The sequence below is a fragment of the Ascidia mentula genome, chromosome 1 (genome assembly GCF_947561715.1).
Source record: "Ascidia mentula chromosome 1, kaAscMent1.1, whole genome shotgun sequence".
NCBI lineage: Eukaryota > Metazoa > Chordata > Ascidiacea > Phlebobranchia > Ascidiidae > Ascidia > Ascidia mentula.
Genome location: NC_138566.1, coordinates 25423387 through 25495475, shown reverse-complemented (window position 1 = coordinate 25495475; position 72089 = coordinate 25423387). Strand labels below are relative to the sequence as shown.

The 72089-nt window shown below is 37.6% G+C and overlaps 2 protein-coding genes and 1 long non-coding RNA gene across 3 annotated transcripts; all 3 read right to left on the bottom strand.

Moving 5' to 3' along the window:
- Positions 1 to 6408: 6408 nt before the first annotated feature.
- Positions 6409 to 6915, bottom strand: LOC145890497 (uncharacterized). The gene has a single exon (XM_082981594.1). It carries the CDS (start codon positions 6913 to 6915, stop codon positions 6409 to 6411), a length of 507 nt encoding a protein of 168 aa, XP_082837720.1.
- Positions 6916 to 37777: 30862 nt separating this feature from the next.
- LOC145916596 (uncharacterized) lies at positions 37778 to 38760 on the bottom strand. The gene is made up of 3 exons (XR_014404789.1): positions 38508 to 38760; positions 38031 to 38154; positions 37778 to 37810 (listed from the first exon to the last, which is right to left on the bottom strand). It is a non-coding gene; the product is annotated as an uncharacterized LOC145916596 (long non-coding RNA).
- A 1744-nt stretch (positions 38761 to 40504) lies between these two features.
- On the bottom strand, positions 40505 to 44522 carry LOC145910859 (uncharacterized). The gene is made up of 6 exons (XM_082998074.1): positions 44307 to 44522; positions 43834 to 44088; positions 42531 to 42680; positions 42053 to 42176; positions 41785 to 41834; positions 40505 to 41638 (listed from the first exon to the last, which is right to left on the bottom strand). Exons 1-6 carry the CDS (start codon positions 44512 to 44514, stop codon positions 41196 to 41198), a joined length of 1230 nt encoding a protein of 409 aa, XP_082854200.1. The 5' UTR covers positions 44515 to 44522; the 3' UTR covers positions 40505 to 41195.
- Between the last annotated feature and the right edge of the window lie 27567 nt (positions 44523 to 72089).

Below are 72089 nucleotides of genomic sequence, written 5' to 3'. Positions count from 1 at the left end.
TACGTAGAGTTGAGGGTAAAATATTCTTACCTTTGCGCTTTTCGCTTTTGTGATGTCACATGGTAAATAACAATGCAAATAATAGCGATTATGACGACACCAAACATCGAACCTATCACTACTGGCAGAATGCTTTTTCCTTGTGGATTTGTGACTAAAATAACATTAAAATGACGTTTTTTCTTTCTTTAGATTTCTTAATATAAATATTATGACCAACATTAGGTTCACTTCTGCGTTATTATGACCAACCTACAAAATTGTTTGTGAGATATCTTTTTAATTTTCCAATGCTTCATCTGATTCGCCAGAATGTTTACTGGGTTATTTATTTTTACACCACTTTTATGTAATCAGTTTTGGATCAAATATTTAAATGTATACTTTTTCTTCTTACAGTCAGAAGAATGACTTGTGGTACTGGTTGAGGTATTTCTGGCACTAGTTGTGGTGCGCCGAAAAGCAGTTGTTTTGGACGGTGTATCTACTAGAGAATATTTATTATCAAGCTCTGGCCATTTCTGAAATATCGACTTATCTCCTGCCCTGGTTACCTAAATGTGGCAAAATCTAGCCCTTGATTTCGCACAGTTAGGTTTTTACGACGAAATAGAATCAAGCTTGGGCATATTGCGAACCAATCGACGAAAATATTTGTGAAATATGTTTTTAATTTGCCAATACTCGGTAATTGAGGTGTGCCGAGAAGAAGTTGTTGTTATTGTGACTGATAGAAAATACATATTGTTGTGGGCGGGTAGAAATATATTCCTGTTAACATATTGGCACTGGATGCTTACAAATAGAATTAAGCTGTGGCGAATTGTTTGTGATAAACTAGTTGTACCAAATCAAGGCTGTATGTTGCCACAATCAAGGAGCCAGGGCTTGAGTTGATATTTCAGAATTGGGTATTTCGAGCGCCATCAATTGTTTTGAAAGTCGTGCCAAGTAACTTTAAAATTATGCTTGATGCTCTTCTGCATCAGAAAACTTTTGTATGAATTTGGTTTAGCCTCCTTACCTAATAATCTTTCACAAATGTATCGTGACTGATATATGCATGGAACATCAAGCCATTGCAAATTTCGGTCGAACACATAGCGGTAACCCATTGTCACACAATCTTCAAGGTGATTGTGGTGGTTTGGTTCATTCCATCCTCCTCCTTTCCTCCATTGTCCGTTCACAACGCATGTTCCATCTGTCCACTCAAAGTTATTTGTCCCATTAATTCGTCTCGCTCCAATGAAATAGGAATAAGGTGGTTCTGAAACAGTGGTTTTCAACCTTTATGTACAAAGACACATTGAAACGTCACAACCTTTTTTATGACTGTGGTTGGGCCGAATCCTGATAAATGTTACGCAAGTAAATCGTCAGGAAAAACTTTATGTTCGTTACTATGATTACGCCACAAGTAGTTTGTGCAACATTGGCTGTGCAACGTAATAACACTACAGTCAACCTTTGTATTAGACAAAGCTCACGTGTGAGAGTTCCAATCCTGTCAACCAAAATATCAAAAACTCCTTTTGTTTTGACGTGGGTTACATTAGCATTGCATCCTTGACATGCAGTTTCTGCTTCAGAATAGCTGTTGACTTTATTCGACCCATAATAAAATATTCACTTGTCTCATGCTGGTACCAAGTTTGAGACAAGACAACAGATTAGTATTAACGACAGCATGAAATATCTATTCATTCTGCTTCAATATTCTGCAAAAAACGCAATTGTTTTTACATTCCACGCTTGGTAAAAATCATTGATGAGGTTCCAAAATGAAACATCGAAACTCTCAATAAATCCAATAGGTCTTGACGTGGCAAGGGAAACTACTCGATCCTTCACGCAGTAAACCATAATCTACGAAAATTATACAACATAGAGCTGCGAGCTAAGAACTGAAAGTAACTTCAATACAGTTAGAAGTAGGGATGCACCGAAAGTTCGGTTTGCCGAATTTATTCGGCCGAAACTAAGGTTTTCGCAATTATTCGGTTTCGGCCGAATATTTCTGCAAAATTCGGCCGAAACCGAAACATTTTTACTGCATATAACGCTGATATGCAAAGTGTAGAAAAGGTTAAAATCATTGTTTAAACTGTACGAGTGTGTTCGTTTCATTTGTTTACTTTCACAGATATGACAAAAATCAACTTTGAGCAGTTGGTACAGAAGACCATGTTATTCTTCAAGCGCCAAAAAGGCTGTGTGACAGGATAAGATCTAATCCAGCACATGTTTTGTTTAAATTTATTGCGTTTAAAAAGATGGATACCAAAAATTAGTTTCGGTTTATTCGGCCGAATTAATTCGGCAACTTTTGCCGAATATTCGGTTTCGGCCGAATATAAAAAAAGCTGTTTCGGTGCATCACTAGTTAGAAGGATATAGACGAGGAGAGTCCCTGGTTCTACGCGTAGAGCGCATAATGGTGGCACCATCGTCTTTCACGTAAGTTTATAACCTTTTACGCACACAGAATAGCCATTTCACTTGTACGAGCTATACCCAGTGGCTTTTAACCCTAGGCCATATTTGCAAATAGTTGTAAACATTTTCATAAACTTAAAAATTGTTTAAGGTTTATTATTACGTCACAGTACACCTATTGCTTACTGGGCTATCTAACCTTCGTTGAATAATGACTGCATAAAAATGAATCGAAACCGAAAACTTTTTTCGGAGGTAAGGACGTGAGGGAACAGTCCTTGCTTTGACCCCGCATAGCTAGTAAGGTGAAGGTTCTTATCCGTGCTCAGAGAAACGCATGACTACCTTATTGTGAACCTCAGTTTTAGGTTCTTCCGTTGAAAATACAAATCCTATTAGCAAATAATAATAATTTTATTTTTTCCCGTCGTGATAGCAGTGTAATGCGCTGTAAACATGTGCAGTGAACTGACGAGAACCGAACAGCTTTGAACCGTAGGCGGTTATCGAGAAGCTGCCGGGAGAAGGTGGAGGTATTTACATATTAAAACAAAATACAACACATAAGCATACGCATGAAAAAGAAGAAAGCGCAAGGCAAAAACTTGCGTACACTAGAAAACATGAAAACTGAAGGCGAAAACATTTGCGACCCAATCGTGGTGAAAGAAATATTAAGGCATGTGCCATGTAGCAAGTGCCCTAGGGTCGTGTGAAGTTTCAGGTTTGTAGTGCTAGGGATAGCTGAGATATTAGGTGTGGTGCTAAAAGTACACCAGACCCGGTGATTTTGCCGCAAGCCCAAACAGACCGCGAGGAATGTTTACAAAAAAGCACGTGGCGTTACTTGGCGAGAAGATATTCTTTCACAGCATGTTTGAACCCGGTGATGCTAAAATTTTTGATGGTTTTTGGCAATTTATTCCATACAGCAACACAGTAATATTTTAATGACTGTTGTGCACGTTTGGTCCTAACGCGAGGAAGAAAGAAACTGTGTGAAGTAAAACTTCGTGTATGGTGTTTGTGTACTGTAGATATGCTTGAAAAGTATTCATGAAATGTGTTGGGTAAGCGTTTGTTTGTGAACAGGTACATAAATTTTGCCAAATCAAATTCATGCATTTCAGCAATTTTTAATATCCTAGTTTGTTTGTAGAGATTTGCAGTGTTGCAGCGATAAGGACTGTTTGTAACTAGTTTCAGAGCTCTGTTTTGTAGGACTTGAAGATGATGGAGGTTCATCTTGTTGCAAAACCCCATGAAAGTAATCCATATGACAAGTGAGGGTGAATTAGGGCATGATATACAGTTCTAAGTGTTTGCTGAGAGAGTTTGTGCTTTAATTTAGCTAGGACACCAATGCCTTTGGCTACTTTGCTGCAGACCAAATCAATATGTTTTTTCCAGGTGAGATCGTGATCTATCGTGATTCCAAGATATTTGGTGAATTGTACTTGTTCCAATTGATGACCATTGAGTGTTAGATGGAAGGTAGGTGTGGATTTGTGATGGTTTCCAAACAACATATACTTTGTTTTGAGAAAATTTAGAGAAAGTTTATTTGTATCAAGCCAATTTTTCACTTCCCTTATTTCCTTGTTTACAGATTCTTGCAGGGTATGTAGGGTTTTGGCTGACAACCAGAGGCAAGTGTCATCCGCAAATAATCTGGTGTTGAATGAAGTGGAGTTCGGCAGGTCATTTATGTATATTAAGAAAAGCAGGGGACCAAGGATTGAACCCTGTGGGACGCCACATGAGATGTCTTGCAACGTTGATCTTTCTTGATGCACCATCGTATATTGTTTTCTTTGTTGTAGGTAGCTTTGAAGAAAATGGCAAGTTGTCCCTCGAAAACCATAAAACTGTAATTTTTGAAGGAGTATGGTGTGGTTTACTGTGTCGAATGCTTTGGCTAGGTCTAGGAAAATTGTGCATGTTACATAATTTTTATCATTGGCTTCAATAATATTCTCATGTATTTCAGCTACAGTCATGCTGGTGGAGTGGGATGACCTAAATCCGTTTTGAAATTTTGACAATAGCTGATATTTCTCCAAGTAGTTTACCATTCGTTTGTATATCAGTTTTTCAAAAATTTTTGCAAGTATTGGAAGAATGGAGATTGGTCGATAGTTACTTTTTGTTTGCATACCACCCCCTTTGTGTAGGGGCAGCACTTTTGCCACTTTTAAACAGTCGGGAAAAGTACATCTGGCTATGCAGGTATTGTAAAGATTACATAAAATTGGTGTCAGTGTCGGAGCTGCTAGTTTTATGAGCTTTATTGGGAGGTCATATGGACCAGTAGCCTTATTTGTGTGTAGCATTGAAATTGTGTTGAAAACTTCGTTCTCCTCTATGTCCATAAAGACAAAGGAATTTGATGTAGAGCTCTTTAAGTAGTTAAGTGGTGACAGAAGTGTAGGTTGGATTGATGATGCCATGTCATTTCCAATACTTGCAAAATAATTGTTAAATGTATTTGCCATGTCAATGTGGTTTGTTATCAAAATGTTGTTGTCAATAATTTGAGATGTGAATTGTGATTTTTTCTTGTTATGTGAGGTCAAATTGTTAATTATTTTCCATGTTGCCTTGCTGTTGCCTTTGTTTAGATCAAAAAGTGTTTTATAGTGATAATGTTTTGCAGTCCTGATGATGTTTTTAAGTTTATTTGCATATGTTTTGTATTTGGTTGTTATTAATTTGTTTTGTATGCATTTTTTGTACAATTTGTTTTTCTTTTTTACAGATTTTAATATACCCTTTGTTAGCCATAGTTTATTGATATGGTGTTCTGTAATGACTGTTGTGTGAGGAGCATGCTGGTCAAATGTGTTTTGGAGGTGAGTGATTAAAATTTTACATTTTATATGAACATTTGTTTCATGTGATACGGCATTGCTGATTTTAATGATATCTTCCATGAACTGTTCTAAGTTGAATTGCCTGTAGTTTCTAATTGTTTTGCAAGATTTCAGAGTGGTTGTGACTGTTTGATTTATCATAGCAAATACAGGCATGTGATCAGATATATCAAAAGTTATTATTCCTGCGGTGATGTCATGTGTTAAATCATTTGTATAGATGTGGTCGAGTGTTGACATGGTGGATGAGGGTGATGTGTGTGTTGGCTTGTCAATGATTTGTTGTCCATTTAAACTTTCAATCATTAGTTTATATGCCTTAGTTTTTAAGTTGTTGTCTGTGATGTTTATATTGAAGTCACCAAGTATGTAGTAGTTTGTTTTGCTCTTATTTAGCTTAAAAAAGTTATTTTCCATCTGTGAGGAAAATAAATCAATGGCATGGTCGGGATGTCGATACACAACACCAACTATGATGGAAACGCTGTCATCAACATGCCGCTGTATCCATAAATTTTCACATTTGGGGATATCAATGTGGTAGGTTTCTATTTTGCAATACTGCAAATAATCTCTAATATATAATCCCACTCCACCAGCATGGGTCACTAAATTTTCTTGCAGAAATATGTAACCAGGAAGACTAACATTGTCAGAAGTTTGTGCACTAAGCCTGGTTTCTGATATTGCAATTACATGTGGAAGTAATTGACATGAAGCAAGCAATTCTTCCAGAAATGGTAAATTGCGTGATAGACTTCTTACATTTAAATGCATGAGTAATAAATCTTTTTTTCCCATGCAACTAATGAGTGAATCAAACTTGCTGGTGTCATAATATTGGGACCCTCTAATGTTAGTCATGTCAAAGTAACTTGGGGGTTTACTTTGCTAAGCAGTTTTTCGAAGCGCTGTGTGGGATATGAAATGTTGTGACAACATGCAGTATAGTAAAAACATGCAATGTGTGTAAGTTTCTGCCCCCAAAAGTAATGTAATATTGCTTTTACACAAATGAAAAGTGACACATTTTGCACAAAATTTGCAGTGGTGCACATTTGTCAAAGATCTATTCAAGTGCTTGAAGTTCATGTACCTAGTTCTCCAATGGGATATTGTGCTTTTGAAGTTCCTCTTCAGTCTTGATTGCCAATGAGGGGGATGATTCATTTTTCTTCAGCATAGTTGTTCCATTCTTTGTCCATATGAATTTGAAACCATGTTTTCTTTTATAATTTAAACAAGCATTGAAAATTTTTCTGTTTTGCCGAGTTAAACTTTCATTTATAAAGATTGGATTCTGTGATTCACATTGTTTGTTTTTTGAAAGCTCTCTTCGGTTGTTGTATATTTTGTCTCTTATTTTTCTGCTGGTAAATTTTGCTGTTATTGTTGGGGGTTTTCCATGCATTGATGTCTTTGTCCCCAATCGATGCGAAATGCTGATATCGCTTTTGACAATTGCTACACCAACTTTTTTGGCAACTGCAGAAACAATATCATCTGTATTTTCTGCCTCAGTTGTTGGTATTCCTTTAATTTCCAAGCATTCCCTTCTTCCATATTGTTCAAGTGAGTTTATTTGTTCAGCGTTTGTAATCATTTATTTTTGTGCAACGTCTTCTTTTAGTGATTTGTTTTCATTTGTAAGTACCTTGAGCTCTCTCTCTTTGTTGTTTAGTTTTTCTTCCAGCTCATCATATTTATTGGAAAGATAGACCTGACTTTCCTTTATGCTTTGCAGATCTGTTAGAACTGTGTTCAATTTTTCATTCATCACTTTCTTGTTGCTTAACACTTCCAATAATAAATTATCCACTTTCGCAGATATGGTGGCAACAGATTGAGGTGCCATTTATTTATTTTTTAAAGCTTATGGTAACCTAAGTTTTCCGTTGGATACCTTATTCAAATAGAAATGGACGCAAAGACGCCAAACAACAAATTTTGGATTGAAATTTCGGATTTAGATCTGACGTGTAAACGCGTTGAGGATTATTACTAGCGGTTGGATGCTTTGCTAACGTCATAACATCCGACCATGATATTGTTCGAAATGTAAAACTATGTTTGAACTGAAGATCTTAAAGCAACCAATCAACCAATGACACATCATCGACAAAACCAGATAAAACAAAACCAGGATCTTCGTTCATATAAAGAACGTAATTTTTTATTATGGGAAACATAACTAAGAACACTTTTTCAGTCAAAATGACACAGGAATAAACGACATTCTTGCAATATACTGTAGGCTACGATACTACTGTACAATGCATCAAGGAAAACGCGTTACTATTTGCACATCTTCTGGGTTCACAATAGCATGGCATCTGTGTTGTAACAGGACAACCATAAGTCACCGAGAACACGTTCTTATAAAGTTCAAGGGATTGCAGTGAACCCCGCACGTAAATTTAAGTGAACACGTACGTTTTCCAACATAGTTGCTTTTTTAACCCGACATGAAGTGGATGATATCGATTTTCTGTTGGAATGTTATCGTGTCATGTTGTTATGTTGTTACATCGCACGACAAACCGTTTAGTAAATACCAGCCTGTTGACATTTTGACGTCGAAAATTCTCGTAAATATATTTCTTGGTTCTCCGCTCATCTGCTGCGTTCACCACACACTGAAATGCGCTTCAGTTTATGAGGTAAGAGACGATCAATTACTGCGAGAGATGCCAACCTCTGTTGATAAGTGACGACTGGGGATTTTTTCTCTTAATAAGGAACAGAAATGCGTGGTTCAACATGTGATAACTAATTGAATACCTCTGTGAAACTGTTAAAACACCGGACAGTTGATGTTGAAACATAACACTAAATATTGGCAAGATTTTTACCATTTTTATTTACACACGAAAATGTTTTAGGAAAATCTTTTTTGTGGGACAAAAGTTGCAGAAGCAGAAGGGTGTTTACAGAGAAAATATTTCATTCAATAAATATTGGTAGAAACATTCTACAAGATATTTACAAAGTAAGGGTTACATTCTCATTTCAAATACCAACCAAGGCCACACAAAGGTCACTTAAGTTGCCTAAATTTTGGCAAAAAAAGAAAAGTCATTGGAAGCTTCTATTTTAAAACACCAGCTACTTCTGTAATGTTATGTATTGACTCAAATTGTAGCTTTATCTATGACAGGTTTAAACGAATCTGCAACCGAGTACAATGGAAACCTAATCGAATGCACATCAATCAAAAGGAACAATATCCAATTAAAGATTAACATAATCAGTGTCGTTTTGGTAGTGCACGGTTCTTGGAGAGTTCACGTAATGTGGTTGTTGAAACTGCTCGTTGATTGGTTGGTGTGTCCTTTCATGTTGGGTTGTCGTTCCTATGAATTGAAAAAAGGCAATAGATCAAAGCTAATATGGATAATTCATTCCTTGTTGTTCAAAGTGACAAAGCGATTCATCTAACTGATTCTAACGTGAAGTAGACGGCTGTAAATGACTCATTAGCTTTCACTGCGAAACTGAAACACGCTCTTTGCCTTTGTTTCGCGCGGTTGGTGAACCGCACTTCCTCCGCGTAAACGTATTCCACCAGAAATCCGTTGTAATCAACATTTATGACAGTCATATATTTTTATAAAGCATTAAACACATCGATGATCATTGGCAAACTGGTTTCCTGGTTTCAAACTATGAGTTGCAGTCAATGAGCACAAGTAACTTTAACATTTATCCTCAAAATCACTTTATTAAAAAAAAACTTAAATAAAACATGCCTGTCTGTCCTTCGGATTCCGTGGATAAAAAGGGTCTGCAAATATAACATGTTGTGAAAATAAGTTAATCGCAAGTTTGTCAAAGTTGTTTTAATGTAGCACCGTGTATAAATTTGCCACCATTACGTAACTGACATCCATACAAAACGACACAGATAACCTTCCAATTAATTACCTTCTATTGGATGTTACGTAGAGGATAGTAATGCACAAGGTCATAGTTACGGAAACACCAGCAATCACCCAACCAATGATGGCCAGCGTTTTCCAGTAAATTTGTTCACTAATAGCTGAAAAATATCACAAGTATGTCGTATATGTTTATTAACCTTTTGTTTACATATGTCCCACATTTTATTCAAATTTCAACAAAATGTGTGTAGTTTACATTGGAAAAGCCATATCTCTGTGTTTGCAATCGCTACATACAATTAAATATTTGTTGTTTGCTGTTTAAGGTTACCTTGGGTTTTCTGTGCGGTATTTCTGGTTTCTACAACTGTTGAGTGCCTCAATACGACATCTGACATTGTTGATGGAACATTCATTGTTACTGCAGCTAACGAAGTTGTTGCAGTAGCTTTTGTTGTTGCTGCAGCTTTCGTTGTTATTGCAGTTTTTGTTGTTGCTGCACAAGTACTTTGCTATGTAACTTGAAGACAAAATTAAATTTGACTTTACCGCAGTCAGAAAGGTCATTATGCAACATCGAGGTTGTTTAAAAAAACAATATTTATTTGGATAAAAACTATCTATTCACAAGTTGTAAGTTTCTATGTCATTTCATAGGCTATGGTTTTTAACCCAAAGTATCTAACCTGACGACCTTTCACAAATGTATCGAGACGGATCGGTGCATGAATAATCCAACCACCTCAAATCTCCTGGCTCCCATCTCCAACCCATTGTCACACAATCTTCATGTCCACCGGCGTTGTTTGGTTCATTGAATGTCTTATTCCCAACCTTCCCCACCCTCCACTGTGGATTATCAACTCTAGATCCATCTGTCCACTCAAAGTTATTTGTTCTCCGATTTCGTTTCGCTCCAATGAAGTAGCCGTAGGGTCGTTCTTCAAAGAAATGACAATGTAGACAAGATAAGTTTAACCGTAGACATATGATTTAAAGCAGTTGTGAATCTCACAACTTATATGGGCTATATCAGTATACTGATCCACGAATTTTATATCATAGCATTACACACCAGAGTTATTCAATACAATAAAGGAAGTAGTGATGACTTTACATTACAATTGTGATTTTACGCCAGATAAAAAGACTAACGTCTGAGAGTTCCAATCCTGGCCACCAAAAAATCAAAAATATCTTTTGTTTTGACGTTGGCTACATGAGCGTTCCATCCTTGACATGCAGTTTCTGCTTCAGGATAATTGTTAACTTTATTCGCTCTTGACCCAATTAAATATTCACTCTTCCCATGCTTGTGCCAGGTTTGAGATAATCCAACAGGTAGTAGTGTTAACGACAACATTAAATATCTACTCATTCTGCTTCAATATTCTGCAAAATGGTAATTGTTTTACATTCCACGTTTGGTAAAAATCATTGATGAGATTCCTAACTGAAACCTCGAAATTACATGAAAATATCTCATGTTTGTGACCAATGTAACCCACGACGGTTTCAAACGATGTTAGCTGCACAGTTTTGTTCAAGCCCAAGGTAACCAGTTGTACCGCTTAAAGAAGTCCTCTACTTCGTATACATTTAAACCTGATTTGCGGAAGACAAAAGGTTGCTTGATGTATGGATTACACGTTTTCTGATCAACTGATTGAAAGCCGTAATTGTTGGATTCCTTTCCATCGCAACTTTGCTACAAACGACTGCAACCACACGCGCGGAAATTCAAACCGTTATAGACTAACCGCAAGTCGTCTTGCTACAAGTTTTCTTTTTATTGTAGCAGGAATAAGGTTATACATTAATTTGATTTGGCTTTACACAATGTTTGTCATCGTTTAAATCTAATTCCATGAAGTTTGTTTATTCTGTATATCCACTGACAAAAACTGCGCATGCGCACACTACGTAGTTGTTCCTGTGTCGAGAATCCACCAGCACACACACAGCACACATCAGTATATACAGCAGACTCTCAATAAATCCATCAAGTCTGGACGTGGCAAGAGAAACTACTCGATCCTTCATGCAGTAAACAATAATTGACGGAAATTATACAACACAGAGCTGCGAGCTAAGAACTGAAAGTAACTTCAATACAGTTAGAAGAAAATGGGCGAGGAGAGTTCCTGGTTCTTCGCGTAGAGGGCATAATGATGGCACCACCGACTTACACGTAAGTGTATAACCTTTTACGCACACAGTATAGCCATGTCTCTTATACGAGTTATACCCAGTGGATTTTAAAGCTATGCCATATTTGCAAATAGTTGTAAACATTTTCAGAATTTCTTAAAAGTTATTTCCGTGCGAATGCATCATAATTAGTAGTAATATGCAAAACCAAAAACGGAAAAGCATTATAGCTCATATAACTGCTCTGAAATACATTAGAAACGTTTTGATTAATTTCTCAATCATTGTGAAAGCGAATTTTGTTTGTCACAAAGCCGTGAGTTATGTTGGTAACAACTGTTTGGTATGAATCGGATAAGGTCCATGCATTACTACGAGATACATTATTTCTCGACATTATGGCAATCAATCACATGGCTCTATTAACATTCAAAAGCAAAATGGTGACCAAACAAATACGAAAATCACGCACAGCAGCGTTAACGGGTCAGGTTTTATTGGGTTTCCTGACCGCTGTGTAAAGTTGATCGGCAGAAGTGGAAGCAGTGGTATTCCCACTCATATGTTTGATGTTGTTCAACCGGTCGTAAGTATTTCGGTCGTTGGCGTCCACCTCAGGCAAAGGTCCGTTTCCCGATGCCTTCAAACCGGAAGGTTGATGCAATTGTAGTTGATCGTAAGTATCCTGATAGTCCCTGTCTCGTTGCACTGTACTGTAGACATCGCCATTGATTGCCCTTTCACTATTTCCAAAAGCTTGCGATTGTTCCGGGTTGATTGCAACGTCGTAAGCATTGTATTGGGGATGGCTTGTGACGTCATAGGTGTTGCCTGCTTGACTGGAGTTATTTTCGGCTCTCACTGAGGTTTCGGCATAAGCGGGCTCTGGTTCATAGTTGTCTGCTGCCGCAACAGGAAAAGCTGTAAACAAACCTCTGTGAACGTTTAGGTCATTTACGTTTATAATAAGTTAAATGGAATTCAGTTTATTTCAGGTAGAAAATCGGCCAATTAAATGTAAAATGAATTGTTCTGTTAGGTATTCGGTCCCTTGCTCTTTTCTTACCTTCTGCTGCATTGTAACCGACTGCCTGTAAGTTTCCAGATCGTTCAGACCTAAAAACATGTGTTTCAATAATAATTTACCATTTTATACATGATTAACTGCTGTAATGAATTGTAGCACCCACAATTTTCCAATGTGTATGTTTGTAAACGATAAATATGTATCGGATTGGCACAAAGATTTCTTATCCTAACCTTTAACGAAATGAAAAACACCTGCTGGAGCCGAAATTACGAAATGGTTTTGTTGAAGTGGAAAATACACTCACCTTTTCGCTTTTCGCCTTCGTGAAATTAAACAGAAAAGAATAATGCAAAGAATAGCGAGTGCGAGGACACCAAAAATTGAACCTATCACGACGGACAGATTGATCTTTTCCGAAGAATTTGTGGCTATAAAATAAAATAAAAGTTCAATGTTTGATTTTCGTCCAATTTCAGGGTTCGCAAGTTGTAATTTTGCTTTCTCTGAGGTGAAAAATTGGTTTGATTCTTTTTTGCATTCAAAGCAAGCTAAACAGAAAAAGTTGAGTGAAGTGTTTTAGTAATTTGCTAATCCGAGCCCACGCGGCTTTAAGCATTGCTAGATTGTACACAGAGACAATAATGTATATAACACCTTTATATAAGCATTGATGACAGTATGTTTTTGTAATATAAACTTTTTCAACTTTATTCATGCTTTCATAGATTATGGCGGAATTTTAGTTTGACAACATACTCCAATGTAGTTTCATACTCACAATTAGGAACAGATTTACCAACTGTTGTGTTTTTCAGCGTGTTTTCGCGGGTGGTACTTTTGATGGTTGGGGCTGTTGTGGAGCTTGTTGCGGTGGTACTTCTGGTACTGGTTGTGGTACTTCTGGTACTGGTTGCAGTGCTTCCAACAGGAGTATTGGTCGTTGTTGTGTCTAATAGAAAGCAAGTGTTGTTGGGCGGTAAAAATTTATTCCAGTTTTGATACATCAGAATTGGATGCTCATGAATAGCAGCAATCTGGGACATGAGTTAATATTTCAAGCCACCGCCATTAATTTTTCAAAAGTTATGTAAATATTTGTATATTTTAGGGCGTGTAGAAATACTTTTTTGCTTTAATATATTAGCATTGGTCCCTTCGCGAACAGCAAATCTGTTATCAAAATATCCGATTTTTTGTGGTATAATCATTGCTTAGTAATTTAAGGTTCTTCTGGCAAAAAGAAAAACTTGTTTGGACGACATTTCGGTCGTTATTCAACAGTCCTTTATCAGGACAAGTGAAGCAAAACGCCAACACGGCGATAAATAGTAACGCGATGAAAAATGCAAAAAAGCACAAAAAAGCGAAAAAAGCGAAAAAACGGTGAGGGGAGCACAAAGAATTGAAAATGCGCGCCAACAAGGAATGAGATACCAGGGTCTAATGCACAGTGCTCTGAGGTGTGTAGACTATCAGGTTCATTCAGGGGGCGTGTCACGCATACCGCTTATCCAATTACGGTAAACGGGGAATAAAAGGTTTTCCCTCTTATCTTTCAGCGCAGATTCATGTGCATTTATATACACAGACTCAATGAACTGGGCACTGTGCTTTAGACCACGGTATAGTTCCTTGTTTGCGCGTATTTTCAATTCTTTGTGCTCCCATCCCCGTTTTTTCACATTTTTCGCTTTTTCGCCTTTTTGCGTTTTTTCACGCATGACTATTTATCGCCGAGTTGGCGTTTTGCTTTACTTGTCCTGATGAAGGTCTGTTGAATAACGACCGAAACGTCGTCCAAACAAGTTTTTTTTCTTTTGCCAGAACAGCTATAAATTACTAAGTAATATGCCTGGCAGCATCAGCAACAAACTGTATAATCACTACTTGTAAATAGTTACACAAATTTTCTAGGTATATTTGTGGATATTTGTAATAAAACAAAGGATTAAAATATCCGTAATGTAATTGCCACTCGCGGTTAGATCACCATTAACTCTGTTTTGGGATTAATTAATTTCTCACATGTATTTGTGAACCATCTAAGTTTAAAACACATTGTTTCAAAACGTTACGAAATGCTATATAAGAAGATCTAACCTGACGGCCTTTCACAAATATATCGAGCCGGATCTTTACATGGATAATCCAACCACCTCAAGTCTCCGGGTTCCCATATCCAACCCATTGTCACACAATCTTCATGTCCACCGTCGTTGTTTGGTTCACTGAAGGTTGTATTCCCAACCTTCCCCACCCTCCACTGTGGGTTATCAACTCTAGATTCATCTGTCCACTCAAATTTATTTGTACTCCCAATTCGTCTCGCTCCAATGAAGTAGCCGTGTGGTTGTTCTTCAAAGAAATCGCAATACTTGATTACAACATAAGTTTAACCGTAGACATATGATTTAAAGCAGTAGTGAATCTCACAACCTGTATGGACTATATCAGTATACTGATCCACGAATTTGATATCATAGCATTACACACCAGAGTTATTTAATACATCAAAGGTAGTGGGTGAAGACTTTGCATTACAGTTGTGATTTTGCTCCAGACAAAAGACTTACGTGTGAGAGTTCCAATCCTGGTCACCAAAAAATCAAAAGTATCATTTGTTTTAACGTAGGCTACGTGAGCGTTCCTTCTTCGACATGCAGTTACTGCTCCACGATAGTTGTTGACTTTATTCGCTTTTGTCCCAATCAAATACTCCCTCGTCCCATGCTTGTGCCAAGTTTGAGATAAGACAACAGGTAGTAGTATTAACGACAACATGAAATATCTATTCATTCTGCTTCAATAGTCTGCAAAAATGCAATTGTTTTCATTCCACGTTTGGTAAAAATCATTGATGAGATTCCGAACTGAAACCTCGAAATTAAACGAAAATATCTCATGTTTGTGATATTTCAACAACCAATGTAACCCACGACGGTTTCAAACGATGTTAGCTGCACAGTTTTGTTCAAGCCCAAGGTAACCAGTTGTACCGCTTAGAGAAGTCCTCTTCTTAGTATAAATTTAAATCAAGCTGATTTGCGGAAAACAAAACGTTGCTTATTGTATGGATTAGACGTTTTCTGATCAATCGATTTAAAGCCGCAATTGTTGGATTCCTTTCCATCGCAACTTTGCTACAAACGCCTACAATCACACGCGCGGAAATTCAAACCATTATAGACTAACCGCAAGTCGTCTTGCTGCAAGTTTTCTCTTTGAAGTAGCAGGAATAAGGTTGTACATTAATTTGATTTTGCTTTACACCACCTTTGCCACCGTTTAAATCCACTTCCACGAAATTTGCTGATTCTGTATGCCAACTGACATAAACAGCGCATGCGCACACTACGTAGTTGTTCCTGTGTCAAGAATGTCCGCACACACAGCACACATCAGTACAGCAAACTCTCAATAAATCCAATAGGTCTTGACGTGGCAAGGGAAACTACTCGATCCTTCATGCAGTAAACAATAATCTACGGAAATTATGCAACATAGAGCTGCGAGCTAAGAACTGAAAGTAACTTCAATACAGTTAGAAGGAAATGGGCGAGGAGAGTTCCTGGTTCTACGCGTACAGCGCATAATGTTGGCACCACCGACTTACACGTAGGTATAAGCTTTCACACACAGAGTATAGCCATGTCACTTGTACGAGTTATACCCAGTGGCTTTTAACCCTATGCCATATATACAATTAGTTAAATACGTTTTCATAAACCTTGCAAATTAGTTTCGCGTAAATGCATCATAACTATAATAAGAAAAGCATTATAGCCCATATAACTGCTTCGAAATTCATTAGCAAACGTTTTGATTGAATCCTCAATCATTTTGAGAACGAAATTCGACTCACAAAGCCGTGAGTTATGTTCGTAACAACTGTTTGGAATCCATCGAAAAACGTCCATGCATCATTACGAGATACGTTATTTCTGGACGTTATGGCAATCAATCACATGGCTCTATTAACATTCAAAAGCAAATTGGTGATCAAACTAATACGAAAATAACGCGCAGCAGCGTTATCGTGTCTGGTTTTTATTGGGTTTCCTGACCGCCATGTTAAGTTGATCGGCAGTCAGTGGTATTCCCACTCATATGTTCAACGTTGTTCAACCGGTCGTAAGCATTTCGGTCGTTGGTGTCTATTTCAGCCAAAGGTTCGTTTCTCGATGCCTCCAAACCAGCAGGTTGATGCAAATGTAGTTGATTGCAAGTATCCTGGTCGTCTCCATGGCGTTGCACCGTGCTGCAGACATCGCAATTATTTACGCGATCACTATACTTCCAAAAGCTGGCGGTTGTTCCGGGTCCCTTGCAACGTCATAAGCATTGTATTGAAGATGCCTTGTGACGACATAGATGTTGCCAATGGAGTAGTCAGCTGCCGCATCGCCTGCTGTAAGTATAAAGATACTGCCCTCTTCGGAATTGAAAGCAACTTCAGTTACCGTTTATACCCATGTACCCGCAGTTTACAATAATTTGTTGTAATTGTTGTGTCGTAAAATACAATACGTTTGTGCCAGAAGAGCAGTACATTTTTAAATGTATTGTAGATAAGTGGAAGTACACAAAACTACAACTTTTTCAATCGATTAATTCACTGTTCGGCACCTTTCATGCCTACTACACACCTCCTGCTTCACTGCCATTAATGTTTGCAAGTTTCTTGAACGTTCTGACCTTTTGAGACATATGTTTTGATAAAATTATGAGGTGACAAAATTATGCAATGAAATATAATGCGACAGAGGTTGTGCACACTGAGTGGCAACTTTAAAAGAAAATTTGATGAGAAAAAGACTGCAAAATAAGCATAAGCAAATGTTTTGTGAATGAAATATGTGTATACTGTTTGAATATTGTTTTTATTAATCAAACTTTAAAGGCAAAAATGCATCAAAAATTGTTTGACGATAAGCTGAGTTTACGTAGAGTGGAGGGTAAAATATTCTTACCTCTGAGCTTTTCGCTTTTGTGATGTCACATGGTAAATAACAATGCAAATAATAGCGATTATGACGACACCAAACATCGAACCTATCACAACTGGCAGAATGCTTTTTCCTTGTGGATTTGTGACTAAAATAACATTAAAATGACGTTTTTTATTTCTTTAGATTTCTTAATATAAATATTATGACCGACATTAGATTCACTTCTGCCAACCTACAAAATTGTTTGTGAAATATCTTTTTAATTTGCCAATAATTTATCTGATTTGCCAGAATGCTAACTGAGGTATTTATTTTTATACCATTTTTATGTATACTTTTTCTTCTTACAATTAGAAGAATGACTTGTGGTACTGGTTGTGGTATTTCTGGCACTAGTTGTGGTGCGCCGAAAAGAAGTTGTTTTGGACGATGTAACTACAAGAGAATATTCGTTATAAAGCTATGGCCATTTCTGAAATATCGACTTATCTCCTGACCTGGTTACCTAAATGTGGCAGAATCTAGCCATTGATTTCGCACATTTAGGTTTTTACGACGAAATAGCATCAAGCTAGGGAATATTGCGAACCAATCGACGAAAATATTTGTGAAATATGATTTTAATTTTTCATTACTCGTTATTTGTTGTTGTATTTCTGGTACTAGTTTAGGAGTGCCGAGAAAAGGTTGTTGTTGTTATTGTTGTTATTGTGAATGATAGAAAATACATATTGTTGTGGGCGGAAAGAAATATATTCCTGTTAACATATCAGGCACTGAATGCTTACAAATAGGATCAAACTGTGGCGAATTGTTTGTGATAAACTAGTTGCACCAAATCAAGGATATATGTTGTCAAAATTAGGGAGCCAGGGCTTGAGTTTATATTTCAGAATTGGGTATTTCGAGCGCCATCGATTTTTGTAAAAGTCAAACCGAATATCTTTTAAATTATTCTTGAGGCTCTTCTGAAAAAAACGTATGTATGAATTTGGTTTAGCCATCTTACCTATAGGTATTATTATAATAATTATAATAATTATTTTTTCACAAATGTATCGTGACTCATATACGCATGGAAGATCAAGCCATTGCAACTTTGGGTCGAAATCACAGCGATAACCCATCGTAACACATTCTTCTTGGACGTTGTTTGGTTCATTCCAGAACACATTCTTTGTCCATCCCATTCTCCACTGCCCGTTCACAACTCTTGTTCCATCTGTCCACTCAAAGTTATCTGTCCCAGTAAATCGTCTCGCTCCAATAAAAAGGGAATAAGGTTGTTCTGAAAGAGTGGTTTTCAACCTTTATGTACAAAGACACATTAAAAAGTTACATCCATTTTTACGTCTGTTGTTTGGTCGAACCCTGATAAATATTAAGCAAGTAAATCATCAGGAAAAACTTTAATGCTTACGTGTGAGAGTTCCAATCCTGCCAACCAAAAAATCAAAAACACCTTTTGTTTTGACGTAGGCCACATGAGCCTTCCATCCTTGACATGCAGTTTCTGCTTCAGAATAGCTGCTAACGTTTTTCGACCCAATTAAATATTCACTTGTCCCATACTTGTTCCAGGTTTGGGACCAGGCAACAGGTACCAGTGTTAATAACAACAGCAAATATGTATTCATGCCCGCGGAACCCAAATCAGGTATGGAAACAACATGTATTCCAGGAATAAAAGTTTGGAGAAATTACATCATACATTTATACACATGATGTACGAGTTTTCGGTATCCTACTAAGCATTTAGTAAGGAAGCAATCGCAGAGATTTCTAGTCTCATATTGGTCTGGTGCGATTTCTGAAACCTTAAGTGGGAACATTTACTTGCTTGCAATGCTCAACAATACCTTTTCACTGAAAGATTTGCACAGACTTACACAAATTGCTACCTGAATGTTCTATACTATCTTTCATGTAAATGTAAACCTATTCTGATGTTACTAATGTAAGCCTAGACCTCTTGTAGTGTTAGATAGGTTTGTCGTAGCAACATAAACAGACAGTTTCCGCGTGGTTTGGATGAATATGTTATTTTGGTAAATGACGTGTCAGCAACAAACTAAACTCCACATTTGTAACTTTGTAACATGTTGTTTGACGAATTTCAAGTTAAGTTGTCAACACGAGAATATTTGTGTATATATTCAGAAGAAATTTGTTGACCCCGAACCCAACGAAAGTGTTTCATGCGACCTCATGACATGTATCTCAGCTGGCAGAGCGTTTGCCATGACAACCAGGGTCGTGAGCTCAAACTTCACCGGAAGTTTGATTTTTCAGATCTCGCGCGGACTTATCCGAAAAAGTGGCCGGTCCAGTTTGGCTTCAAGGGCATGGTTGCAAAGACAGTAAACCTAGTGATCAACCAAATCACAACAAAAATTTTAATTAATCCAATTTAATTCAGCTGGGTGCGAGAATCATTTTCTGAAATGTTCGCGAAATCAAAATATTGAATCTGCATCCAACGGTAAAGAAGAGTAGGTAACAATGTAAGGAATTTGACGTGTTTGGGCATAAGACACATTAGTTCGAGATGGTTGGTAGGCAAGGTTACAATACTTTGGTTGCGATGCGTAACTTCCGGTTCGTAGTTGTCAACGGCTTCAATGATATTCCACCCAGTTAATGTATTTGACAAATTTGGTTATAATCCATATGATTGTTTGTAAATTGTAAATGTAGGCTTGAATTTGTGTGGAAACATATGCCCGCTATGCGAGGTTTTGCTTAGAATTATGTACTTACCACCTGCATTGTTGCTAGTTGCCTGTAACTCTCTTGGAGGCACAGACCTAAATACATTCTAGTGTTATATACTAATATCAGAACAATATAACGAAACAATCCACATGTAAACAGGGTTACAACATACTCCTGTTGTGAAGTCCTTTCCACGATGAAACATTACTACACCCAGCACGTCATAAGTTTACTGCAGTTGGTGTGTGCTTGATGTATATTTCTGTCCAATACATCTGTGTATTTTTAACCCTCATTGTTTTTTATGAAAACAACAAATTTAACAAATTTTAATGAAACAAAGTTAATTTTAGGACTTGCTTAATTGCTGTAGGGTGATCTAGCCCTCGGTTAGGCATTGTTTATTTGTCTGCGACACCAAACTGCTTACTTGGTGTTTATAGTGAAGCAGCAATTAGGCCTCTGATTTACATCAGCAGATTTTATTTTGAAAAATCGATTTCGCTTATGTAGGTTGCCATAAGCATCGTCAGTTTCTTATTCATATTTTTCAATTATCGAAAACCGAAACAAATACACTCCTTTTATTTAAGCCCAAGTGAATTTCCACAGTAGCATCCCGCTCACTAAAGTACGGTAGGAAGATGAAAAAATGAAACACATGAAATGTCGGTTAACATGCCGTGACATATGGTGGTTGGTTGCCAGCTGGAGTCAATGACCTGAGGCCCTGCCCATGCAGAAGCATTGGGATTTTCCCCTTATTAATTAACCCCCCGTAGTTTACGAACAACTGAATCAATCCCAACGTGGAAACTTTTTTATGTAAGCCAACGCCCCGGTATATCTTATTAATTACTGATTTGTGTTGTGTTCCACCATCATTTGCTTGTCATAACGATCGTTGTTTCTTATTCAACTGAATAACGAATAAAAGGAAAACATGGAAAGTTATTCGCATACACATGACATCAGCATCATCAAATCAGTGGCAGACAAACTAAGGAAGATTTGGATGACGGACAAAAAAAATTAACCATTCATGTGGCATTAACAAGCAGAAACTGCTCAATATGCACACCTCTGGGTTTCCCAAAACTAGTATCACTGCAACCCACAGCTGGTATTCAAGATGAATCATTAAACCAAGTATTATGTTTCAGTTAATCCTCCCACAAGGCTTATCATTAGGGATGTTTAAAGCAAGGTTGGATGAGCTGTGCGCTTGTGGTTTCGTCGCAAGCGGGATCGAAGATATGGAACCGGATAGTTTTGATCTTAGCGGAAAGACCCCACAAGTCTTGCAAAACTGACTGTGGTTGTTGTTATGTTTTCTATTCAGTGGCACATTTTTATGTAGTCATTCATCTACATTTTGGAATTTAGCGTTGCCTACGAGTTCGCGTCATAAATGATTTATGTAATTCGCCACAATCAACCACTAATGTATTTTTCGCAATCTAATTGTAACTAGAAATGTTGGAATCATTAAATAAAAGTCAACACAAAGGAAAAGTTATGACATCACACCCGAAATGACGTCATGTTATGTAACTGAGCAAAGAAACGCACCATCCTCGTCTTATCGAAGTACAGAGTAATGTCGTTGGTGCTATACCCTTTGGTCTTCCAATAATCGGGAACAAATAAGCCTTTGGTTTGTGACGTCACAGTGATATATTTTTGTGTGATGTAAAACCTTGTCCTGACCATTGAGACAACGTAATCTGTGGATTCTCCGATATTGAATAGTTTGAAACTATTCAATATCTGCAATATAAGGCACCTTCTGCCTTGTGTGATTTTTTTGGATACATGTTTGTTTTAGATGTACCTCTAGTTTTACGCAAAGTTGCTATGATCGTGTCATACGCACTTTAACGTTTCTGAAAGTCCAGAAACATACAGTAAGACAACTATACCCGTGGGTTGCCCTCCATCACATCTCTTCGACAAGCCACGATTAACCCGGAGAAAGGTGGGGGGCAACCGTTAGCGAGAAGCGCCTCATCATCGTAACCCACCGCTTGATGTCGCTCACCATCTTCAGTTATCAGCGATTCGGCCCGAGAACACAATGAGCTTACTACCGCCCACTTGTGTGCGAATGGGTGCGCCGAGCGAAACGATAAATATGTATTGGAACGGGTCGGCTTGCGGTACACGCTTGAAGAGAGGGTCCCTCGCTCTTCTCATCAAATACGAACATCTAAAAAAGACAACGTATCCTCTTACTCGCGCTCCATAGTGGACCCAATGCTCGGATTAATAGAGCTGAGATGCGAGAGCAGTGATTGCAGATCATCCCGTCGCACGTCCACGAATGTGTCGTCCACATAACGTCTCCAAAAACTACTAGGTGGGTTAACAAACGTTGCCAACGCCCTGTTATCAATCGACTACATTACTTTGTTCGCAACCACAACGGAAAGCAGTACCGAAAATCTGTTTATAAAATTTGCATCTAAAGGTATAGGTTGCAGCCTGGCACAACATAAGACAATGCACAATGTCTGGCAGCGGTCACAAACAACGTTGTTCCATTCGTAACCTCTCCGCTGCCTCGGCCACAGCTAACTTTAGCGGTACGTTCGTAAACAAGGAAGTTGTTTGGTTCCGCTCAGTTTTTTTTTCATCCCATACCACTCTCCACTGTCCGTAGGAATATGGTCTACTAAAATTAAACACGCGTTACTAATTCAGTTCCAGATTCAATTCCATTTTAACAAAAAACTTTCACAAATGTTTCTATCCAACTATTATTAACGTAAGTTGATCCCAATCAAATCATATCGGTGCCAGATTCATTTTTTATTTTAGTTTCAGAATTACCGGTTTAAAGTTCCCCATTTTCTAACGCAGTAACACAATAGTAAATATTTAACTGCGAACAAGACAAGACTTATGTTTAAGAGTTCCAATTCTGTTGAAGATAATTTACAATAATGGTGACAGCATTAGGCAACATAAGTTTGCATTTACCTTTTTCAACAACCCAACAATTCAATAATCTAACTGTGAACCAAACAAGACTTACCTTTGAGATTTCCAATTATGATCACCAAAAAATCAAAAATATCTTTTATTTTGACGTTTACTACATGAGCGTTCCATCATTGACATGCAGTTGTTGTTTCAGAATAGCTGTTGACTTTATTCGCTCTTGACCCAATCAAATATTCACTTATCCCATACTTGTGCCACGTTTGGGACAAGACAACAGGCAGTAGTGCTGATATTGCCACCAAATGTAGGTTCAAACTTTGAAGCTAACTTGTAAATTTCAACCAAAAGTGTTAGCCTAAGGTGCAACGCTTAACTTGCTTGCCGTCATTATGTTTCAATTACATTTCAAAGTGTTGCAAATACCCAATGACATCTTCAAAATGATCAAATCATTGTTTCCTAACACTTGATGTTTTATAACGCTGATTTATAAACTGCTTTCAACTGGTCTTAGATTGGCTTGTAGTGGAAACATAAAGGTTTTTGTATCAGACGTATGAATCAGATATTTTCCCATATGGCGAATCAGCAGAAATAATACCTAGTCATTTATCAATCACAACACATTAGATCAGGAAGTGGGAACATCGGGTGGCTTCATTCGTAAAATACAAAGAGCGATCTTTACAGAATTTGGTAAACCCACACTTTAGATCATTTATTGACACTTTCAGTTTACATTGCAAAATTATTACGAGGATTAATATGCGAGGATAACAAAAAAACATGAAAATGTTAAATATTTCAAAATTTTGTAAGGGTACAAGAAAAAAGGTAATGAGATTAAGACGTGCTTAAAAAAACAATTCGCAGCATGAGTGATGCAACGCCTTTTACAATTATTCGTGCGTGGGCCTCCCACAGATAATCGTTCGGCTCCAGAATGTATATTTTACGATGCCCTGTGATTCCCCTGTAGCTCCAGGTACATTGGTAGTCAAACAAGCACACTTTGAATCCAACTCCAAGTTAAGTCGTTAATCAAAAACATTGACCTATAATAGTATGTACAAAACTGCGTATTGACGAATTTAGTATTACATGAGGTAGTGATTCATTTAAGGACGCCGATTTTAGTTGGGTTTTCTGATCGCAGTGTAAAGTTGATCCGCAGAGGTGGAGGCAGTGGTATTCCCACTCATATGTTCGATGTTGTTCAACAGGTCGTAAGTATTTCGGTCGTTGGCGTCTACTTCAAGCAAAGGTCCGTTTCCCGATTCCTCCAAACCAGCAGGTTGATGCAAGTGTAGTTGATTGTAAGTAGCCTGGTCGTTTCCGTCCCATTGCACCGTGCTGTAGACATCGCCATTGTTTACGCAATCACTACATTCAGAAGCTTGCGATTGTTCCGGGTCCTTTGCAACGTCATAAGCATTGTATTGAGGATGCCTTGTTACGTCATGGATGTTGCCAATCGAGTTGTCAGCTGTCACACCGCCTGCTGTGAGTGTAAAGATACTGTCATCTTCGGGTTTGAAAGCAACTTCAGTTACCGTTGATACCCATTTATGGTGACAAGTCGTATAAGCGCTTATAGTTTAACTAAGTTTTTGTAGATGATTGGAAATACACAAACTACAGTTTTTTAATTCGATTAATTCACTGTTCGACACTTTTTAAGCTTACTACCCACCTCCTGTTTCACTGCCACCACTGCTTGCAAGTTTCTTGAACTTCCTAACCTTTTAAGACATATGTTTTGACAAAAATATAAGGTGACGAAATTATGCAATGGGAAATAATGCGACAGAAGTTGCGCACACTCAGTGGCAACTTTTTGGAATTTTTGTTGAGAAAAAAAATGCAGATTAAGCACAAACAAACGTGAATGTTTTGTGAATGAAATTTGTCTGGTAAAAAGAGGGTAAAATATTCTTTCCGCTGCGCTTTTCGCTTTTGTGATGTCACATGGAAAATAACAATGCAAATAATAGCGATTATGACGACACAAAACATCGAACTAATCACAACTGGCAGACTGCTTTTTCCTTGTGGATTTGTGACTAAAATAAAATTAAAATGGCGTATTTTGTTTCGTTAGATTTCTTAATATAAATATTATGATTCGTTGGTTTGCATTCACTTTTGGTTTGCATTCACATTTTCCAATGCTTCATCTAAATCGCCAGAATGCTAACTGAGTTATTTATTTTTACACCACTTTTATGTAATCAGTTTAGGATTACATATTTTAATGTATACTTTTTCTTCTTACAATTTGAAGAATGGCTTCTGGTACTGGTTGTTGTATTTCTGGCACTGGTTGTGCTGCGCCGGAAAGCGGTTGTTTTGGACGATGTATCTACTAGGGAATATTTATTATCAAGCTATGGCCATTCCTGAAATATCGACTTAATTCCTGACCTGGTTACCTAACTGTGGCAGAATCTAGTCCTTGATTTCGCAAAGCTAGGTTTTTACGACGAAATAGAATCAAGCTAGGGCATATTGCGAACCAATCGACGATAATATTTGTGAAAGTTTTTGATTTGCCAATACTCGTTAATTGTTGTAGTATTTCTGGTACTAGTTGTGGTGTGCCGAGAAGAAGTTGTTGTTGTTATTGTTACTGATAGAAAATACACATTGTTGTGGGCGGGAAGAAATATATTCCTGTTAACATATCAGGCACTGAATGCTTACAAATAGGATCAAGCTGTGTCGAAATATTTGTGATAAACTAGTTGCACCAAATCAAGGATATATGTTGTCAAAATTAGGGAGCCAGGGCTTGAGTTGATATTTCAGAATTGGGCATTTCGAGCGCCATCAATTGTTTTCAAAGTCATACCAAATATATTTATAATGATTCTTGAGGCTCTTGTGCATAAAAAAACCTATGTATGAGTTTGGTTTGTCCATCTTACCTAATAATCTTTCACAAATGTATCGCGACTGATATTCGCATGGAACATCAACCCATTGCAACATTGGGTCGAACACATAGCGATATCCCATTGTCACACAATCTTCCATTCCTTTGATGTTGTTTGGTTGATTCCATCGCAATCTCCACTGTCCGTTCACAACTCTTGCGTCATCTGTCCAATTAAAGTTATCTGTCCCAGTAATTCGCCTCGCTCCAATGAAATAGGAATAAGGTGGTACTGAAACAGTGGTTTTCAACCTTTTATACAAAGACGCATTAAAAAAGCCACATCCTTTTTTACGTCTGTTGTTTGGTCAAACCCTGATAAATATTACGCAAGTAAATCGCCAGCAAAAGCTTTATGTTCCTTATTATGATTGCGCCGCAAGTAGTTTGTGCAGCATTGGTTTTGCAACGCAATAACACTACAGCCAACCTTTACATTAAACAAAGCTCACGTGTGAGAGTTCCAATCCTGGTTTGGATGAATAATTTATTTTGGTACGTGACGTGTCAGCAAAATACTAAGTTCCACATTCATCACTTACAACATGACATAGGATAAATTTCATTTTCTTCTTTAAAGATGACAACACCAGAAAATTGATATGTGAAATGTGCTACTGAATGACATAAGCATGTCAGCAAATATATATAAAGAACAGATTAGAAATTTGCTTGACAAACTGTAGAAAAAAATGATTCATGTGGTCTGCGAAGATAATAAATTTTAGCATGGAAATATCAAAGTAAATACAGCATAATATCACATGGCAACTTTTTGCAACATTTGCTGTGATAATAATTTAATAACAATTACTGTACTGAGATTAGTTTCTTGATGTAAACTTGATCTTGCTGGATATCAGCAGCTGTTCAACACAAAGAAAGTTAAAATGTGTTTACTTGTAGACACACTCTTGCCCTCTGGTCAAAAATTTAATTATTTTGAACTGGTATCTGGAAACGATGAAATCCTTGTGTTATAAGTGATGGGTAATATTGGTGTTTCTGTTAGTTTGTGTTTTGACTTACGCACTGCTTGGCCATCCAGATCACGTGCAATTCGGCCAGCCCAAAAAAGCATGAGAATCAACTGAATCTTAAAATATCTCGTATGTTTTAATGAATTGTCCGCTTATATTGAGCGCCTGACTCGATAACCTTTATGGTTTTATCGGTGCCCATGCGATTTTGTTTCTTTGTATATTGTTCATATGCGTAGTTGCTTTTTTTTCGCGAAATAAACATGATTTGATTTGATTTACATTAAACAGCGTGATAAAACTTTTTACAATAAAATAACACAAAAAAAGTGTAATGCTGGAGGAAAACAAGTTTTCAAATTATCACGTATTCTAAAACAACAAAATAAACTTACTCCCTTTGTTTTCTTCGTTGTGACATCACAAAGAAGACTACAATGCAGACAATAAGAATTGTTGCGATGCCACCAACAGTGGAACCAATCGCTATGATCATGCTGTGGTTTTCTGCTGATGCCCGTAGAAATTAAAAAAACGCATTTAAAAAAGCCACACCCTTTTTTACGCAAGTAAAATCGACAGAAAAACTTTACGTTTGTTATTATGATTTCGCCACAAGAAGTTTGGGCAACATTGGTTTTGCAACGCAATAACACTAAAGTCAACCCTTACATTAGACAAAGCTCACGTGTGAGAGTTCCAATCCTGCCAAACAAAAAATCAAAAACTCCTTTTGTTTTGACGTTGACAACATGAGCGTTCCATCTTTGACATGCAGTTTTTGCTTCAGAATAATTGTTGACATTTATCACTCTTGTTCCAATGAGATATGTACTTGTCCCATACTTGTACCAGGCTTGGGACAAGACCACACGTAGTAGTATCGGCAATAAAACCAAATTCATGCCCTTGAAGCCTAATTCAGGTGAAGCAATCGCAAAGATTGCTAGTGTTATGAATCCTCTTCTGAGCCTCTTCTGATGTTACTAGTGTTATTCTAAACCTCTCGTAATGTTAGATTGGTTTGGCGTGCCAACATAAACAGCTTCCGCGTAGTTTGGATGAATAAGTTACTTTGGTACATGACGTGACAGCAATATACTAAGTTCCACATTCTTCACTTACAACATGACACGGGATGAATTTCATTTTCTTCTTTAAAGTTGACAACACCAGAAAATTCTAACTCCACATTTAACTTTGTAACATATCTTTTGACGAATTTTAAGTTAAGTTCTCAACACCACAATATTTATGTATATATTCAGAAGAAATCTGTTGACCCCAAACCCAACCCCGACTTCACGAAAGTGCTTCATGCGACCCAATGACATGTATCTCAGCTGGCAGAGCGTTTGCCTTGGCAATCAGGGTCGTGAGCTCAAACTTCACCGGAAGCTCGATTTTTCAGATCTCCCGCAGACTTATCCGAAAAATTGGCCGGTCCAGTTTGGCTGCAAGGGCATGGTTGCAAAGACAGTAAACCTAGTGATCAACCAAACCACAATAAAAATTTTAATTTATCCGATTTAAGTCATGTTGGAGCTAGAGTCATTTTCTGTAATGTTCGCGAAATGAAATTATTGAATCTGCGTTCCACACTAAAGAAGGGTAGGTAACAACATAAGGAAGGAAAAACCAACCACAGTTTAAGACAAGCATTATATTCCATATAACTACTCTGAAATTCATTAGCAAACGTTTTGATTGAATCCTCAGTCATTGTGAATGCGAATTTTGTTTGTCTTAAAAAATTCACAAAGCCGTGAGTTATGTTCGCAACAACTGTTTGGTATCAAGCGAAAAAGATCCATGCATCACTACGAGATACGTTATTACCGGACGCTATGACAATCAAGCACATGTCTCTATTCACATTCAAAAGCAAAATGGGGACCAAACAAATACAAAAACCACGCACAGCAGCATTAACGGATCAGGTTTTTATTGGGTTTCCTGACCGCTGTGTAAAGTTGATCGGCAGAGGTTGATGCGTTAGTGTCTACTTCAGGCATAGGTCCGTTTCTCGATGCCTCCAAACAAGCAGGTTGATGCAAGTGTAGTTGATTGTAAGTATCCTGGTCGTCTCCGTGGCGTTGCACCGTGCTGTAGGCATCGCCATTGTTTACGCAATCACTACTTCCAAAAGCTGGCGGTTGTTCCGGGTCCCTTGCAACGTCATAAACATTGTATTGAGGATGCCTTTGGACGTCATAGATGTTGCCAATGGAGTTGTCAGCTGCCACAGTGCCTGCTGTGAATATAACGATAAGACCGTCTTCGGATTTAAAAGGATCAGTAACCGTAGGCCAATTAGTGGATAAGTTGCGTAAGCTGTCATCGTTAATTTAACTTTTTGCAGATGAGTGGAAATCCATGACATAAAACACCACAGTTTTTCAATTCGATTAATTCACGTTCAACACTTTTGTGCCTACAACCCACCTCCTGCTTCACTGCCGCCCAATGTTGGCAAGTTTCTTGAACGTTCTGACCTTTGAGACATATGTTTTTATAAAATTATAAGGTGACAAAATTATGCAATGAAATATAATGCGACAGTGGTTGCGCACACTGAGTGGCAACTTTGAAAGAAAATTTGATGAGAAAAAAAACTGCAAAATAAGCATAAACAAACGTGGATGTCTTGTGAATGAAATATGTGTAGTATTGTTTGAATATTGTTTTTATTAATCCAACTTTAAAGTTAAAAATGCATCAAAAATTGTTTGACGATAAGCTGAGTGTACGTTGAGTGGAGGGTAAAATATTCTTACCTCTGCGCTTTTCGCTTTTGTGATGTCACATGGAAAATAACAATGCAAATAATAGCGATTATGACGACACCAAACATCGAAACTATCACAACTGGCAGACTGCTTTTTCCTGGTGGATTTGTGACTAAAATAACATTAAAATGACGTTTTTTGTTTCTTTAGATTTCTTGATATAAATATTATGACCGACATTAGATTCACTTCTGCCAACCTACAAAATTGTTTGTGAAATATCTTTTTAATTTGCCAATAATTTATCTGATTTGCCAGAATGCTAACTGAGGTATTTATTTTTATACCATTTTAATGTATACTTTTTCTTCTTACAATTAGAAGAATGACTTGTGGTACTGGTTGTGGTATTTCTGGCACTAGTTGTAGTGCGCCGAAAAGAAGTTGTTTTGGACGATGTAACTACAAGAGAATATTCGTTATAAAGCTCTGGCCATTTCTGAAATATCGACTTATCTCCTAACCTGGTTTCCTAAATGTGGCAGAATCTAGCCATTGATTTCGCGCAGTTAGGTTTTTACGACGAAATAGAATCAAGCTAGGGAATATTGCGAACCAATCGACGAAAATATTTGTGAAATATGATTTTAATTTTTCATTACTCGTTATTTGTTGTTGTATTTCTGGTACTAGTTTAGGTGTGCCGAGAAAAGGTTGTTGTTGTTATTGTGACTGGTAGAAAATACATATTGTTGTGGGCGGAAAGAAATATATTCCTGTTAACATATCAGGCACTGAATGCTTACAAATAGGATCAAACTGTGGCGAATTGTTGGCGATAAACTAGTTGCACCAAATCCAGGCTATATGTTGTCAAAATTGGGGAGCCATGGCTTGAGTTGATATTTCAGAATTGGGCATTTCGAGCGCCATCGATTTTTGTAAAAGTCAAACCGAATATCTTTAAAATTATTCTTGAGGCCCTTCTGCATGAAAAACCTTATGTATGAATTTGGTTTGTCCATCTTACCTAATAATCTTTCACAAATGTATCGTGACTCATAATTATCGCATGGAACATCAACCCATTGCAACTTTGGGTCGAAATCACAGCGATAACCCATCGTAACACATTCTTCTTGGACGTTGTTTGGTTCATTCCAGAACACATTCTTTGTCCATTCCACTCTCCACTGCCCGTTCACAACACTTGTTCCATCTGTCCACTCAAAGTTATCTGTCCCAGTAAATCGTCTCGCTCCAATAAAAAGGGAATAAGGTTGTTCTGAAACAGTGGTTTTCAACCTTTATGTACAAAGACGCATTAAAACGTCACATCCTTTTTTTACGTCTGTTGTTTGGCCGAACCCTGATAAATGTTACGCAAGTAAATCGTCTGGAAAAACTTTATGTTCCTTATAATGATTACGCCGCAAGAAGTTGGTGCAACATTGGCTGTGCAACGTAATAACAGTACAGTCAACCTTTGTATCAAACAAAGCTCACGTGTGAGAGTTCCAATCCTGCCAACCAAAATATCAAAAATATCGTTTGTTTTGACGTTGGCTACATGAGCGTTCCATCCTTGACATGCAGTTTCCGCTTCAGAATAGCTGCGAACGTCATTCGACCCAATAAAATACTCCCTCGTCCTATATTTGTGCCAAGTTTGAGATAAGACAACAGGTATTAGTATTAACGACAGCATGAAATATCTATTCATTCTGCTTCAATATTCTGCAAAAAACGCAATTGTTTTTACATTCCACGCTTGGTAAAAATCATTGATGAGATTCCAAAATGAAACATCGAAACTCTCAATAAATCCAATAGGTCTTGACGTGGCAAGGGAAACTACTCGCTCATTCACGCAGTAAACCATAATCTACGGAAATTATACAACACAGAGCTGCGAGCTAAGAACTGAAAGTAACTTTAATACGGTTAGAAGGATATAGACGAGGAGAGTTCCTGGTTCTACGCGTAAAGCGCATAATGGTGGCACAACCGACTTAAACGTAGTTGTATAACCTTTTTCGCACACAGAATAGCCATGTCACTTGTACGAGCTATACCCAGTGGATTTTAAAGCTATATGCCATATTTGGAAATAGTTGTAAGCGTTTTCATAAACTTAAAAATTGTTTAAGGTTTATTATTACGTCACAGTACACCTATTGTTTACTGGGATCTAACCTTCGTTGAATGATGACTGCATAGAAATGAATCGAAACCGAAAACTTTTGTTGGAGGTAAAGACGTGAGGGAACAGTCCTTGCTTTGACCCCGCATAACTAGTAAGGTGAAGGTTCTTATCCGTGTTCAGAGAAACGCATGACCACCTTATTGTGAACCTCAGTATCAGGTCCTTCAGGAGAAAATACAAATCCTATTAGCAAAGACGCCAAAAAACAAATTTTGGCTTGAAATTTCGGATTTAGATCTGACGTTCAAACACGTTGAGGGTTATTACTAGCGGTTGGATGCTCTGCTAACGTCATAACATCTTACCTCGATATTGTTGGAAATGTAAAACTATGTTTGAACTGAAGATCTTGAAGCAACCAAATAAACAATGACACATCATCGACAAAACCAGATACAACCAAACCAAAACCTACATCATTACGAAGAAATCCAACAGCCTCATTACATGAACGCAGGCAGAACCCCTCATTACCAAAACGACACAGTTTACATCAATGATTAATGAAACACCCGGTCTTTTTAGCTGGAATGTCAACAATTGTTTGAAAACCGTCACAACATATATCGTTGCCCTTAACGTCATATTAAAAGTAACCCTTAGGACCAACGTATGTCATTGCAAGGTCAAAAGTCCTTCAGTGTCGTGTTCGGAAAAAACCTCTTCTCGTTTTTCCCTTTTCCTTCTCTTCGTCGTGACGTTATTAAAATAATTATTTCGCTTTACCTGTTGTATTATGGGAAACATAACTACGAACACTTTTCATTCAAAATAACACAGGAATAAACGACATTCTTGCAATATATTGTAGGCTATGATACTACCGTACAATGCATCAAGGAAAACGCGTTACTATTTGCACATCTTCTGGGTTCACAATATCATGGCATCTGTGTTGTAACAGGACAACCATAAGTCACCGAGAACACGTGCTTATAAAGTTCAAGGGATTGCAGTGAACCTCGCACGTAAATTTAAGTGAACACGTACGTTTTCCAACATAGTTGCTTTTTAAACCCAACATGAAGTGGACGGCATCGATTTTCTATTGGAATGCGTTATCGTGTTATGTTGTTATGTTGTTACACCGCACGACAAAACGTTTAGTTAATATCAGCCTGTTGTTTTTTTGACGCGGAAAATTCTTGTAACTATATTTTTTACTTCTCCGCTCATCTGCTGCGTTCACCGCTCACTGAAATGCGCTTCGTTTTGTGACGTGAGATGCGATCAATTACTGCGAGAGATGCCAATCTTTGTTGTTTAGTAACGACTGGAGATTTTTGTACTCTTTATAAGGGAAAACGCAAATACGTGGTTCAACATGTGATAACTAATAGAATACCTCTGTGAAACTGTTAAAACACCGGACAGTTGATGTTGAAACATAACAATAAATGTTGGCAAGATTTTTACCATTTTTATTTACACACGAAAATGTTTTAGGAAAATCTTTTTTGTGGGACAAAAGTTGCAGAAGCAGAAGGGTGTTTACAGAGAAAATATTTCATTCAATAAATATTGGGAGAAACATTCTACAAGATATTTACAAAGTAAGGGTTACATTCTCATTTCAAATACCAACCAAGGCCACACAAAGGTCACTTAAGTTGCCTAAATTTTGGCAAAAAAAGAAAAGTCATTGGAAGCTTCTATTTTAAAACACCAGCTACTTCTGTAATGTTATGTATTGACTCAAATTGTAGCTTTATCTATGACAGGTTTAAACGAATCTGCAACCGAGTACAATGGAAACCTAATCGAATGCACATCAATCAAAAGGAACAATATCCAATTAAAGATTAACATAATCAGTGTCGTTTTGGTAGTGCAGAGTTCTTGAAGAGTTCACGTAATGTGGTTGTTGAAACTGCTCGTTGATTGGTTGGTGTGTATTTTCATGTTGGGTTGTCGTTCCTATGAATTGAAAAGAAGGCAATAGATCAAAGCTAATATGGATAATTCATTTCTTGTTGTTCAAAGTGACAAAGGGATTCATCCAACTGATTCTAACGTGAAGTACACGGCTGTAAATGACTCATTAGCTTTCACTGCGAAACTGAAACACGCTCTTTGCCTTTGTTTCGCGCGGTTGGTGAACCGCACTTCCTCCGCGTAAACGTATTCCACCAGAAATCCGTTGTAATCAACATTTATGACAGCCATATATTTTTATAAAGCATTAAACACATCGATGATCATTGGCAAACTGGTTTCCTGGTTTCAAACTATGAGTTACAGTCAATGAGCACGAGTAACTTTAACATTTATCCTCAAAATCACTTCAATTATAATAAAAAACTTAAATAAAACATGCCTGTCTGTCCTTCGGATTCCGTGGATAAGAAGGGTCTGCAAATATAACATGCCGCGTAAATAAGTTAATCGCAAGTTTGTCAAAGTTGTTTTAATGTAGCACCGTGTATAAATTTGCCACCATTACGTAACTGACATCCATACAAAACGACACAGATAACCTTCCAATTAATTACCTTCTATTGGATGTTACGTAGAGGATAGTGTGGAGGACTTGGAAAGCTGCACGCGCATGAACTAGTTTTCGGAAAACACTTGTCCGGTGGGGAAGCTATATGTAGGAAATTCGGCTTGTTATGATTCGAAACACTTTAATATTTTGTTTTAACTTGGTCTTCTAAAACTGCTTTCTACTCTTTTACATTTACACCCGTCTTTCTGACGCCATCGCTGGTTATCTTGCTTGCGTTACGTCTTTCAACTTGCGCTACTTCTTCCAAGTCCCCTTTGTCGCGTAATCGCCACAATTATCTCTTTGTTTCTCTCTCGTCTTTGATGTATCCCTATATATTTGCGACTCTTTCTACAAATAAACAGATCCTGGTTCTCGGTCTAACAGATCACAATGTGATCTCTCAGATCATAGTTTTCGAACTCTCAGATCATGGCTTTTGGTCTCATTTTGTTCTGTCGGGATCTGCTGCCAACATGGTGTCGAAAGCTTGATATCGGGTCTTCGCCCATGCGGTTTCTGCTTCAGAATAGCTGCTAACGTGATTCGCTCTTGACCCAATCAAATATTCACTTGTCACATACTTGTGCCAAGTTTGAGACAAGACAACAGGTAGTAGTGTTAAGCACAACATTAAATATATACTCATTCTGCTTCAATAGTCTGCAAAAATTGTTTTACATTCCACGTTTGGTAAAAATCATTGATGAGATTCCAAACTGAAACCTTGAAATTAAACGAAAATACCATATGTTTGTGATATTTCAACAACCAATGTAACCCACGACGGTTTCAAACGATGTTAGCTGCACAGTTTTGTTCAAGCCCAAAGTAACCAGTTGTACTGAAAACTGAAAATAGGCTTTGACCACCAGGTATCATAATGAATTATGAATCTGACGCTCTTCTGGTGGAGAACAACAAATATACACCTTTTGTTTAAAAAAGATTGTATTTTCTGACGTTTCGCCTGTACGTACGACTAGGCTTCTTCAGAGAATAAAACAAACACAGTAGCGGAGCGAACCCACAGGGCAAAGAAATTGAGCGACGAAAACCAAAAGGGCGTAACAGCTAAAACACAGCGGGACATAATTCAATGGACAACATCGATCATGGGTCAAACGGCCAAACATGGTCTTTAGGTTTGGTTTGTAGGTTTGTTTCCCAAACCTAAAGACCGTATTCCCATGCTTCAAATGACCGGTGTAGTTTACTTAATTCCTTGTCTTGATTGTAACACTGTGTATATTGGCCAGACTAAGCGCAATTTAACGTCCCGTATTAAAGAACACAAGGCAGCCATACGCAATATGGAACCCAATAAATCTGCCCTATGTGCCCACATGCTTGACACCGACCACCGTATCAATTGGAAGGAAGCAAAAGTATTAAAACAAGAAACAATTTTGGCAAAACGGTTGGTTGTGGAAAATTATTGTATTAATTCGCTACCGAATGTTTTAAATTGGAACGATGGAAAAGTACTTTCGCCCGTGTTCCGCAATTTCGCCCGTAACAATTCGTGACTTTTGTTTCCCATGTTTGGCCGTTTGACCCATGATTGATGTTGTCCATTGAATTATGTCCCGCTGTGTTTTAGCTGTTACGCCCTTTTGGTTTTCGTCGCTCAATTTCTTTGCTCTATGGGTTCGCTTCGCTACTGTGTTTGTTTTATTCTCTGAAGAAGCCTAGTCGTACGTACAGGCGAAACGTCAGAAAATACAATCTTTTTTAAACAAAAGGTGTATATTTGTTGTTCTCCACCAGAAGAGCGTCAGATTCGTAACCAGTTGTACCGCTTAAAGAAGTCCTCTACTTCGTATACATTTAAACCAAACTGATTTGCGGAAGACAAAAGGTTGCTTGATGGATGGATTACACGTTTTCTGGTCAACTGATTTAAAGCCGTAATTGTTGGATTCCTTTCCATCGCAACTTTGCTACAAACGCCTGCCACCACACTCACGGAATTCAAACCGTTATAGACTAACCGCAAGTCGTCTTGCTACAAGTTTTCTTTTTATTGTAGCAGGAATAAGGTTATACATTAATTTGATTTGGCTTTACACAATGTTTGTCATCGTTTAAATCTAATTCCATGAAGTTTGTTTATTCTGTATATCCACTGACAAAAACAGCGCATGCGCACACTACGTAGTTGTTCCTGTGTCGACAATGTCCGCACACACACAGCACACATCAGTATATACAGCAAACTCTCAATAAATCCAACGGGTCTTGACGTGGCAAGGGAAACTACTCGATCAAACAATAATTGACGGAAATTATACAACACAGAGCTGCGAGCTAAGAACTGAAAGTAACTTCAATACGGTTAGAAGGAAATAGGCGAGGAGAGTTCCTGGTTCTACGCGTAGAGCGCATAATGATGGCACCACCGACTTACACGTAAGTGTATAACCTTTTACGCACACAGTATAGCCATGTCACTTATACGAGTTATACCTAGTGGCTTTTAAAGCTATGCCATATTTGCAAATAGTTGAAAACATTTTCAGAAATTCTTAAAAGTTATTTCCGTGCGAATGCATCATAATAAGTAGTAATATGCAAAACCAAAAACGGAAAAGCATTATAGCTCATATAACTGCTCTGAAATACATTAGAAACGTTTTGATTAATTTCTCAATCATTGTGAAAGCGAATTTTGTTTGTCACAAAGCCGTGAGTTATGTTGGTAACAACTGTTTGGTATCAAGCGAAAGACGTCCATGCATCATTACGAGATACGTTATTTCTGGACGTTATGGCAATCAATCACATGGCTCTATTAACATTCGAAAGCAAAATGGTGATCAAACAAATACGAAAATCACGCACAGCAGCGTTAACGGGTCAGGTTTTTATTGGGTTTCCTGACCGCTGTGTAAAGTTGATCAGCAGAGGTGGAGGCAGTGGTATTCCCACTCATGTTTTTAACTTTGTCCAAACGGTCGTACATATTTCGGTCGTTGGCGTCTACCCCAGGCAAAGCTCCGTTTCCCGATGCCTTCAAACCAGAAGGTTGATGCAACTGTAGTTGATCGTAAGTATCCTGATAGTCCCTGTCTCGTTGCACTGTGCTGTAGACATCGCCATTGATTGCCCTTACACTATTTCCAAAAGCTTGCGATTGTTCCGGGTTGATTGCAACGTCGTAAGCATTGTATTGGGGATGCCTTGTGACGTCATAGGTGTTGCCTGCTTGACTGGAGGTAATTTCGGCTCTCTCTGAAGTTTCGGCATAAGCAGGCTCTGGTTCATAGTTGTCTGCTGCCGCAACAGGAAAAGCTGTAAAAAAACTCTGTTAACGTTTTGGTCATTTATGTTTATAATAAGTTATATGGGCTTTGGTTTATTTCAGGTAGAAAATCGGCCAATTAAATGTAAAATGAATTGTTCTGTTGAGTATTCGGTTCCTTGCTCCTTTCTTACCTTCTGCTGCATTGTAACCGACTGCCTGTAAATTTCCAGATCGTTCAGACCTAAAAACATGGGTTTTAATAATAAGTTACCATTCTAAACATTATCAACTGCTGTAATGAATTGAAGCACCCACAATTTTCCAATATGTATGTTTTGTAAACGATAAATATGTATGTGATTGGCACAAAGATTTCTTATTCTAACCTTTAACGAAACGAAAAACACCTACTGCAAGCGAAATTACGAAATGGTTTTGTTGAAGTGGAAAAATACGCTCACCTTTTCGCTTTTCGCCTTCGTGAAATTAAACAGAAAAGAATAATGCATATAATAGCGAGTGCGAGGACACCAAAAATTGAACCTATCACAACGGACAGATTGATCTTTTCCGAAGGATTTGTGGCTATAAAATAAAATAAAAGTTTAATGTTTGATTTCGTCCAATTTCAGGGTTCGCAAGTTGTAATTTTGCTTTCTCTGAGGTGAAAAGTTGGTTTGATTTTTTTTTGCATACATTTAAGCAAGCTAAACAGAAAAAAGTGGGTGAAGTGTTTTAGTAATTTGCTAATCCGAGCCCACGCAGCTTTAAGCATTGCTAGATTGTACACAGAGACAATAATGTATATAAACAGTTGTATATAAGCATTGATGAAAGTATATTTTTGTAATATAAACTTTATCAACTTTATTCATGCTTTCATAGATTATGGCGGAATTTTAGTTTGACAACATACTCCAATGTAGTTTCATACTCACAATTAGGAACAGATTTACCAACTGTTGTGTTTTTCAGCGTGTTTTCGCGGGTGGTACTTTTGATGGTTGGGGCTGTTGTGGAGCTTGTTGCGGTGGTACTTCTGGTACTGGTTGTGGTACTTCTGGTACTTGTTGCGGTGGTACTTATGGTACTGGTTGTAGTACTTCTGGTACTTGTTGTTGTACTTCTGGTACTGGTTGTAGTACTTCTAGTACTGGTTGTTGTACTGGTTGTAGTGCTTGGAGCAGTAATTTTGATCGTTGTTGTAGCTGATAGAAAACAAGTGTTGTTGGGCAGTTAATATAAATTCCAGCTCTAATACATCAGAATTGGATGCTCAGAAATAGCAAAAATCTGGGGCATAAGTTGATATTTCAAGTCACCGCCATTAACTTTTTCAAAAGTTATGTAAATATTTGTATACTTTAGGGCGTGTAGAAATACTTTGTTGCTTTAATATATCAGCATTGGTCCATTTGCGAACAGCAAAGCTGTTATTAACATATCCGAATTTTTGTTGTATAATCATTACTTCTAAATAGTTGCACAAGTTTTTTGGGTTTATTTGTGGATATTTGTAATAAATCAAGGATTACAATATCCGTAATGTAATTGCCAAACACGGTTCGATTACATTAACTCTGTTTACGGATTTTTTTTTTCTCACACGTATTTTGGAAGCATCTAAGTTTAAAACACATTGTTTCAAAACGTTTCAAAACGTAAGAAGATCTAACCTGACGACCTTTCACAAATGTATCGAGCCGGATCGGTACATGGATAATCCAACCACCTCAAGTCTCCTGGTTCCCATCTCCAACCCATTGTCACACAATCTTCATGTCCACCGTCGTTGTTTGGTTCACTGATTGTCTTACCCCCAACCCTCCACACCCTCCACTGTGGGTTATCAACTATAGATCTATCTGTCCATGTAAAGTTATTTGTACTCCCAATTCGTCTCGCTCCAATGAAGTAGCCGTATGGTTGTTCTTCAAAGAAATCGCAATACTTGATTACAACATAAGTTTAACCGTAGACATATGATTTAAAACAGTTTTGAATCTCACAACCTGTATGGACTATATCAGTATACTGATCCACGTATTTGATATCATAGCATTACACACCAGAGTTATTTAATACATCAAAGGTAGTGGGTGAAGACTTTGCATTACAGTTGTGATTTTGCTCCAGACAAAAGACTTACGTGTGAGAGTTCCAATCCTGGTCACCAAAAAATCAAAAATATCATTTGTTTTAACGTTGGCTACATGAGCCTTCCATCCTTGACATGCAGTTACTGCTCCAGGATAGTTGTTGACTTTATTCGCTTTTGTCCCAATCAAATACTCCCTCGTCCCATGCTTGTGCCAAGTTTGAGATAAGACAACAGGTAGTAGTATTAACGACAACATGAAATATCTATTCATTCTGCTTCAATAGTCTGCAAAAATGCAATTGTTTTCATTCCATGTTTGGTAAAAATCATTGATGAGATTCCGAACTGAAACCTCGAAATTAAACGAAAATATCTCATGTTTGTGACCAATGTAACCAACGACGGTTTCAAACGATGTAAGTTGCACAGTTTTGTTCAAGCCCAAGGTAACCAGTTGTACCGCTTAGAGAAGTCCTCTTCTTAGTATAAATTTAAATCAAGCTGATTTGCGGAAAACAAAACGTTGCTTATTGTATGGATTAGACGTTTTCTGATCAATCGATTTAAAGCCGTAATTGTTGGATTCCTTTCCATCGCAACTTTGCTACAAACGCCTGCAACCACAGGCGCGGAAATTCAAACCATTATAGACTAACCGCAAATCGTCTTGCTACAAGTTTTCTTTTTATTGTAGCAGGAATAAGGTTATACATTAATTTGATTTGGCTTTACACAATGTTTTTCATCGTTTAAATCTAATTCCATGAAGTTTGTTTATTCTGTATATCCACTGACAAAAACTGCGCATGCGCACACTACGTAGTTGTTCCTGTGTCGAGAATCCACCAGCACACACACAGCACACATCAGTATATACAGCAAACTCTCAATAAATCTAACGGGTCTTGACGTGGCAAGGGAAACTACTCGATCCTTCATGCAGTAAACAATAATTGACGGAAATTATACAACACAGAGCTGCGAGCTAAGAACTGAAAGTAACTTCAATACAGTTAGAAGGAAATGGGCGAGGAGAGTTCCTGGTTCTACGCGTACAGCGCATAATGATGGCACCACCGACTTGCACGTAGGTGTATAACCTTTTTCGCACACAGTATAGCCATGTCACTTGTACGAGCTATACAAGTGGATTTTAAAGTTAAGTCATATTTGCAAATAGTTGCAAACATTTTCAGAAATTCTTAAAAGTTACTTCCGTGCGAATGCATCATAATTAGTAGTAATCTGCAAAACCAAAAACGGAAAAGCATTATAGCTCATATAACTGCTCTGAAATACATTAGAAACGTTTTGATTAATTTCTCAATCATTGTGAAAGCGAATTTTGTTTGTCACAAAGCCGTGAGTTATGTTGGTAACAACTGTTTGGCATCAATCGGATAAGGTCCATGCATCACTACGAGATACAATATTTCTGGACGTTATGGCAATCAATCACATGGCTCTATTAACATTCAAAAGCAAAATGGTGATCAAACAAATACGAAAATCACGCACAGCAGCGTTAACGGGTCAGGTTTTTATTGGGTTTCCTGACCGCTGTGTAAAGTTGATCAGCAGAGGTGGAGGCAGTGGTATTCCCACTCATGTTTTTAACTTTGTCCAAACGGTCGTAAGTATTTCGGTCGTTGGCGTCTACCCCAGGCAAAGCTCCGTTTCCCGATGCCTTCAAACCAGCAGGTTGATGCAACTGTAGTTGATTGTAAGTATCCTGGTAGTCGCTGTCTCGTTGCACTGTGCTGTAGACATCGCCATTGATTGCCCTTACACTATTTCCAAAAGCTTGCGATTGTTCCGGGTTGATTGCAACGTCGTAAGCATTGTATTGGGGATGGCTTGTGACGTCATAGGTGTTGCTTGCTTGACTGGAGATATTTTCGGCTCTCGCTGAAGTTTCGGCATAAGCTGGCTCTGGTTCATAGTTGTCTGCTGCCGCAACAGGAAAAGCTGGAAAAAAAACCTCTGTTAACGTTTTGGTCATTTATGTTTATAATAAGTTATGTGGGCTTTATTTTTTTTCAGGTAGAAAATCGGCCAATTAAGTGTAAAATGAATTGTTCTGTTGAGTGTTCGGTCCCTTGCTCTTTTCTTACCTTCTGCTGCATTGTAACTGACTGCCTGTAAGTTTCCAGATCGTTCAGACCTAAAAACATGTGTTTCAATAATAATTTACCATTTTATACATGATTAACTGCTGTAATGAATTGTAGCACCCACAATTTTCCAATGTGTATGTTTGTAAACGATAAATATGTATCGGATTAGCACAAAGATTTCTTATTCTAACATTCAACGAAACGAAAAACACCTGCTGGAGCCGAAATCGCGAAATGGTTTTGTTGAAGTGGAAAATACACTCACCTTTTCGCTTTTCGCCTTCGTGAAATTAAACAGAAAAGAATAATGCACATAATAGCGAGTGCGAGGACACCAAACATTGAACCTATCACAACGGACAGATTGATCTTTTCCGAAGAATTTGTGGCTATAAAATAAAATAAAAGTTCAATGTTTGATTTTCGTCAAATTTCATGGTTCGCAAGTTGTAATTTTGCTTTCTCTGAGTTAAAAAGTTGGTTTGATTTTTTTTTGCATACATTTAAGCAAGCTAAACAGAAAAAAGTGGGTGAAGTGTTTTAGTAATTTGCTAATCCGAGCCCACGCAGCTTTAAGCATTGCTAGATTGTACACAGAGACAATAATGTATATAAACAGTTGTATATAAGCATTGATGAAAGTATATTTTTGTAATATAAACTTTATCAACTTTATTCATGCTTTCATAGATAATGGCGGAATTTTAGTTTGACAACACACTCCAATGTAGTTTCATACTCACAATTAGGAACAGATTTACCAACTGTTGTGTTTTTCAGCGTGTTTTCGCGGGTGGTACTTTTGATGGTTGGGGCTGTTGTGGAGCTTGTTGCGGTGGTACTTCTGGTACTGGTTGCAGTGCTTCCAACAGCAGTATTGGTCGTTGTTGTATCTAATAGAAAGCAAGTGTTGTTGGACGGTAAAAATTTATTCCAGCTTTTATACATCAGAATTGGATGCTCACAAATATCATTAATCTGTGGCATGAGTTGAAACTGCAAGTCACCGCCATTAATTGTTGTAAAAGTCATGTAAATATTTGTATATTGTGAGGCGTGTAGAAATACTCTGTTGCATTAATAGATTAGCATTGGTCCCTTTACGAACAGCAAATTTGTTATAAAAATATCCGATTTTTTGTGGTATAATCATTGCTTAGTAATTTAAGGCTCTTCTGGCAAAAAAAACTTGTTTGGACGACATTTCGGTCGTTATTCAACAGACTTTCATCAGGACAAGTGAAGCAAAACGCCAACACGGCGATAAATAGTAACGCGATAAAAAATGCAAAAAAGCACGAAAAAGCTTAAAAAATGTGAAAAAACGGGGAGGGGAGCATAAAGAATTGAAAATGCGCGCCAACAAGGAATGAGATACCAGGGTCTAATGCACAGTGCCCTGAGGTGTGCAGACCATCAGATTCATTCAGGGGGCGTGTCGCGCAAACCGCTTATCAAATTGCGGTAAACGGGGGAAAAAAGGTTTCCCTCTTATATTTCAGCGCAGATTCATTTACATTTATATGCACAGACTCAATGAACTTTCGGGTACTGTGCTTTAGACCACGGTATAGTTCCTTGTTTGCGCGTATTTTCAATTCTTTGTGCTCCCATCCCCGTTTTTTCGCTTTTTTCGCTTTTTCGCCTTTTTGCGTTTTTTCACGCATGACTATTTATCGCCGAGTTGGCGTTTTGCTTTACTTGTCCTGATGAAGGTCTGTTGAATAACGACCGAAACGTCGTCCAAACAAGTTTTTTTTCTTTTGCCAGAAGAGCTATAAATTACTAAGTAATATGCCTGGCAGCATCAGCAACAAACTGTATAATCACTACTTGTAAATAGTTACACAAGTTTTCTAGGCATATTTGTGGATATTTGTAATAAAACAAAGGATTAAAATATCCGTAATGTAATTGCCACTAGCGGTTAGATCACCATTAACTCTGTTTTGGGATTAATTAATTTCTCACATGTATTTGTGAACCATCTAAGTTTAAAACACATTGTTTCAAAACGTTACGAAATGCTGTATAAGAATATCTAACCTGACCGCCTTTCACAAATATATCCAGCTTCTTTGGTACATGGATAATCCAACCACCTCAAGTCTGCTGGTCCCCATATCCAACCCATTGTCACACAATCTTCATGTCCATTGTGGTTGTTTGGTTCATTGAATGTCTGATTCCCAACCATCCCCACCCTCCACTGTGGGTTATCAACTCTAGATCGATCTGTCCACTCAAAGTTGGGTGTTCTCCCAATTCGTCTCGCTCCAATGAAGTAGCCGTATGGTTGTTCTTCAAAGAAATCGCAATACTTGATTACAACATAAGTTTAACCGTAGACATATGATTTAAAACAGTTTTGAATCTCACAACCTGTATGGACTATATCAGTATACTGATCCACGTATTTGATATCATAGCATTACACACCATAGTTATTTATTACATCAAAGGTAGTGGGTGAAGACTTTGCATTACAGTTGTGATTTTGCTCCAGACAAAAGACTTACGTGTGAGAGTTCCAATCCTGGTCACCAAAAAATCAAAAATATCATTTGTTTTAACGTTGGCTACATGAGCCTTCCATCCTTGACATGCAGTTACTGCTCCAGGATAGTTGTTGACTTTATTCGCTTTTGTCCCAATCAAATACTCCCTCGTCCCATACTTGTGCCAAGTTTGAGATAAGACAACAGGTAGTAGTGTTAACGACAACATGAAATATTTATTCATTCTGCTTCAATAGTCTGCAAAAATGCAATTGTTTTCATTCCACGTTTGGTAAAAATCATTGATGAGATTCCGAACTGAAACCTCGAAATTAAACGAAAATATCTCATGTTTGTGGTATTTCAACAACCAATGTAACCCACGACGGTTTCAAACGATGTTAGCTGCACAGTTTTGTTCAAGCCCAAGGTAACCAGTTGTACCGCTTAAAGAAGTCCTCTACTTAGTATACATACAAACCAAACTGATTTGCGGAAGACAAAAGGTTGCTTATTGTATGGATTACACGTTTTCTGATCAACTGATTTAAAGCCGTAATTGTTGGATTCCTTTCCGTCGCGACTTTACTACAAACGCCTGCCACCACACGCGCGGAAATTCAATCCATTATTGACTAACCGCAAGTCGTCTTGCTGCAAGTTTTCTCTTTGAAGTAGCAGGAATAAGGTTGTACATTAATTTGATTTTGCTTTACACCACCTTTGCCACCGTTTAAATCCACTTCCACGAAATTTGCTGATTCTGTATGCCAACTGACAAAAACAGCGCATGCGCACACTACGTAGTTGTTCCTGAGTCGAGAATCCACCAGCACACACACAGCACACGTCAGTATATACAGCAAACTCTCAATAAATCCAACGGGTCTTGACGTGGCAAGGGAAACTTCTCGATCCTTCATGCAGTAAACAATAACCTGCGGAAATTATGCAACACAGAGCTGCGAGCTAAGAACTGAAAGTAACTTCAATACGGTTAGAAGGAAATATGCGAGGAGAGTTCCTGGTTCTACGCGTACAGCGCATAATGGTGGCACCACCGACTTACACGTAGGTATAAGCTTTCACACACAGAGTATAGCCATGTCACTTGTACGAGTTATACCCAGTGGATTTTAACCCTATGCCATATATACAATTAGTTAAAAACGTTTTCATAAACCTTACAAATTTGTTTCGTGTGAATGCATCATAACTATAGTAAGAAAAGCATTATAGCCCATATAACTGCTCATTAGCAAACGTTTTGATTGAATCCTCAATCATTGTGAATACGAATTTCGTTTGTCTTAAAAGACTCACAAAGCCGTGAGTTATGTTCGTAACAACTGCTTGGCATCAAGCGAAAAAGGTCCATGCATCACTACACATTCAAAAGCAAAATGGGGACCAAACAAATACGAAAATCACGCACAGCAGCGTTAACGGGTCTGGCTTTTATTGGGTTTCCTGACCGCTGTGTATAAAGTTGAATCGGCAGAGGTGGAGGCAGTAATATTCCCACTCATATATTCAACGTTGTTCAACCGGTCGTAAGTATTTCGGTCGTTGGCGTCTACCTCAGGCAAAGGTCCGTTTTCCGAAGCCTCCAAACCAGCAGGTTGATGCAGCTGTAGTTGATTGTAAGTATCCTGGTCGTCTCCGTCGCGTTGCACCGTGCTGTAAACATCGCCATTGTTTACGCGATCACTATTTCCAAAAGCTGGCGGTTGTTCCGGGTCCCTTGCAACGTCATAAACATTGTATTGAGGATGCCTTGTTACGTCATAGATTTTGCCAATGGAGTTGTCAGCTGCCGCATCGCCTACTGTAAGTATAAAGATACTAACCTCTTCGGAATTGAAAGCAACTTCAGTTACCGTTTATACTCATTTATGGTGAAAAGTCGTATAAGCTCTTCTAGTTTTAGTAAGTTTTTGTAGGTGAGTTGAAGTACACAAAACTATAGTTTTTTAAATCGATTAATTCACTGTCCGACACATTTAAGCCTACTACCCACCTCTTGCTTCACTGCCATCAATATTTTGCAAGTTTCTTGAACGTTCTGACCTTTAAGACATATGTTTTAATAAAATTATAAGGTAACGAAGATAATCAATGAAATATAATGCGACAGTGGTTGCATACACCGAGTGGCAAATTTCAAACATAAATGAGCATATACAAACGTGGATATTTGTGAGTGGAAAGTGTCTATACTGCTTAAACATTGTTTTTTTTAACTCAATTTAAAACGAAAGTGCATAAAAAATAATTGTTTGGCGATAAAACATATAGTTTACGTGGTGTGGAGGGCAAACAATTCTCACCTGAGCGTTTTTCGCTTTCGTGACGTCACATGGTAAATAACAATGCAAATAAAAGCGATTGTGACGAAACTTAAAATCGAACCTATCGCAACGGGGAGATTGCTCTGTACTGGTGGATTTGTGACTGAAAAAATTCAAATGACGTCTTTGTCATGTCTTTAGATTTGCGAATCTAAATAGTTTTAATTAGTTGAATTCGTTCTACTCAAAAAAAGCAAACCAACCGATAAAAATATTTGTGAAATGCTAATTTACTAAATGACTATCAGTGTGGAAAATAATGATCCTAACCGTAGACTGCAGATTCTGACTTGGCGATTATTGATCGTTTCGTAACACTTTTTGTTCTTAGAATAAGAAAAACAGCATGTGCTAGGTCTGGTACTGGTACAGTTTGTTTTACCTCTGGTACTGGTTGTGGTAACTATGCTACTGGTAGTGATACTTCCGGTGGTAGTTCTGGTACTTCGGGTACAGGTTTTGTTACCTCGGATACTGCTTGTGGCACTTTTGGCACTGGCCGTAGTACTTTTGTTAGAGGTCGTGGTGCGTCGAAATGCTGTTGATACAAAATGTATGTATTACTGAGGCGGGTAGAAGTAAAACCTGGCTTTAATTATACCAGCATTAGAAGCTCACAAAAAGCATCAAATTTGAATGTTAGTTGATATTTAAGAATTATACATTTCCAGCGCCACTAATTGTTGTCAAGTTCGTGTATGTGCCTATTTTCGGAAATGAGCCCCATCACCGCAAACAATCTTATGTGGTAATAAACTAACAGAGCATGGATCGAAAAAAGTAATAATACAAAATAAAAATATATGTGCAAAAAAAGCCATAATAATATTGGTAAGCTGCAGACAGGGTGTATACTGTGTACACGCACTGTTTCGACCTGTGAGGTCTCATCAGTGCAGCTGTTGCAGTGGCACTGTGCTAGCTTTTACACTAGCAGGCACACTAGATTCCACTTTGTGGTACCTGTCCGGTCAACGTCTATCTGTTGGGTAACCTATACTGAGTACCAAACATTAGACCTCACAGGTCGAAACACCTCACAGGTCGAAACAGTGCGTGTACACACCCTGTCTGCAGCTTACCAATATTATTATTATGGCTTTTTTTGCACATATATCGCATTGGTGTTTTGCCTTTAGCGCTATCGGTTACCAAGCAGATCCGTTTGGCCATAGTGCGCTCCACAGTGGTTCGTCTCTGTTGTTTGGTACTCAGTATAGGTTACCCAACAGATCGACGTTGACCGGACAGGTACCACAAAGTGGAATCTAGTGTGCCTGCTAGTGTAAAAGCTAGCACAGTGCCACTGCAACAGCTGCACTGATGAGACCTCACAGGTCGAAACAGTGCGTGTGCACACCCTGTCTGCAACTTACCAACAAAATAAAAAATTTGTATGATTCCCAGAATCAATTCACTAGAATATAAATTTATAATATTTGTCTGGAAATTTTTTGAACTTACAGACATATTGATTTTGTAATAATTAATGATTGCAGCGAGCACAGTGATTGCACACCACCTTAAACTTGAAATTATTTAAGGTACCTTAGGTTCACAGACGATTAGGAAAACTTGTAAATGATTACTGTTTAATATCTTCAACATTTCACCTGATGATCTTTCACAAATGTATCGCGACTCATATTCGCATGGAACATCAAGCCATTCAAAATTTGAATCAAACACATCACTGGTACCCATTGTCACACAGTCCTCATTATTATGGTTACAGGGTTCATTCCATCCTTGACCCACTCTCCACTGTCCATTTTCAACTCTTGTTCCATCTGTCCACTCAAAGTTATCTGTCTCATTAATTCGCCTTGCTCCAATGAAGTAGGAATAAGGTGGTTCTGAAAAAATGGTTTTCATTAGTTATGAAACAGCTTTAGAGAAAATCCTTGCATCTTTATTAGCTACTCACAAAAACCGTTGTTCGTGAGCGAAAATTTGCCGAGATTTAGCTTTATTTGAAATTTTTTGGTATAATGCACTAAATATCGTACATGTTAGGTTGTACATATCAGAACATACGTCGGCATTATGAGTATCGTTACCAGCTTTTGTTACGAATAAAAGTAAAGCGTAATAGTAAGACAAATTGGCCATTTAAGTGTTTTTCTGGTATAATTGGTCAAACTTTGTAGTAAACAGTGCTCACGTGTGAGAGTTCCAATCTTGGCCACTAAAAAATCAAAAGTATTGTTTGTTTTGACGTTGGCGACATGAGCGTTCCATCGTTGACATACAGTTTCTGCTTCAAAATAATTGTTGACTTTATTCGCTCTTGTAAAAATTAAATATTCACTTGTCCCATGCTTGTGCCAGGTTTGGGAGAAGACAACAGGCAGTAGTGTTAAGTACAACAGCAAATATGTATTCATGCCCTTGGAACCCAAATCAGGTGAAGAATACAACCTGTATTCCAGGGATGAAAGTTTAGAGAAATTACAATGTACATTTATACACACGATGTACAAGTTTTCGGTATCCTACTGAACATTTACCAAGGAAGCAATCGCGTAGATTTCTAGTCTCTCATTCATCAGGTACGATTTCTGAAACCTTAAGAGGGAATATTTACTTGCTTGCAATCCTCAACAATACCTTTTTACTGAAAAATTTGCACAGACTTACACAAATTGCTACCAGAATGTTCTATACTATCTTTCATGCAACCAATGCAGCTCTAAACCTATTCTGGTGTTACTAATGTAAGCCTACACCTCGTGTAGTGTCAGATTAGTTTGTCGTGGCAACATAAACAGATAACTTCCGTGTGGTTTAGATGAATAATTTATTTTAGTACATGACGTGTCAGCAATAAACTAAGTTCCACATTCTTCACTTACAACATGACATGGGATAAATTTCATTTTCTTCTTTAAAGATGACAACACCAGAAAATTGATATGTGAAATGTGCTACGGAATGACATAAGCATGTCAGCAAATATGAAAACAGAACAGATTAGAAATATACTTGACAATAAACTAACTGTAGAAAAAGACAATTTATGTGGTCTACGACGATAATAAATTTTAGCATGGAAATATCAAAGAAAATACAGCATAATATCACAAGGCAACTTTTTGCAATATTTGCTGTGATACTAATTTAATAACAATTAATGTATTGAAATTCATTTCTGGTGTTCACGTATACAGGGTGTTTGATGACCTCGTAATGGTGGGCGTCATGATTTGGTTGGTCCGTTGGGTGATTTCTGGGTGGTTGTAAGTTGTAGTACTGGGCAGTATTGTCATTGATGTAAACTTGATCTTGCTGGATATCAGCAGCTGGTCAACAGAAAGAAAGTTAAAATGTGTTTACTTGTAGACACACTCTTGCCCTCTGGTCACAAATTTAAATATTTTGAACTGGGATCTGGAAACGATGAAATCCTTGTGTCATAAGTAATGGGTAATATTGGTGTTTGTGTTTTAACTTACGCACTGCTTGGCCATCCAGATCACGTGCAATTCGGCCAGCCCTAAAAAGCATGAGAATCAATTAAATTTTAAAATATCTTGTATGTTTTAATGTATTGTCCGCTTATATTGAGCGCTTGACTCGATAACCTTTATGGTTTTATCGGTGCCCATGCGATTTTATTTCTTTGTATATTGTTCATATGCGTAGTTGTTTTTTTCGCAAAATAAACATGATTTGATTTGAATTATATGGAACCATGTAGTGAAACTTTTTACAATAAAATATCACAAAAAGTGTAATGCTGAAGGAAAACAAGCTTTCAAATTATCACGTATTCTAAAACAACAAATAAACTTACTCCCTTTGTTTCTTCTTTGTGACATCACAAAGAACACTACAATGCAGACGATAAGAATTGTTGCGATGACACCGACAGTGGAACCAATCGCTATGATCATGCTGTTGTTATCTGCCCGTGGAATCGTCGCTGAAAAGTTACAAAAATGCGTTAAAGTTGAGCATTTACAATTGAACAGAATAAGTGGTAAATTACGGTTATGGTCCAGAACCATAACATTCTCAAGCTGCAGTATATTATCTGCGAAATGATGCTTGCATTGTTTTTTTTGATAAACACTTGCTAAATGTATTTGATTCTGTGGAGAATTCCAAATCCTACGACTTCTTAACTAAGCTTAGGTAGGAAGGTTTTGTGATGGTGCAATTTACATTTGGACATTTTTCAGTGATCAAACAGTACGCTACACCTATAAGTTTGCTCCTCCGATCCTATAACCACGTGGGGACTTTTCAAAGACATTCGCATCGGGCAATGTTTGCTAAGTGCTTCAACTTAAGCTCAACCTAACTCGGTTAATGTAGCAAGGACCTGCATTTCTCTTATGTAAATTTTGTAGTTATTAGAACGTTGTGTATGATCCAACATTTAAATTTTAAAATAGTTTCGATAATTTACGGTGAACAGGTTTAAAGTCGTTAGTTGGGTTTCGTACTCACGTTTTGGAGAAATCAACCCAAGAACTGTTGTAAGTTTGTCAGATGGGTTTGATTCATTTTCAAAGGTTTTCGTTGCAAATGATGTGACAGTGTTAACTAGAAACATAGTGGTTGTCGCCATTCTTGTTTGTGTTGGTGGTAAGCTTACTTGTTGTACAGATGATGCTTTTGTATCGAAGAAACCGGAAAAATAGATAACATTCTTACACTAAAATCGTGTTTAAAATGTTGATTCAAGCACTGCACAGTTGAAGTAGGTTTAAGCAATCGAAAAGGTTTCAGATATTGTGCTACATAAGGAATTGCCAAGGACCTTTCCAGAAATAAATTTTCGCTTTCAGCAATTTGTTTCCTGGTTGGGTAATTTTTTTCTGCCAAATTCAGAGGCACGTTAAAAGGATTTACATCGTTTTGGCAACTGAGTCACTAATTATAAATTTTGCAGTAGCAAATGTTTTTAAAACGATTTTGGTTTACCATGTCAACCGTCCTACCTGATAATCTTTCACAAATGTATCGTGACTCATATACGCACGGAACATCAAACCATTGCAACTTTGGGTCGAACACATAGCTGTAACCCATTGTCACACATTCTTCTTGGACGTTGTTTGGTTCTTTCCAGAACACATTCTTCGTCCATCCCACTCTCCACTGCCCGTTCACAACACTTGTTCCATCTGTCCACTCAAAGTTATCTGTCCCAGTAATTCGCCTCGCTCCAATGAAATAGGAATAAGGTGGTTCTGAAACATTGGTTTTCAATTTTAAATAAAAGCCATGTAACCATTTTAGCGATGGGCCTACGGTCTTGCGGCTGTACTGTGGTCAAAACTCAATGAATATTACGCAAGCAAATTAATAGGAAAACTTGATATTCATTGTTACGATTGTCAAATATTGTTGCCTCGCCAAAAGTTTGTTAAACTTTGCAACGTTTGCAACGTAACAACACTGCAGCCAACCTTTGTATTAGACAATGCTTACGTGTGAGATTTCCAATCCTGCCAACCAAAAAATCAAAAATATCTTTTGTTTTGACGTAGGTCACATGAGCCTTCCATCCTTGACATGCAGTTTCTGCTTCAGGATAATTGTTGACTTTTTGCGCTCTTGACCCAATCAAATATTCACTTGTGTCATATTTGTGCCAGGTTTGGGGCCAGGCAAGAGGTAGTAATGTTAATAACAACAGCAAATATCTATTCATACCCTTGCAACCCAAATCAGGTAAGGATACAACCTGCATTCCGCAGATAAAAGTTTTGGATAAATTACATTATACATTTATACACTTGATGTACAAGTTTTTTCGGCATCCTACTAAGCATTTAGTAAGGAAGCAATCGCATAGATTTCTAGTCTCATATTCGTCTGGTACGATTACTGCAACATTTACTTGCTTGCAATGCTCAACAATACCTTTTCACTAAAACATTTGCACAGACTTACACAAATTGCTACCTGAATGTTCTATACTATCTTTCATGTAACTGTAAACCTATTCTGATGGTACTATTGTAACCCTAGTCCTCTTGTAGTGTTAGATAGGTTTGTCGTGGCAACATAAACCGACAGTTTCCGCGTGGTTTGGACGAATAAGTTATTTTGGTACATGGCGTGGAAGCAAAAAACTAGGTTCCACATTTGTAACTTTGACGAATTTCATTTTCCCGTTCGAAGTTAAGTTGACAACGCGAGAATGTTTATGTATATAGTTCAGATGCAAATTGTTGACCCCAAACCTAACCCGACCTCACCAAAATGTTTCATGACATGAAGCGTTGAGACTGGTAAGTGCAGGATCGTGATTTCAAACCTCGTCGGGTGCTTGATTTTTCAGATCTCGTTCAGACTTGTTCGAAAAAGTGGCAGGCAAGACTACAGTACAAGTATAATTAAAATGGATTGGAATATACAAAGCTATGCCACATTTACCAATAGTTGAAAACGTTTCATTAACCTTACAATTTTTTTCGCGTGAATGCATCATAATTGGTAGTAATCTACAAAATCAACAACAGTTTAAGAAAAGCATTATATCCCATATAACTACTCTGAAATTCATTAACAAACGTTTTGATTGAATCCTCAATCATTGTAAATGCGAATTTTGTTGGTTTTAGACCCACAAAGCCGTGAGTTATGTTCGTAACAACTGTTTGGTATCAACCGAAAAAGGTCCATGCATCACTACGAGTTACGTTATTTCTGGACATTATGGCAATCAAGCACATGGCTCTATTCACATTCAAAAGCAAAATGGGGACCAAACAAATACGAAAATCACGCACAGCTGCGTTAACGGGTCTGGTTTTTATTGAGTTTCCTGGCCGCTGTGTATAAAGTTGAATCGGCAGAGTTTGAGTCAGTGGTATTCCCACTCATATGTTCAACGTTGTTCAACCGGTCGTAAGTATTTCGGTTGTTGGTGTCTATTTCAGGCAATGATTCGTTTCTCGGTGCCTCCAAACCAGCAGGTTGATGCAAGTGTAGTTGATTGTAAGTATCCTGGTCGTCTCCGTGGCGTTGCACCGTGCTGTAGGCATCGCCATTGTTTACGCGATCACTACTTCCAAAAGTTGGCGGTTGTTCCGGGTCCCTTGCAACGTCATAAACATTGTATTGAGGATGCCTTGGGACGTCATAGATGTTGCCAATGGAGTTGTCAGCTGCCACAGTGCCTGCTGTCAATATAACGATAAGACCGTCTTCGGATTTAAAAGGATCAGTAACCGTAGGCCAATTAGTGGATAAGTTGCGTAAGCTGTCATCGTTAATTTAACTTTTTGCAGATGAGTGGAAATCCATGACATAAAACACCACAGTTTTTTCAATTCGATTAATTCACGTTCAACACTTTTATGCCTACAACCCACCTCCTGCTTCACTGCCAACCAATGTTGGCAAGTTTCTTGAACGTTCTGACCTTTGAGACATATGTTTTTATAAAATTATAAGGTGACAAAATTATGCAATGAAATATAATGCGACAGTGGTTGCGCACACTGAGTGGCAACTTTGAAAGAAAATTTGATGAGAAAAAAAAACTGCAAAATAAGCATAAGCAAACGTGGATGTTTTGTGAATGAAATATGTGTAGTATTGTTTGAATATTGTTTTTATTAATCCTACTTTAAAGAAAAAAATGCATCAAAAGTTGTTTGACGATAAGCAGAGTGTACGTAGAGTTGAGGGTAAAATATTCTTACCTCTGCGCTTTTCGCTTTTGTGATGTCACATGGTAAATAACAATGCAAATAATAGCGATTATGACGACACCAAACATCGAAACTATCACTACTGGCAGAATGCTTTTTCCTGGTGGATTTGTGACTAAAATAACATTAAAATGACATTTTTTGTTTCTTTAGATTTCTTAACATAAATATTATGACCAATATTAAGTTCACTTCTGCGTTATTATGACCAACCTACAAAATTGTTTGTGAGATATCTTTTTAATTTTCCAATACTTCATCTGATTCGCCAGAATGTTCACTGAGTTATTTATTTTTACACCACTTTTATGTAATCAGTTTTGGATCAAATATTTTAATGTATACTTTTTCTTCTTACAATTAGAAGAATGACTTGTGGTACTGGTTGAGGTATTTCTGGCACTAGTTGTGGTGCGTCGAAAAGCAGTTGTTTTGGACGATGTATCTACTAGAGAATATTCATTATAAAGCTATGGCCATTCCTGAAATATCGACTTATGTCCTAACCCGGTTCCCTAAATGTGGCAGAATCTAGGCCATGATTTCGCACAGTTAGGTTTTTACGACGAAATAGAATCAAGCTTGGGCATATTGCGAACCAATCGACGAAAATATTTGTGAAACATTATTTTAATTTGCCAATACTCGTTAATTGTTGTGGTATTTCTGGTACTAGTTGTGGTGTGCCGAGAAGAAGTTGTTGTTGTTGTTAATCTGACTGATGGAAAATACATATTGTTGTGGGCGGGTAGAAATATATTCCTGTTATTAAGTTGTGGCGAATTGTTTGTGATAAACTAGTTGCACCAAATCAAGGCTATATGTTGCAACAATTAAGGAGCAACGGCTTGAGTTTATATTTCAGAATTGGTTATTTCGAGCGCCATCGATTTTTGTAAAAGTCAAACCAAATATCTTTTAAATTATTCTTGAGGCTCTTCTGCAAAAAAAAAACTAATGTATGAATTTGGTTTGTCCATCTTACCCAATAATCTTTCACAAATGACTCGTGACACATATATGCACGGAACATCGACCCATTGCAACCATGGGTCGAACACATAGCGATATCCCATTGTAACACAATCTTCAAGGTGATTGTGGTTGTTTGGTTCATTCCATCCTCCTCCTTTCCTCCACTGTCCGTTTACAACACTTGTGTCATCTGTCCACTGAAAGTTATCTGTCCCAGTAATTCGTCTCGCTCCAATGAAGTAGGAATAGGGTGGATCTGAAAGAGTGGTTTTCAACCTTTATGTACAAAGACGCATAAAAAAGTAACATCCTTTTTTACGTCTGTTGTTTGGCCGAACCCTGATAAATACTACGCAAGTAAATCGTCAGGAAAAACTTTATGTTCGTTGCTATGATTACGCCACAAGAAGTTTGTGCAGCATTGGCTTTGCTGCTTAATAACACTACAGTCAACCTTGTATTAGACAATGCTTACGTGTGAGATTTCCAATCCTGCCAACCAAAAAATCAAAAACTCCTTTTGTTTTGACGTTGGCTACATGGGCATTCCATCCTTGACATGCAGTTTCCGCTTCAGAATAGCTGCTAACGTTATTCGACCCAGTAAAATATTCACTTGTCCCATGCTGGTGCCAGGTTTGGGACCAGGCAACAGGTAGTAGTGTTAATAACAAAAGCAAATATGTATTCATGCCCGTGGAACCCAAATCAGGTAAGGATACAACCTGCATTCCGCGGATAAAAGTTTTGGATAAGTTACAATATACATTTATATACTTGATGTACAAGTTTTTTTTCTAGTCTTTCATTCTTCAGGTACGATTTCTGAAACCTAAAGTGGGAACATTTACTTTTTTGCAATTCTCAACAATACCTTTTTACTGAAAGATTTGCACAGACTTACACAAATTGCTTCCTGAATGTTCTATACTATCTTTCATACAACTAATGCAGCTCTAAACCTATTCTGATGTTACTAATGTAAGCCTAAACCTCTTTTAGTGTCAGATTGGTTTGTCGTGGCAACATAAACAGATAACTTCCGTGAGGTTTAGATGAATAATTTATTTTGGTTCATGACGTGTCAGCAATAAACTAAGTTCCACATTCATCATTTACAACATGATATAGGATAAATTTTATTTTCTTCTCTAAAGATGACAACGCCAGAAAATTGATGTGAAATGTGCTATTGATGTGAAATGTGCTACAGAATGTGAAATGTGCTACAGAAATGACATAATCATGTCAGCAAATATGAAAAGAGAACAGATTAGAAATATGCTTGACAATAATCTAACTGTCGAAAAAAATGATTCAAGTGGTCTACGACGATAATACATTTTTGCATGAAAATATTAAAGTAAATACAGTATAATATCACATGGCAACTTTTTGCAACATTTGCTCAAAATTTTAATTATTTTGAACTGCTATCTGGAAACGATGAAATCCTTGTGTTACAAGTAATGGGTAATATTGGTGTTTCTGTTAGTTTGTGTTTTAACTTACGAACTGCTTGGCCATCCACATCACTTGCAATTCGTCCAGCCCTAAAAAGCATGAGAATATATGAATTGAATCTTAAAATATCTCGTATGTTTTCATGTATTGTCCGCTTATATTGAGCCCTTGACTCGATAACCTTTATGGTTTTCTCGGTGCCCATGCGATTTTGTTTCTTTGTATATTGTTCATACGCGTAGTTGCTTTTTTTCGCGAAATAAACATGATTTGATTTTGATGATTTGATTTGATTTGATTTATTTGGAACAGTGTGATAAAACATTTTACAATAAAATATCTCAAAAAAGTGTAATGCTGAAGGAAAACATGTTTTTAAATGATCACATATTCTAAAACAACAAAATAAACTTACGCCCTTTGTTTTCTTCTTTTTGACAGCACAAAGAACACTACAATGCAGACAATAAGAATTGTTGCGATGCCACCAACAGTGGAACCAATCGCTATGATCATGCTATGGTTATCTGCCCTTGGAATTGTCGCTGAAAAGTTACAAAAATGCGTTGAAGATGAGCATTTACAATTGAACAGAAGAAGTGGTAAATTACGGTTATGGTCCAGAACAATAACATTCTCAATCTGCAATATATAATCTGCAAAATGATGCTTGCATTGTTTTTTTTTTATTATTATAAACACTTGCTAAATGTATTTGTTCTGTTGAGAATTCCAAATCCTATGCCTCACTTCTTAACTAAGCTTAGGTAGGAAGGTTTGTGATGGTGCAATTTAAATTTCTACATTTTTTCAGTGATCAAACTGTATGCTACACCTATAAGTTTGCTCCTCCGATCCTATAACCCCATGGGCCACGTCAGGGGACTTTTCAAAGACATTGGCATCGGGCAATGTTTGCTAGTGCTTCAATTTAAGCTCAACCTAACTTGGTTAATGCAGCAAAGACCTGCATTTCTTTCATGTAAATTTTGTAGTTATTAGAACTCTTACACTAAAATTGTGTTTAAAATGTTGATTCAAGCACTGCACATCTGGTGTAGGTTTAAGCAATCGAAAAGCTTCCAGATATGTTGCTACAAAAGTAATTGCCAAGGACCTTTCCAGAAATAAATTTTCGCATTCAGCAATTTGTTTCCTGGTTGGGTAATTTTGTTACTGCCAAATTCAGAGGCACGTTAAAAGGATTTACATCGTTTTGGCAACTGAGCCACTAATCATAAATTTTGCAGTTGCAAATGTTTTTGAAGCGATTTTGGTTTACCATGTCAACCGTCCTACCTGATAATCTTTCACAAATGTATCGTGACTCATATACGCATGGAACATCAAGCCATTGCAAATTTGGGTCAAAATCACAGCGATACCCAATCGTAACACATTCTTCTTGGACGTTGTTTGGTTCATTCCAGAACACATTCTTTGTCCATCCCACTCTCCACTGCCCGTTCACAAGTCTTGTTCCATCTGTCCACTCAAAGTTATCTGTCCCAGTAATTCGCCTCGCTCCAATGAAATAGGAATAAGGTTGTTCTAAAACAGTGGTTTTCAACCTTAAATAAAAGCCATGTACCCATTTTAGCGATGGGCCTACGGTCTTACGGCTGTACTATGGTCAGACCTTAATGAATATTACGCAAGCACATTAATAGGAAAACTTTATGTTCATTGTTACGATTGTGAAATATTGTTGCCTCGCCAAAAGTTTGTTAAACTTTGCAACGTTTGCAACGTAACAACACTGCAGCCAACCTTTGTATTAGACAATGCTTACGTGTGAGAGTTCCAATCCTGCCAACCAAAAAATCAAAAATATCTTTTGTTTTGACGTTGGCTACATGAGCCTTCCATCCTTGACATGTAGTTTCTGCTTCTGAATAATTGTTGACTTTTTGCGCTCCTGACCCAATCAAATATTCAATTGTGTCATATTTGTGCCATGTTTGGGGCCAGGCAACAGGTAGTAATGTTAATAACAACAGCAAATATCTATTTATAACCTTCCAACCCAAATCAGGTAAGGATACAACCTGTTTTCCGTAGATAAAAGTTTTGGATAAATTACAATATATATTTATACACATGATGTACGAGTTTTTGGTATCCTACCAAGCATTTAGTAAGGAAACAATCGCGTAGATTTCTAGTCTCATAAAAGTCTGATACGATTACTGAAACCTTAAGTGGGAACATTTACTTGGTTGCAATCCTCAACAATACCTTTTCACTAAAAGATTCACACAGACTTTAACAAATTGCTACCTGAATGTTCTATACTATCTTTCATGTAACTGTAAACCTATTCTGATGTTACTAATGTAACCCTAGACCTCTTGTAGTGTTAGATAGGATTGTCGTGACTACATAAACAGACAGTTTCCGCGTGGTTTGGACGAATAATTTATTTTGGTACATGGCGTGGAAGCAAAAAACTAGGTTCCACATTTGTAACTTTTGACGAATTTCATTTTCCCATTCGAAGTTAAGTTGACAACGCGAGAATGTTTATGTATTCAGATGCAAATTGTTGACCCCAAACCTAACCCGACCTCACCAAAGTGTTTCATGCGTCCCCATGACATGAAGCGTTGGGCCTAAGTGCAGGATCGTGAGTTCAAACCTCGGCGGATGCTTGATTTTTCAGATCTCGCTCAGACTTGTCCGAAAAGTGGCAGACAAGACTTCAATACCTTGACTGCAATGCGTAACTTCCGGTTCGTAGTTGTCAGCGGCTTGAATGATATTTTGCCCATTTAATGTTTTGACTTTTTGGTTGTAACCCATATGATTGTTTGTAAATTGTAAATGTAGGCTTGAATTTGTGTGGAAACATATGATTGCTATGCGAGGTTTTGTTTAGATTTACGTGCTTACCAGCTGCATTGTTCCCAACTGTATCACAAGTATAAAAATAATGCTTACTTTAACCAAGTTGTACACATTTTACAAAATAAATATCTACATGAATAAAATGGATTGGTATATACAAAGCTATGCCACATTTACCAATAGTTGAAAGCGTTTTCATTAACCTTACAATTTTTTTCGCGTGAATGCATCATAATTGGTAGTAATCTACAAAAAGCAACAACAGTTTAAGACAAGCATTATATCCCATATAACTACTCTGAAATTCAATAGCAAACTTTTTGATTGAATCCTCAATCATTGTGAATACGAATTTCGTTTGTCGTAAAAGACTCATAAAGCCGTGAGTTATGTTCGTAACAACTGTTTGGAATCAAGCGAAAAACGTCCATGCATCATTACGAGATACGTTATTTCTGGACGTTATGACAATCAATCACATGGTGGGGATCAAACAAATACGAAAATCACGCACAGCAGCGTTAACGGGTCTGGCTTTTATTGGGTTTTGTGACCACTGAGTAAAGTTGATCGGCAGAGGTGGAGGCAGTGGTATTCCCACTCATATGTTTAACGTTGTTCAACCGGTCGTAAGTATTTCGGTCGTTGGTGTCTACCTCAGGCAAAGCTCCGTTTCCCGATTCCTTCAAACCAGCAGGTTGTAGTTGATTGTAAGTATCCTGGTCGTCTCCGTCGCGTTGCACCGTGCTGTAGACATCGCAATTATTTACGCGATCACTACTTCCAAAAGCTGGCGGTTGTTCCGGGTCCCTTGCAACGTCATAAGCATTGTATTGAGGATGCCTTGTTACGTCATAGATGTTGCCAATGGAGTTGTCAGCTGCCGCATCGCCTGATGTAAGTATAAAGATACTGTCCTCTTCGGAATTGAAAGCAACTTCAGTTACAGTTTATACCCATGTACGGCGATAGTCGTATAATGTTTTATAGTTTAAATAAATGTATAATAGATTAGTGGAAGAACACAAAACTACAGTTTTTTAAATCGATTAATTCACTGTTCGACACCTTTTATGCCTACTACCCACCTCCTGCTTCACTGCCACCAACTGTTTGCAAGTTACTTGAACGTTCTGACCTTTAAGACATATGTTTTGATAAAATTATAAGGTCACGAAATCACGCAATTTAATATATATGCGACAGTGGTTGCGCACACTGAGTGGCAACTTTTGAACACAAATGAGCATATAAAAACGTGGATATTTGTAAGTGGTAAGTGTCTATACTGTTTAAACTTTGTTTATTTAATCCAACTTAAAACGAAAGTACATAAAAAAAGATCGTTTGGCGATAAAAAATATAGTTTACCTGGAGTGGATGGCAAACAATTCTCACCTGAGCGCTTTGCGCTTTCGTGACGTCACATTGTAAATAACAATGCAAATAAAAGCGATTATGACGACACTTAAAATCGAACCTATTACAACGGGAAGATTGCTCTTTCCTGGTGGATTTGTGACTGAAACAAAATTCAAATGACGTCTTTGTATCTTTAGATTTTCTTACCTAAATTATTTTAATTCGTTGAATTCTTAAAAAAAAGCAAACCAATCGATGAATATATTTGTAAAATACTAATTTGTTACGCGCTTTTTGTATAATCACTTTGAGATCATAAATGACTTTCAGTGTGGAAAAGAAGAATCTTAACCGTAGACTGCAGATTCTGACTTGGAGATTATTGATCGTTTCGTAATAAAACTAACACAAAGCACAAGTTTTGAAACAAGGAAAAATATATTTCCCTAAAAAATACCAGGTTAATCCTGTTTTGAACCAAGTGCTTTATGTATGTACTTCACAAATTTTACACTTTTTGTTCTTAGAAGAAGAAAAATGGCTTGCGCTACGTCTGGTACTGGTACATTTTGTTTTACCTCTGGTACTGGTTGTGGTAACTATGCTACTGGTAGTGATACTTCCGGTAGTAGTTGTGGTACTTCGGGTACAGGTTTTGTTACCTCGGATACTGCTTGTGGCACTTTTGGCACTGGCCGTAGCACTTTTGGTAGAGGTCGTGGTGCGTCGAAATGCTGTTGATACAAAATGTATGTATTAATGAGGCGGGTAGAAGTAAAACCTGGCTTTAATTATACCAGCATTAGAAGCTCACAAAAAGCATCAAATTTGAATGTTAGTTGATATTTAAGAATTATCCATTTCCAGCGCCACTAATTGTTGTCAAGTTCGTGTATGTGCCTATTTTCGGAAATGAGCCCCATCACCGCAAATAATCTTACGTGGTAATAAACTAACAGAGCATGGATCGAAAAAAGTAATAATACAAAATAAAAATATATGTGCAAAAAAAGCCATAATAATATTGGTAAGCTGCAGACAGGGTGTGTACTGTGTACACGCACTGTTTCGACCTGTGAGGTCTCATCAGTGCAGCTGTTGCAGTGGCACTGTGCTAGCTTTTACACTAGCAGGCACACTAGATTCCACTTTGTGGTACCTGTCCGGTCAACGTCGATCTGTTGGGTAACCTATACTGAGTACCAAACATTAGACCTCACAGGTCGAAACACCTCACAGGTCGAAACAGTGCTTGTACACACCCTGTCTGCAGCTTATCAATATTATTTTTATGGCTTTTTTTGCACATATATCGCATTGGTGTTTTGCCTTTAGCGCTATCGGTTACCAAGCAGATCGGTTACCAAGCGTTTGGCCATAGTGCGCTCCACAGTGGTTCGTCTCTGTTGTTTGGTACTCAGTATAGGTTACCCAACAGATCGACGTTGACCGGACAGGTACCACAAAGTGGAATCTAGTGTGCCTGCTAGTGTAAAAGCTAGCACAGTGCCACTGCAACAGCTGCACTGATGAGACCTCACAGGTCGAAACAGTGCGTGTGCACACCCTGTCTGCAGCTTACCAACAAAATAAAAAATTTTTATGATTCCCAGAATCAATTCACTAGAATATAAATTTTTAATATTTGTCTGGAAATTTTTTTAAACTTACAGACATATTGATTTTAAAATAATTAATGATTGCAGCGAGCACAGTGATTGCACACCACCTTAAACTTGAAATTATTTAAGGTACCTTAGGTTCACAGACGGTTAGGAAAACTTGTAAATGATTATGGTTTAATATCTTCAACATTTCACCTGATGATCTTTCACAAATGTATCGCGACTCATATTCGCATGGAACATCAAGCCATTCAAAATTTGAATCAACCACATCACTGGTACCCATTGTCACACAGTCCTCATTATTATGGTTACAGGGTTCATTCCATCCTTGACTCACTCTCCACTGTCCATTTTCAACTCTTGTTCCATCTGTCCACTCAAAGTTATCTGTCTCATTAATTCGCCTTGCTCCAATGAAGTAGGAATAAGGTGGTTCTGAAAAAATGGTTTTCATTAGTTATGAAACAGCTTTAGAGAAAATCCATGCATCTTTATTAGCTACTCACAAAAACCGTTGTTCGTGAGCGAAAATTTGCCGAGATTTAGCTTTGTTTGAAATTTTTTCGTATAATGCACTAAATATCGTACATGTTAGGTTGTACATATCAGAACATACGTCTGCATTATGAGTGTCGTTACCAGCTTTTGTTACGAATAAAAGTAAAGTGTAATAGTAAGACAAATTGACCATTTAAGTGTTTTTCTGGTAAAATTGGTCAAACTTTGTAGTAAACAGAGCTCACGTGTGAGAGTTCCAATCTTGGCCACTAAAAAATCAAAAGTATTGTTTGTTTTGACGTAGGCGACATGAGCGTTCCATCGTTGACATACAGTTTCTGCTTCAAAATAATTGTTGACTTTATTCGCTCTTGTAAAAATTAAATATTCACTTGTCCCATGCTTGTGCCAGGTTTGGGAGAAGACAACAGGCAGTAGTGTTAAGTACAACAGCAAATATGTATTCATGCCCTTGGAACCCAAATCAGGTGAAGAATACAACCTGTATTCCAGGGATGAAAGTTTAGAGAAATTACAATGTACATTTATACACACGATGTACAAGTTTTCGGTATCCTACTGAACATTTACCAAGGAAGCAATCGCGTAGATTTCTAGTCTCTCATTCATCAGGTACGATTTCTGAAACCTTAAGAGGGAATATTTACTTGCTTGCAATCCTCAACAATACCTTTTTACTGAAAAATTTGCACAGACTTACACAAATTGCTACATGAATGTTCTATACTATCTTTCATACAACTAATGCAGCTCTAAACCTATTCTGGTGTTACTAATGTAAGCCTGCACCTCGTGTAGTGTCAGATTAGTTTGTCGTGGCAACATAAACAGATAACTTCCGTGTGGTTTAGATGAATAATTTATTTTAGTACATGACGTGTCAGCAATAAACTAAGTTCCACATTCTTCACTTACAACATGACATGGGATAAATTTCATTTTCTTCTTTATAGATAACAACACCAGAAAATTGATATGTGAAATGTGCTACGGAATGACATAAGCATGTCAGCAAATATGAAAAGAGAACAGATTAGAAATATGCTTGACAATAAACTAACTGTAGAAAAAGACAATTTATGTGGTCTACGACGATAATAAATTTTAGCATGGAAATATCAAAGAAAATACAGCATAATATCACAAGGCAACTTTTTGCAAGATTTGCTGTGATACTAATTTAACAACAATTAATGTATTGAGATTTGTTTCTGGTGTTCACGTATACAGGGTGTTTGATGACCTCGTAATGGTGGGCGTCATGATTTGGTTGGTCCGTTGGGTGATTTCTGGGTGGTTGAAGTTGTAGTACTGGGCTGTATTGTCATTGATGTAAACTTGATCTTGCTGGATATCAGCAGCTGGTCAACAGAAAGAAAGTTAAAATATGTTTACTTGTAGACACACTGATGCCCTCTGGTCACAAATTTAATTATTTTGAACTGGGATCTGGAAACGATGAAATCCTTGTGTCATAAGTAATGGGTAATATTGGTGTTTGTGTTTTAACTTACGCACTGCTTGGCCATCCAGATCACGTGCAATTCGGCCAGCCCTCAAAAGCATGAGAATCAATTAAATTTTAAAATATCTCGTATGTTTTAATGTATTGTCCGCTTATATTGAGCGCTTGACTCGATAACCTTTATGGTTTTATCGGTGCCCATGCGATTTTATTTCTTTGTATATTGTTCATATGCGTAGTTGTTTTTTTCGCAAAATAAACATGATTTGATTTAAATTATATGGAACCATGTAGTGAAACTTTTTACAATAAAATATCACAAAAAGTGTAATGCTGAAGGAAAACAAGTTTTCAAATATCACGTATTCTAAAACAACAAAATAAACTTACTCCCTTTGTTTCTTCTTTGTGACATCACAAAGAACACTACAATGCAGACCATAAGAATTGTTCCGATGACACCGACAGTGGAACCAATCGCTATGATCATGCTGTTGTTATCTGCCCGTGGAATTGTCGCTGAAAAGTTACAAACATGCGTTAAAGTTGAGCATTTGCAATTGAACAGAATAAGTGGTAAATTACGGTTATGGTCCAGAACCATAACATTCTCAAACTACAATATATTATCTGCGAAATGATGCTTGCATTGTTTTTTTTTACAAACACTTGCTAAATGTATTTGTTTCTGTTGAGAATTCCAAATCCAATGCCTCACTTTTGAACTAAGCTTAGGTAGGAAGGTTTTGTGATGGTGCAATTTACATTTCGACATTTTTCAGTGATCAAACTGTACCTATAGGTTTGCTCCACCGATCCTATAACCCCGTGGGGACTTTTCTAAGACATTCGCATCGGACAATGTTTGCCAAGTGCTGCAACTTAAGCTCAGCAGCAAGGACCTGCATTTCTCTTATTTAAATTTTGTAGTTATAAGAATGTTGTGTATGATCCGACATTTAAATTTTAAAATAGTTTCGATAATTTACGGTGAACAGGTTTAAAGTCGTTAGTTGGGTTTCGTACTCACGTTTTGGAGAAATCAACCCAAGAACTGTTGTAAGTTTGCCAGATGGGTTTGATTCATTTTCAAAGGTTTTCGTTGCAAATGTTGTGACAGTGTTAACTGGAAACATAGTGGTTGTCGTCATTCTTGTTTGTGTAAAATAGATAACACTCTTACACTAAAATCGTGTTTAAAATGTTGATTCAAGCACTGCACAGCTGGTGTAGGTTTAAGCAATCAAAAAGCTTCCAGATATGTTGCTACAAAAGTAATTGCCAAGGACCTTTCCAGAAATAAATTTTCGCATTCAGCAATTTGTTTCCTGGTTGGGTAATATTGTTACTGCCAAATTCAGAGGCACGTCAAAAGGATTTACATCGTTTTGGCAACTGAGTCACTAATTATAAATTTTGCAGTAGCAAATGTTTTTGAAACGATTTTGGTTTACCATGTCAACCATCCTACCTGATAATCTTTCACAAATGTATCGCGACTCATATACGCATGGAAGATCAAGCCATTGCAACTTTGGGTCGAACACATAGCGATAACCCATCGTAACACATTCTTCTTGGACGTTGTTTGGTTCTTTCCAGAACACATTCTTTGTCCATCCCACTCTCAACTGGCCGTTCAAAACTCTTGTTCCATCTGTCCACTCAAAGTTATCTGTCCCAGTAATTCGCCTCGCTCCAATGAAATAGGAATAAGGTTGTTCTGAAACAGTGGTTTTCAACCTTAAATAAAAGCCATGTAACCATTTTAGCGATGGGCCTACGGTCTTACGGCTGTACTATGGTCAAACCTTAATAAATATTACGCAAGCAAATTAATATGAAAACTTTATGTTTATTGTTACGATTGTGAAATATTGTTGCCTCGCCAAAAGTTTGTAAAACTTTGCAACGTTTGCAACGTTTGCAACGTAACAACACTGCAGCCAACCTTTGTATTAGACAATGCTTACGTGTGAGAGTCCCAATCCTGCCAACCAAAAAATCAAAAATATTTTGTTTTGACGCCGGCTACATGAGCCTTCCTTCCTTGACATGCAGTTTCTGCTTCAGAATAATTGTTGACTTTTTGCGCTCTTGACCCAATCAAATATTCACTTGTTCCATGCTTGTGCCAAGTTTGGGGCCAGGCAACACGTAGTAATGTTAATAGCAACAGCAAATATGTGTTCATGCCTCTTGCAACCCAAACCAGGTAAGGATACAACCTGTATTCCGCGGATAAAAGTTTTGGAGAAATTACAATATACATTTGTACACATGATGTACAAGTTTTTTGGGTATCCCACTAAGCATTTAGTAAGGAAACAATCGCGTAGATTTCTAGTCTCATATTCGTCTGGTGCGATTTCTGAAACCTTAAGTGGGAACATTTACTTGCTTGCAATGCTCAACAATACCTTTTCACTGAAAGATTTGCACAGACTTACACAAATTGCTACCTGAATGTTCTATACTATCTTTCATGTAACTGTAAACCTATTCTGATGGTACTATTGTAACCCTAGACCTCTTGTAGTGTTAGATAGGTTTCTCGTGGCAACATAAACAGACAGTTTCCGCGTGGTTTGGACGAATAAGTTATTTTGGTACATGGTGTGGAAGCAAAAAACTAGGTTCCACATTTGTAACTTTTGACGAATTTCATTTTCCCAAGTTAAGTTGACAACGCGAGAATGTTTATGTATATAGTTCAGATGCAAATTTTTGACCCCAAACCTAACCCGACCTCACCAAAATGTTTCATGACATGAAGCGTTGGGACTGGTAAGTGCAGGATCGTGATTTCAAACCTCGTCGGGTGCTTGATTTTTCAGATCTCGTTCAGACTTGTTCGAAAAGTGGCAGGCAAGACTGCAGTACCTTGACTACGATGCATAACTTCCGGTTCGTAGTTGTCAGCGACTTGAATGATATTTTGTCTTTTTTGACTTTTTGGTTATAACCCATATGATTGTTTGCAAATTGTAAATGCAGGCCCTTAATTTGTGTGGAAACATATGATCGCTACGCGAGGTTATGTTTAGATTTACGTGCTTACCAACTGCATTGTTGCCAACTGTATCACAAGTATAAAAATATTGCTTACTTTAACCAAGTTGTACACATTTTGCAAAATAAATATCCACATGAATAAAATGGATTGGTATGAACAAAGCTATGCCACATTTGCAAGTAGTTGAAAACGTTTCACTAACCTTACAATTTTTTTCGCGTGAATGCATCATAATTGGTAGTAATATGCAAAACCAGCAACAGTTTAAGACAAGCATTATGTCCCATATAACTACTCTGAAATTCATTAGCAAACGTTTTGATTGAATCCTCAATCATTGTGAATGCGAATTTTGTTTGTCTTCAAAAATTCACAAAGCCGTGAGTTATGTTCGTAACAACTGTTTGGTATCAAGCGAAAAAGATCCATGCATCACTACGAGATACGTTATTACCAGAGGCTATGGCAATCAAGCACATACAAAAACCACGCACAGCAGCATTAACGGATCAGGTTTTTATTGGGTTTCCTGACGGCTGTGTAAAGTTGATCGGCAGAGGTTGATGCGTTAGTGTCTACTTCAGGCAAAGGTCCGTTTCTCGATGCCACCAAACAAGCAGGTTGATGCAACTGTAGTTGATTGTAAGTATCCTGGTCGTCTCCGTGGCGTTGCACCGTGCTGTAGGCATCGCCATTATTTACGCGATCACTACTTCCAAAAGCTGGCGGTTGTTCCGGGTCCCTTGCAACGTCATAAACATTGTATTGAGGATGCCTTGGGACGTCATAGATGTTGCCAATGGAGTTGTCAGCTGCCACAATGCCTGCTGTGAGTATAACGATAGGACCGTCTTCGGATTTAAAAGGATCAGTAACCGTAGGCCAATTAGTGGATAAGTTGCGTAAGCTCTTGTCGTTAATTTAACTTTTTACAGATGAGTGGAAATCCATGACATAAAACACCACAGTTTTTTAATTCGATTAATTCACGTTCAACACTTTTATGCCTACAACCCACCTCCTGCTTCACTGCCACCCAATGTTTGCAAGTTTCTTGAACGTTCTGACCTTTGAGACATATGTTTTTATAAAATTATAAGGTGACAAAATTATGCAATAAAATATAATGCGACAGAGGTTGCGCACATGAGTGGCAACTTTAAAAGAAAATTTGATGAGAAAAAAAATCTGCAAAATAAGCATAAACAAACGTGGATGTTTTGTGAATGAAATATGTGTATATTGTTTGAATATTGTTTTTATTAAGCCAACTTTAAAGGTAAAAATGCATCAGAGGTTGTTTGACGATAAGCTGAGTGTACGTTGAGTGGAGGGTAAAATATTCTTACCTTTGCGCTTTTCGCTTTTGTGATGTCACATGGTAAATAACAATGCAAATAATAGCGATTATGACGACACCAAACATCGAACCTATCACAACTGGCAGACTGCTTTTTCCTTGTGGATTTGTGACTAAAATAACATTAAAATGACGTTTTTTGTTTCTTAAAATAGTTATTATGACCAACATTAAGTTCACTTCTGCGTTCTTATGACCAACCGACAAAAGTGTTTGTGAAATATCTTTTTAATTTTCCAATACTTCATCTGACTCGCCAGAATGCTAATTGAGTTATTTATTTTTACACCATTTTTTATGCAATCAGGGTAGGATCACATATTTTAATGCATACTTTTTCTTCTTACAAGAAGAATGACTTGTGGTACTGGTTGTGATATTTCTGACACTGGTTGTGGTACGCCGGAAAGCGGTTGTTTTGAACGATGTATCTACAAGAGAATATTTATTATCAAGCTATGGTCATTCCTGAAATATCGACTTATGTCCTAACCTGGTTCCCTAAAAGTGGCAGAATCTAGCCCTTGATTTCGCACAGCAAGGTTTTTACGACGAAATAGAATCAAGTTGGGGCATATTGCGAACCAATCGATGAAAATATTTGTGAAATATATTTTTAATTTGCCAATACTCGTTAATTGTTGTGGTATTTCTGGAACTAGTTTAGGTGTGCCGAGAAAAGGTTGTTGTTGTTTTTGTGACTGATAGAAAATACATATTGTTGTGGGCGGGTAGAAATATATTCCTGTTAATATATCAGGCACTGAATGCTTACAAATAGGATCAAGCTGTGGCGAATTGTTTGTGATAAACTAGTTGCACCAAATCAAGGCTATATGTTGTCAAAATTAAGGAGCCAGGGCTTGAGTTGATATTCCAGAATTGGGCATTTCGAGGGCCATTAATTGTTTTCAAAGTCATACCAAGTAACTTTAAAATGATTCTTGACGCTCTTGTGCTTAAAAAAACTTATGTATGAATTTGGTTTGTTCATCTTACCTAATAATCTTTCACAAATGTATCGTGATTCATATTCGCATGGAACATCAACCCATAGCAACATTGGGTCGAACACATAGCGATATCCCATTGTAACACAATCTTCCATTCCTTTGATGTTGTTTGGTTCATTCCATCCCACTCTCCACTGTCCGTTCACAACTTTTGTTCCATCTGTCCACTCAAAGTTATCTGTCCCAGTAATTCGCCTCGCTCCAATGAAATAGGAATATGGTGGTTCTAAAACATTGGTTTTCAACCTTTATGTACAAAGATGCATTAAAAAAGCCACATCCTATTTACGTCTGTTGTTTGGTCGAAACCTGATAAATATTACGCAAGTAAATCGCCAGGAAAAACTTTATGATCGTTACTATGGTTACGCCACAAGAAGTTTGTGCAATCTTGGCTTTGCTACTTAATAACACTACAGCCTTTGCATTAGACAATGCTTACGTGTGAGAGTTCCAATCCTGCCAACCAAAAAATCAAAAACTCCTTTTGTTTTGACGTAGGCCACATGAGCATTCCATCCTTGACATACAGTTTCTGCTTCAGAATAGCTGCTAACGTTTTTCGACCCAATTAAACATTCACTTGTCCAATACTTGTGCCACGTTTGGGACCAAGCAACAGGTACCAGTGTTAATAACGGCAACAAATATGTATTCATGCCCGCGGAACCCAAATCAGGTAAGGATACAACCTGTATTCCAGGAATAAAAGTTTGTAGAAATTACAATATACATTTATACACACGATGTACAAGTTTTCGGTATCCTACTAAGCATTTAGTAAGGAAGCAATCGCGTAGATTTCTAGTCTCTCATTTGTCTGGTTCGATTTCTGAAACCTTAAGTGGGAACATTTACTTGCTTGTAATGCTCAACAACACCTTTTCACTGAAGGATTTGCACAGACTTACACAAAATGCTACCTGAATGTTCTATACTATCTTTCATACAACCAATGCAGTTCTAAACTTATTCTGGTGTTACTAATGTAAGCCTACACCTGTTGTAGTGTCAGATTGGTTTGCCGTGCCAACATAAACAGGCAACTTCCGCGTGGTTTGGATGAATAAGTTATTTTGGTACATGACGTGGCAGCAACAAACTAAGCTCCACATTTCTAACTTTGTAACATGTTGTTTGACGAATTTCACATTAAATTGTCAACACGAGAATGTTTATGTATATATTCAGAAGAAATTTGTTGACCCCGATCCCAACCCCGACTTCACAAAAGTGTTTCATGCGACCTCATGACATGTATCTCAGCTGACAAAGCGTTTGGCTTGGCAAGCAGGGTCGTGAGCTCAAACTTCACCGGAAGCTTATTTTTTAAGATCTCGCCCAGACTTGTCCGAAATAGTGGTTGCTCCAGTTTGGTTGCAAATGGCATAGAGTCATTTTCTGAAATTTTCGCGAAGTCAAAAGATTGATTCTGCATTCCACAATAAAGAAGAGTAGGTAACAACAAATAGAATTTTACGTGTTTGGGCATAAGACACATTAGTTCGAGAAGGTGGGTAGGCAAGGTTGCAATACTTTGGCTGCGATGCGTAACTTCCGGTTCGTAGTTGTCAACGGCTTCAATGATATTACACCCAGTTAATGTATTTGACAAATTTGGGTATAAACCATATGATTGTTTGTAAACTGTTAATGTAGGCTTGAATTTGTGTGGAAACATATGATCGCTATGCTAGGTTTTGCGTAGATTTACCTCCTTACCACCTGCATTGTTGCTAATTGCCTGTAACTCTCTTGGAGGCACAGACCTAAATACAATCGAGTGTTATATACTAATATCAAAACAATATAACGAAATAATCCACATGTAAACAGGGTTACAACATACTCCTGTTGTGAAGTCCTTTCCACGTTGAAACATTACAACACCCAGCACGTCATATGTTTACTGCTGTTGGTGTGTGCTTCATGTCTATTTGTGTATTTTTCGCAATATAATTGTAACTGGAAATGTTGGAATCATTAAATAAAACTCAACACAAAGGAAAAGTTATGACATCACACCCAAAATGACGTCATGTTATGTCACTGAGCAAAGAAACGCACCATCCTCGTCTTATCGAAGTACAGAGTAATGTCGTTGGTGCTATACCCTTTGGTCTTCCAA

What these genes read in the sequence shown, in the direction of transcription:
- LOC145890497 (XM_082981594.1), bottom strand. Translation starts at nt 6,915, where the DNA reads ATGATTACAAACGCTGAACAAATAAACTCACTTGAACAATATGGAAGA.
- LOC145910859 (XM_082998074.1), bottom strand. Translation starts at nt 44,514, where the DNA reads ATGTTGTCGTTAACACTACTACCTGTTGTCTTATCTCAAACTTGGCAC. An exon ending in TATTTGTGAAAGGCGGTCAG is followed by an intron (nt 42,681 to 43,833) that starts GTTAGATATTCT and finishes GCTTTCTATTAG; the next exon opens with ATACAACAACGACCAATACT. An exon ending in CAGTTACAATGCAGCAGAAG is followed by an intron (nt 41,639 to 41,784) that starts GTAAGAAAAGAG and finishes TTTTTTTTCCAG; the next exon opens with CTTTTCCTGTTGCGGCAGCA.